Genomic DNA, 72,089 nt, shown 5'->3' on the forward strand with positions numbered 1-72,089 from the left:
GCTTTTGTTTGTCCATACCAACCGGCCAATCAGACGATGGCGCTTGGTTTGCCACTTTCAAGCCGATCGATCCTCTCGATTTCCAACGAGATAGGAACTCTTCAACTAGCTGGCCAGCTGTCCACATTCATGAAACAACAACCGGGGTCAGCAGGTATTTTCCAACTCTGGTTTCATCAACTAATGCCGAGACTTTTTCCAGGCTGCGTCACTTCAAATAATGCGTCAAATATATCCAAGGAACATCTTATTGGCTTCCTAAGTTTGAAAAAAAAAGATCCCACAAGTACGCCTTCATCTCGTCCTCAAACCACCATGAATTATATATCTCTATCGGTGGATCGGAATCGATATCATCGCTCAAGTGAATATATGTTCTACCCCATCGAGCGAGCTGTCCTGGTCCGTGAGATGCCGAGACCCGTTTCTCATATCTTTTCCCCCAACCAGGTTATAAAAGACTTGCGATGTAAACGTCGAGATTATAGATTCCCCCCCCCCCTCTGTGTGCGCGGTTCTTTGCCGCTCGGCTCGCGTGTCTAATTACGATACTGGAAAATGGGTGATGGGGAGTGGTAAATACAGGTCTACAGACTTCACACGTACACACTAATGACGAAGAGTGAAGTAACGCTCGTCGTGTTCAATAAGAAAGAGATGGTGGTGGATAGGTTGGATGTATTCAATATGAAACTGAACCCAATCAATAATCAACTGATGTGGATTAACGAGGCAGTGAGACGTGGTAATTATACACTCTGAGATAATTATATCCGTGTGGAGTAATCTGAGTGTGAGTATCGGAGAATGAATTCATAGATTAACTCGGCGCTCGACAGGGTTGACAGGTTAGCTTGGCAATGGCTGACAAGCCTTGCAGCAAGCTAACTCTCGCTGCAATTCCCCACATATTCTAGTTTACCTTTACATGTTTAAGTTGTGTACAAGTATATCGGAGTGTGTCGCATGTACATTGGCTTCTCCACCCCCACTTTGTGGCATCCAACACTCGAGAGCCACACGATTCAGATATAGTCCCTTCTGCGTGACTAACGACCGGCAATTGTCTTTAGGACGGCTCATTAATTTCCACCACGCAACTACGGCGGTCAGGAACGAGAGACTGGGGGGCTCTCGCAATACATTCTACAACACACATACTCGACACTTTGTCTTTAATGCCACAGTGAACAAGCCAACTCTCCTAGCATCACTTCATCTCTCTTCAACCCATCCTCACACGACTTTCCAAACTCTCACGCCATCTTGTTTGTGTACGGAAGGCGACACCTACCTAACAGCCATTCGTTACGAAAATGCAATCGTGTAATTACCCGTTAGTCCGATGGGAGCTAGACACTGATTTATATCAGCCCAACAGTTTCTATTCTTGCTGAATAGTGGCGACGCTCAAACAGTCTCGACGACAACATCACCCAATGAAAATCGATGGTGATAATTTATACCACCGGAAATTTTAATAAGAGTTCCAACGACAATTCATTTTCTTCGATCTATTTTCACACTTTGGTTATGGAAAATTGAGGCACTTGCAGACGGTGAAGACTCTTACCGTCTCCTGGTGCTCTGGATGAAGGGAGACAGGAGGAGAATGAGAGAAGTGAGGCTTAACGCCTGACGTGACACCGGAGACGAATCGAGCCCCGTTGGGTTTCCGTCGCTTCTTCAAGGGAGTAGTTTCGCTAAGGCTAACCCTGGGATTGCAGTTGGTAAATGGCACGTAACTAATCATTCTCGGAGTGTGGTGGTGGTGCGCTTGTACAACCACACCACTTCAACGTGATTCGTCATGGCAGGGTCTCGACGGGAGTCGGCCTCACTAAATCAACGATATTCTTATCTCACACACGGGGGTAACTCCTTTCCACTCCATCCTCCCTCGCAACTTTGTTCTTTTACTCACTTCGTATTCTTACAGTTGACGGGCGTCGACAGAATTCCTACTCTTAGGTTGATGCTGTTATGCACACCACACACAGTCCTCCAGTCATTTGTCATCCTAATCCTCGAACCTTTTTATTTTTCATTTTAATCCACTCTGAGAACAAAAAAATAGCAGACATCATTCATCGCATTCACTGCGCCGAGTTTAATAATAGAAATTGGGTTCGATTTCAGAGAAATATTTTCCTCAAATATAATCCTCAGAGACAGCTAAAGAGCACAATTGGGCCATTTAAGCTCAACCCCTTAAACTGATGCACTATTAGGAATGAAGGAATGTGAAGGAACTTTAACCCTGATAGCAGATGCGAGACGGTGTTAGTATCATTGGGGAAGCTGAGAGATTAGATGCTGGCAATTAGTGGGAAATATGAGAAGCATTTGGGTGTACAGCGTTGGTACCCCACCAGCAACTCTGGGCTTAAAGCCCTGAGGAAGACGATGATAGAGGGAGTGAGGGAGATGCTGGTGTGAGTAGTTACCCAGAGGGTTCGGGCGGGTGGGATGCTAAACATACTCGGCTCGTTAGCGGCGTGTTCCACGATTAACACACCCGTACCCCCAGCGACACTCTGTAAATTATACTATTGGGTTTGAGGTGGTTAACTCTACCACTGGAGTTTCGGATCAATGTGAACAACTGGCGCAGTCATTTCCAGCTAACACCATCGGGCTTGTTGACAAACTTGTCGAATTGATCGCATTATTGGCGATCGCTCGCTCGAAAATACAAGCCCCTGCGAATTTTCCACCATCAAACGCGTCAAGTCTAACCTCATGCCAGTGCAATTACCCTCATTACCGTTACTCCGCAGGGCTCAATATACACGGGAAATTGTTTATATGTGAAATATATATTTATTTCCATCAATTTGAATAGGTTTTCATTAATATTGTGTATAATTTTTTTTGGAAATTTCAAACACAATGTTAGATGAGTTTTTGATTATTTTGATATTATTTTTTATCGGGTTTTTCATGTTGAATGATAGTTAATTTTTTATCAAATGTGGAATTTTTGTGATCTCTGGGAAAATTCATTAACCAATACAAGTGAATTTTTACTAGATTGAAAATTGAGGGAATTTATTGTTTCGTGGTTTTTTCGTTAGACGACTTGAAAACAGACAATTACTAGAATGTACAAAAAATTAACTGATTCTTTAATGAAATTTTATATCACCTTGTCGTTATTGTAAAAATATAACGCCCCAAAGGATATTTTAAATTTCTGATTACAAAAAAATTCTTTGAGTTACAGCCAACGTCTCATAAAGTCATTTTTGTTAAATGAAGTCCACGACCCTCATTATATTTTCAATGTACAAATTAGTTGATCGGCTAATTGTGAATTTATTCACTCAGTATTTGTTTAAACAGAATTTATTGCTTTTAGGCTTTGAAATGTGAAAGGCCCCAGCTGTTGCGACTGGAAATGCCGGTTCGCAATTATGATGTATCGTACGCAGCTGTGCGTGGAACCTAAATGACAACGAGAGAGAGAAAGAGGGATGAATGAGATAAAAGTAGTTTGAGAGTCGAAACGTGAGACAACTGTGAATAAAAAAAAACCTCCAAGAATTAGGTGGATATCGCCATTAGTCTGGCTCACTTATTCGGCATTTGAAATATTTATTTATGCGTGGATATTTGTTATCAACTTTGGTAACTCTGTGTAAGTTTCCGAGTAAGTTAGTAGTCTTGTCACGCAGTTTAACATTGATTAGCGTCTGTGCAACATGTAGAGACAAAGTGCTGTGATATGTCAGTGTCAACTCCCGTGTAAGTCTGAACGACTTGACAGGCTTGATTGGAATTAATTTGTTATTTTTTTTTTCAATTGCTCTGGAGATTGAATGGACGACTGGTTTGGAAATTTTTGTAATGAATCTTGAGAGAGGTACAGTGGAGGGGATCGAATTGAAGTGATCATTACTTTGGAAACATGATTTATCAGGAGACTAACTGTTTTGTCTGGAGCTCATGCCTCTATGTGGTATACGCGTTACGGCGTATTAACGCCATGTTCTGTTTTTTATCACACTTGTTAATCATTTGTTGCACTCCCCTGGGCTTTTTTTACACACCCTCGTGCGCCGACTTGGCGCCATTCACCTAATTATGATCCGTTCTTGTGAGTTCGCGAACACTTTTATTTTCACGTCCGTCGTCGACGGGTTCCAGATTTCAAAATTCACGGTTTATTTATTCAGACTGCTGTATGAGCACGAAAATTACAATTTTTTATCTCTAACCGAAAAACATACTTATTATTAACACACGTCTCTCATCAGTGTGTTTTTTTTTTCATTTCTGGCACAAATAATTTTATAAATAATAATCTAACAGGAAAAATGCAATGAAGAAAAAAATGAAAAATTTTTCTTTCAATAATTCCAACTGGTAGGAAATTAAAATAAAATTCCCCCGCCGGTTGGTTCAGTCTGGAAAATAACCTGAGCGTCTGAAATATTGTAAATTCTCATTGGAATTGATTATTTCAATTTCTAGTCCGGGACCACTTACCACCGGAATGATTCCTTCACCGGAATCCATCTGACTCGGCAATGGCACACGATTTCCCAACGCATAATGGCATAATTGAAAGGGGGAGAGATTGCGTTATGCCGAGATGACGTGATCGTCTCGTTTCTTAGCGGTAATGAAAATCCATTCCCCGAAGCCTTGCCAACGGGTATTGAATTTTACCTTGTCCCAAACGAGTTGACTCTGTAAACACAAACAGTAACACGCGCAGAGTATAATCGTATACACGCATTACCCACGAAATTTATACCCCGATTATGTACCTACCATGAATTCTCATGCCTCAGAATATTAATTCTGAAGAAGGGAGGCCCCCTCCTCACTCGTGGTTAATAGTCTCAAGTATAATACAGTTTTGCACGCGGTTTGTGAGCGATACCCATCACCACATAATAAAAACAACACGAATCCAGTGGTTGTTACATTAGGTGTTATTTTTGCGGTGATAAATCTCCTTGTGCCTCTTTTATGAATTATTTATTGGGTTGTGTTTGTTTCTTTGTTATAAATGTATGAGGAATTGAGTGGGCAGGAAGGTGAGACTATCGGGGAGTTAACGATGTTGTAATTGAGGTTGAAAAGCCGAGTGTGAAAAACTTTGTGAAGTTGCGCTCGATGAAGTTTTCTGGACAAATGTTGTCAAGTTTTTTAATTTCTTGAAAATTGATAAATACCCAGAAAAGTCAGGCCAGCCGTCTATCTCATGTTGATTTTATTTTACTGATTAATTTATTTAGTTACCATTTAATTACTGACCATTTCAAATTTATTCTCGTTTATTTCTATAAAATTGGATTATGTACGCAAATTATTTCGTAATTTCTGCAGAATTGTTCTCTCCCTCTAGGTTGCAATTCTGCGAGCAAGTGTTGAATGTTATCCTCCGAAAATTAATACCTCAAAAAATATAATGAATTATATCACCATCTATGAATTCACCTGACACATCCGCCCAACTCCTCGATCTCCGTTCACAATCGATTGCAACAACTTCTGTTGTTGACAGATTCATGTGCATTCGATTTATGTCGCCGTTGCACACCATACGAGAGATACAGGCTTTTCCGGTACAGTCTATATTCCCATACTTGCCTTTTACAAACTCGATACTTTATTTTTAAACTCCAGCACTGGGTGCTTTTCACGATATCTTGGAGGCAGCGAGGCGTACTTATCGTACCCACGAGCACCATTTCAGCGCACCTCAGGCTATTTAACGGGAAAAGATTTTATGAGTCTAGATAAGGTGAAAATTCCCAGCTGATGTCACTGTTACTGAAAAAAAAAAAGAAAAAAAAAAGAGTTGGCATTTTAGTAGAGACTCGTACGCCCATGATCGAGGGCAAACATACTCTTTACATCAATGTTTTTCTTGTCACTTTATCTCGAGAAATATTTACATACTGATGTGATAATTTATATGAAATAAGTTGAAGTGAATAATAAATGTGGATGACAGGAGTTACAGGAGTTGGTGACATTAATTCACCCAACGACCGCAAGATAATGCGATTCGACGCTTGACGTTTCTTTGAGGCAACAACCAACCGCTGTATATCATTCTGATCGATGACTCATTTACATCATCGTTGCACATACGGGAGACTGGGAGGTGTATGTTTATTCATGTTTTAGAGTTGGATTCAGAAAATGCGAGTAGAACCAGCGGCTTGTGGAGCGCCAGGGTTTATAGCTGTTGCATAATCATACGTGTAATGTCAGGTTTGTGGCACCTGAACGGATATGAAGCGAGAGCTTATGATTTCAAAATGTCTTCGGCGGTGTTTTATGCGATGATGAAAATATATTTCTATTTCAACTGCACTTCTTATAATCTCTTCCCTATATCCTTCAAAAATCTACAACACAATCGTCCAAATTACGATACAAGTACTTGAATAAAACGGTTTATTCAGTAAATAATGCATTATTCAAAGAATTCAGGCGTAATATAAATAAATAAATAAATAAAAAATAAACGATTGATTGGGAAATAAACAGATTGAACACCGGCATCAATCCCTTTAATCCTTCGACCCTTTTTTTCTCACTGTAATTACCACGAAAGTGCGACAATAATAAGACAACGAGACAAATGTCGTTTTCACCTTCTCCAGCGTTGACAATTTTTTGAGATATGAAACAGTGCATTTCCATTTGAACGAGTGACACATTTCGCAGAGAATAATTTTTTTTTCCGATTAAAATTGTGCTGTCACTTGATTAAGTGGAGCCTGATGAACTAGCGGTAGGGTGCACCCAGCATGAAACGCAATCACCAACGAGTTGAGGTACGTGAATGTGAAATATATTGAAAATTGAATGCCACACGGTAGCCAAGTGGTGTTATATATAGAAAAAGAGGTTTCTGTACAGGGACATAACGCTTGGATGTCGTCGATTGACGTTGAAGTTTATCTGGTGACACCCGTCGGCTAGCAAACTGGACAGCTCCCGGATGCGAAGCGAACACGGCGTGGCATCACCACGGACAATGAATGCCCATCCGTCTGCCTCTTTGCACAATGCCGCTGTGGGCACATGATGGTGTGTGGCAGATTCCAGAAGGGGGTAGGTGGATTGGGTTGAAGGGTAGGTGAATGTTCACTAACCGGCCCGTCTGCGCGACCCTTTTCTAATTGCTGAAATTGACAGCTACGATTTTTTTTATATGCAGGTGTTTGTCATCCATTTTTTTATCCACCATATTTAAAAAAAAAAAAAAACTCTCGCGAATCCATTAATTTCGCGGAGCAATTGGAGGGGATGTGGAGATTAATCGATATAGCTAGACTGCCCGGACGGCAAACTGTTGAAATATTCATTACGTACGAAACTATAGCACTTGATTTCATGTACTGCATCCCATCATCTGACGCAATTGAAGGACCTACATTTCCGTCAATTGAATGGGATTTTAATTTAAATGAATTTCCAATTAAAAAATTGTAGATTGGTGACGAGAGTGGAATAAAATACATCGACAAGTGACATTTAAATTGCCGCCGTCATTCGTCCGCTTGTTTTTCATATTGTTTTTTTCTATCATTTTGGCGGGGAATAAAAAATCGGACAGACAGTGATAATGGAGGTGGTACAAGGCAAGAAACAAACAATCGTTAGGGGCTTGGTCCACCCCTTGGGAGAGATCAACCGCTAGAACGTAGGTGGTAGAAACCTCCGGATGGGAACTAATGGTTGAGTGTCCGAGGGCGGAGGTTAGCCATCCATCACTCTGAACTGGCCACCTTAGTCATCTCGTCTTGTCTCCTCCCTCTCTCATCCCTTTTCTGGAGCATTTCAAAGACCACCAAGTTACGAAAATCCGGGGCTAAGGAAGGATCACGAGAGATTTACCACGAGAAATGGGGACAATTCCCTCGGACATCTGATGCCTTTCCTCAACTGGACATGAGGGTGAAACATGCTTTTTCCTTTAGCCCCTGTCAATTTGATGGTGGATGGCACATCAGACATCACACACAGATCTGTTCAACGAATCTCAAATGAGGATGTGCAAGGGAAAGAGTGAAAGAGTGAAAGAGTGAGAGAGTAATGCAGGGCAAAAGGTATTTCAACATTTTCAACTGCTATCGATCATAAGGGAGTCATAGAGTGAGATATTGCTACTCTGCACCCGCATATTTTACGCTTCGCTGGTACTTTCGTAGCGAAAAACTTTCCGTGACACCACCTATTACATATTGTTTTATTCTTCGAGGCACAACCCTCCCCTTTATACATGTCGTCCTGTACAACCGGAAGACGTAGGACTCTTGGGTAAGTGTAGAAGAGAAATGGAGAGAGACTTTTCTCTCAACCCATGTCGGTTGCAAAGAGGAGTGGTCCAGGGGGTGCTGAGGCTAGTCAGAATTTATAGGAAAAGTCTGCGAGCAATCGCTGCCCCATACATTACTCCAGCACGGCGGCTCTCGTTTATTTCTATACTGGAGCTAAGTCCTGAGCTTTTTGGTGGAGAAAATTTTCTTGGATGGCTATGGTTACAGATTTTACCGGATACATTTTTCACTGTAAACGTGTTTGAAAAAGGCACAAAGTGTTCACGTTTCCCGAGAGAATTTATATTTATTTACCAGGAATTTTATTGTTATAATGTGCCGCATGTGCTGGAGACCTAATAAATGACATGTTCAATAGCATGATTCAAGGAATAGACTGTTGATATTGCAGCCTCATCTCGTCGATCAGTTGATCGGACTCAGCCATCTTGGAGGTCACGTGATGAATAAAATCTTCACAATCGCAGACATGAAATTGAAAAATTCAAACACATTGGAAAATTTTCAATTCCCGAAAAATTGACGAAAAAACGAAAATTTTATGCGTAACGAATGCTTAGATGAATAATCGAAGGATAATTCAATGGCCGGAGATGAATCAATGGTCTTACGATAATAACTCAAATCTCTGAATAATCACTGAAAGTGAGATAGTCAACCAGTGAGATTTCAATTTCTCATTGAATGGGAAATGATTGATGTAAAATTGTGAATGTGCATCACCGGATCCAGCAACTCATAAAAAGGCAGCAATAAAAATATGACTCAGCAATTCTCCATTATCAGGACAATTCCATGGCGCATATTCTGACATTGCAAGCTCACTCTTCGCGAGATAATATCTCTATGCCGCCGCTATTTGACATTATACGAGGCACTATACAACAGTCGTAGACTGGGATTCGTATGGATGGTAAAATGCGGTTAAAGGTCGCAACAGACGTGGGCGTAGATACATTAAAGAACCTCTTCCAAACGGCATAAACCTGTCGTTCGTAAACTTCGGGGTGCGAGGAAGCGTAAAACAAGGGGCTCACTACCACCCGAGAGGCGTAAAGAAACTGTCACTCGACACTGTATGCCAGCCGTTGTCGATTCATTAGTGTTTCCATTCCAATGCTTTTACGTGACCCCACACTGAGCTTCTCCCAACTCAAAGACAAACAATTCGAGAAATGAAAAAAACATTCTCTGACACTTCACACTCATGAGCATGGTTCTCATCCGTCAACTGTCAAATCCTGAAGAGAATGAAATTCCTCAAATCCAATGTTTTCCGATGTTTCCTTTATTTTTACTCAACACACTCTGTCTCAATGACTGAGGTGAACAGCTGTTATCCATCTTGGCTCTAAACAATCTTTTATTTTCCCAATTTCCATCTTTTCCGAGTTTACTTGGTGTCAGTAATCTCCACTAAATTCCGTGTGTCACGTATTTTCACAATCGGAGAAACGAGAATGAATTTAGGGGGATGATAGCCCGGTCGATAAGAAAGCGTGCAAATGGGAGAAAGAATGTTGAGAGAGGTCTTTCCTCCTTGACGTTTGGATTAATGATTTTTCCCTCGATTTACGACTCTCTTGTACTTGCTCGGCTTTTCAGGGAATCCTCGGTGAAAGTCGTATGTCACCGGAGGGTCGTTTCTCAATCAAGTGCGAGTGGACGAGTGCTAGTTTTCCCGCTATTCTCCTCTTCCACCCCCTTCGCACCCCTTCTTTGTACGTATAAATTGAAGTGCCACGAGGTATAAACACCAGCAACTGGTGGTGTTCGCAGTGAAACACGCAGGATTGCACAATTCAGCCCTCGAAATCTACTCCTACCTCGACCACTGAACCCTGCGTGCCTTCTCGACCGCATTAGCTGTCCAAAAGCGACGCAATTAATTATTTCGTTTTGCCCACTGTCTAGTGCGCTTCGGCGAATTGTGTTAATTGGCTGCAAGTTTCAGCCAATTTTCAGCTGAATATTCACACCAATGACTTTACAGGTATCTGAATTCATTAAAATTCTTTCAAGTTCGGTGAACCGTACTGATTGTGGATTAATTCGAGAACCATTTCACTTTGGTCGAGTGACCTGATATCAGTATCCCTTTCGGGATAAGTAAGATTAATATAGCTCTTAACATCAGTTTCGTAATCTTATTAAAAAATCTCCCTTACAGGTTTTCCAGGGATTCGCTAGTTGCATCAATTAATATATTATTTTTACGCCTGACCCAGATATTCTTTATAATTTATTAACGCAAATAGGATGATGGAATGTCGGACTTTGAATTTATTAGAATCCACACATGCTTCATCAAAATGAAAATTTTGGTGCATCTGATTTCCGTCTGGGGAGTAAATCAACCCCTCCAGTAGAAGCTAGTTGAAGAGAAAACTAGCCACCTCTCATTTTCCACCAATAAAACCGAAAAATAAAAAGCTCCAGGGCGTATACAGGGTTGACGAGGTAGAATGTACGTGCCCACCAGTGAATTACCGTCCGAGATACGACGAGGACAGTGCTGGCCGCGCATTTCGCATCTTTATGGCCAGCCATTAATGTCCACTGCAAGCACTCTCAACGGCAGGGCCACTAGCGTTGGTACCACGTTGGCATTAGATTTTGACTTTGCCGGGGGTACACACAACCACCCATTTTCATCCCGCCCATCTCGCCGCACGAGGTTCCAAGCACCGTTGCGTCAACACGTCCCTATCCCTTTGGATATGCGAACACAACCTCTCGTTTTTTTTAATTTTTTTTATTATTTTCATTTTTTTGCATTTTTTTGCATCGTCCAGGGCCCATGTTACCACGTCTGGTCGAATGGCTACGTAGGACAGAGAGAAGAACAAAGGAGCGTGTGTGATGGACGAGTCGAGAGGAGCTAAAACAGAGTGAGAGATGGAAAAAGAGGAACAAAGGTGAAGGAGGGAAGAGGTGGTGGAGGAGGAGGGGTGAGAGGGGGCTGTGATGGCAGAAACAGAGCAGTGGGAAAGAGAAAGATCGAGCAAACGAGTGTAGCGTATATGATTTAAGGGGGTCTCGGAGCCCACCCTACATGCGCCAAGGATATGAGTTACTGCGCCATATAATTCCATAATTCAGATTCATACCCGGAGTTTACGGCGTCTGGGTAACAAGCAGACTGCGCCCGTTGTTTTATGGCCTCCGCCCTCTGTACCCCCCTCTTTTTGCCCCCTCTTCACCCCTGGTCCCCCGTGTTCGCCATTTCTGCTACCCTATGGCCCCTCCTGCCTCTTGGCGTCCCATCGAACCATATTCACTCTTTTCGCGGCTCCGTCAAGGTCCCTGTGGGAAAATGCACATGGCGGTGTTGAAGAATCTGCATTGTATGGATGGTAATTGGTGGGATTGATTGCACTCGTCAATTGGGGTGGATGATGCGGGGACTGGTCATTTAAGGGGAGGATAGCGCTTGGGATAAGTGGTTTATGGAGAATGTAATTTTATCATTCATTTGGAACTTTGATCGCCGAGGTGGAAGGATTGGGTTAGGTGTTGGTCTTTTATTGGGATCATTAATGATGGTGGGGAGGACTGATTGCAGGTGGGTTTGATGATTCGGATCTTGTTGTTTGTGGTTTTGATTCATTATTTTTATGGAGTTTTCTGAGCTGATGCTCAAGCCGGATGGATTTGCTGGGTGGATACGTAACGTGCAATCGGAAGGACTCGTTTTCTATTCAGCGCGGGAATGATTTTGTTTTTAGTTACGATTCTTGGATGAGTAATATCTAAGATAATACTGATGAAGTTTTTGATGTATAGAGCTGTTCCGAAATGCAATGTTCAAATTTTTTTTTTTAACAGAAACATGAGTCGACTATAACGGCGACTATAACGGGAGTTTACTGTAGTGTCTTTCAGGTAAATAAATATTGAACAATTAATGAAAAAATATAGTATATAATTTTTCAATATTAACACTTCAAATTATTCCTGAAAAGTAATAAAAATTGTATCAAAGACGAAAAAATGCGGGATGTCATTTGAATTGATAATTGATGAATTTAGTGGACACAAAAGGAGATAAATCATCTTGATTTTCACTTTGTGATATTAGCCATCGGAACTGATGGCCACGATGAGGGATAGTCCTACCGAACACTGATCTACCCTCATAAATACGTCAAATACAATTTCTGTTGGAGGGTGCACAAGGAGTATGGGATACGACAAATCGATGACAGTGTAATTAGCATACCGCCAAGTAGGGTGAAGAGGAGGGGTGGGATGGTTTTAACGGATACGAGGACGAGAGGACTAGTTATAACCCGATAGTCAATAGTCGACAGTGTCGCCATCCCTCGAGGAGGCTCTAGTGTGCCAATGACGTTTATGAGGGATGTTTCTACGTGAGTAGTATATAGTGAAGCTCAGTAGTTCGGATCCTGTTCAATATCGACACGGATCAGACGGTACATATACCCATCACCTCCGTCTCTCTACTATGAATTATGGCCTCAATCCAAAGTACCTGCTTCCAGGGCTTGACGGATGATGTCAAATATTTTTGACGACTGTATTTTTATCACACGTGTGACAACATATTTCAGATCATCTTTATCACCGGGATGCATCGAGATAATTCACGATGCAGTCACGATGTCATTGGCTCGATGGGTTTATTAACGTACGACACTTGATTTAACGTATTCAATAGGATGGATTTATTTACACCGATTTATTTTGGTTTACGAGTTAACGCGAATTTTTTATCTGTCAGTCAAGAATTTTCTCAGGGACTTTAGTGGCTACAGCAAAATTACGTGACAATTTTGTAATTTTTCAAGTGATGACCTGTGAAATTTTTATATATTTCAGATTTATTATCTCCTCGTACTATAAAACTGCCGGAAAACGATTCCTGATTTCGAATTACAGGAATTAGTCTCTAATCTCTAATGATTATTTTCCTCCTGTACTATTTCTGGAATTCAGCGGCTAGCTGGAATGATTTATTAAAAATTGTTGTTAAATGAGTGGGTAATTGCCCTTCATTACAGCGCAGTGAAGACATTTTTGCCGATAAATTAGCAATTAGCTTCCGAATGGAATTTCTATCACGGTGCATTATGAAGTGAATTCAATGATTCATGGAATTTCTTATATCATGCAATCACTCAGCTTTAGTATTTAGCACCGTTTAGCTTGATCAAGATTGCATTGGAAAGAATATTTAACGGTTCAGTTGGATTTATTCCAACGATTTTTATTTTTCAGTCTACTTCAACACTTATAATTCCGATTGTTTCTTCTTCTTCCGAATTTTTTTCTCCCTCCCGCCTCGCCCGATTATCCTCAAAACGAGGTCGTGAGGATAAAAGGAAGAAAAAATAGGGAAGTATAGTTGTATGAGCATTCGAAAATCGAGGAAATCGCGTGTTACTGATATTTACTTTACCAGATTGAGGGGGAGTCTCTGGTTGGTGAAACGGAGACAGACGTTAACAGCTGGTTGTCATGCGATCAAACCTAAAACCCATCAGTGTTTGAGGGTGACGCTGTCTTGCGGTGTCTCGGTGGTCTATCCACTCGTTTGATGATGAAAGGGGCCAGAGGCAGAGGGAAGGTAAGTAAAGCAAAAGAGATTGTGGATGAATCGAGAGAGTTTCGGCAACCTCACCGTCACGTTTGATGATTGGTGGGTAATCCAATCTCGTGTTTGAGATGGATGGATTGGAGACCGATGAACGACAGCGACGGTGGTGCTCCTCGTCAACCTACAACGAGACCGAGGTGGAAAGGATAGAGAGCAGAAGGTTTAATCAGGTTATCCGACAAACTCTACCGGCATCAAACGATATTCCTGTTTCAGAATTCAACTCGTCACCATTCAATGTTTTCGTTAATGTAGCAATCCGGCGGTCTAGACGTCTGATGGATTTCACTGAATGAGCTGCTTCGGTTGGAGTTTATTGAAATTCAATGAGCGGAAATGTCGGGTTGATTGAGAGAAATCCATGTAATGCGCGTAATTATGGATCACTGACATGACAACTCTGACGTTTCATATGGTTGTGGTTTAATTTACTTCACCGTGAATGATGCTTGCCATTTTTTTCCTCACAAATTTCATATCCTCAATTACCATATTAGGTTCATTATCTCAGCGTGAAATTTTGGACAAAAAATACGGGTTAACTGGGCTTTTACACAACAGGCATTCCTTTTTCGTATTAGACTGATGTCGTCCTAGATACCGTTTTTGTTTGTTGAATTTTTGAGTGAAATGATTGTTGGAGCGTTGAGAACTGTAATTGCAGACAATAAAAATAACTGCTGTGATAATAAAAATAGTTTCTACCACTGAAATTTATTAGTGCCAAAGGTATTTGGTTGAGAGAAGAATTTAAATAGGGGTTCTATGGTGATATTTAAGATATTTACTTGTCTCAATTATATTCAGTTGTCAGAAATAATGTATTTTCGCGGTATCGATGAAAAAGATAGCTGAAGGAAAAAACTTAGCTGCAAGGTGAATGACACTTATTTGGCCTAAAGCAAAACTTTCATCTGCAATCAACAGAACAGTGAAATATCACTCCATCTCGATCGTTGGTTATGGTCAATTTATCAGGTGGCCAGTTTAATTTCGAAAATACACGAGCCAACGAGACGTACATGAGCCTTACACGGCACATTGTGGAGATATGGAAAAGAAAGGTGAGGGGAACGAGAAATTAATATGGACGGAGGTGCGTATATACCCATTCAAAGTCTATATCTTATCTCTGGCTTTTGGTGTGGATTCACCCGTGTGCAATGTCGGTGGGGGGAGCTATCCCAAGCTAAGTGTTAAATATGTTAATTTTTTTTATCGCAGCATTTACTCCCGGGGATAAACGGCCAATTTCCATACTAAATTGTCTTGCAATTTCTTTCCTCTTTTCTTCACTTTTTTTTTTCCGGCCAGACATTAATGCCACGTTCGTTGGGGAAATGAGGGGACAGGGGAGTTAAATCGCGGGCGGTTTATCGGTGGGATACGACTAAATGGGGAATTAATTTTTCGTTATGTTGACATGGAAAAAATATTCAGTTCGTGATGGGAAATTATGAAGTTGATTTCGCCAACCTAGAGGACTTTGGGTTTCATTCCGGATTGGGTATTTTGTAATTGCAAATTATTGTAAAGAAATTATGAATATTATTTCAAATCTCTGCCTTTTGACCTACGAATCTTCGAGCATTGACAGCTTGACGCTTCAGGTAAAGGTCAAGTGGCTGAACCCTTTGGTAATATCCTGTAACTTCAGATCATCGTTATATAATTTTCGCAAGTGTCAAACACGGGCATTTAAAGCTTGAACGACCGTGACTTCAGGCCCTTGACTCGGACATTACTTTCAACATTAATACTTTGACCCTTCAAAATAAAATCGACGGTTAAACCTGTCAGGTATTTGCCTATAGCTTCAAATCATTACATAAACTTCACAGAGTGTTAAACAGTTGCAATTGAAGCTTGAATACTCTTGACTTCTAAGCCTTGACTATGCCATATAATATACTCTCATTATATCATATTTTCAGAATATAAAAAAAATGGATTCTGTAACAATTGCAAAGTGATGAAATGCAAAATCCCTGTATTTTTTCAGGTCAATCCGATGAAAAATTTGTGAGGACAATAAAAAAAATCGGTAATTCCGTCTAAAAATGTGGCATGCCATGTTTAACATCGTAAACTGGTGAAATGCACATCATCAATGATGTCGGCAAGGGTGGCACATCTCTGGGAGTCAGGGGGATACTAGGCTCAGTGAAATAGGTGGGAGTGAGGAGAGAAAGAGTAGAAGTATCACGCGCGGGAGGAGATTAACGATCGTAAAGAACGTTCGCCTAGTAATTTGGCTGGCGTTACGAACCGGCCCATAAATCCGTGTGCATATCTGCGTCGTAAAGCGCAAAGCGATGCCGCGAGACCGACGTTATATCCTCAGTCGGGACAGAGGCGAGTGGAACGAAGAGAGTGTTAGCACGATAGAATCAAATCCGTGTATCCAAGAATGAGAGGGAATATCATTCGAAGGGATGGGAAGGAGGATGGAGAGGGTCCGTACCGCCTCCGATCCTCGGGGTCGTAAATTTATTATACGCAATATCGGCGTCCTACGTCTCGTAAAGCAATGCGCGCCCGTGGGCGATTCCTCGACCGCCGTATCTTTATCTCTTTGGCGCGCGATTCTGGCTGCCTGTTACATAATGTTCAATTCATCCCTGAGATCACCCCATCACCCCCGACAATTAATTTGTTTAATTATTTCCAACTATCTTCAAGTATTCTGAAGTATTTTTTTTTTTTTCATTTTCTTACTGTTACTGTAGCTCGTTGATGGTAACTTCTGGCACGCGTCACCTTTCGTAAGTTATCAGCCGCTGAATCAAGTACTTTCTTCCGGCAGATGGATGCATGGAGGCACTGTAATGGACTGACGTGAATATTAATGCGTCCCCTTTACCCCCCTCTCGTATCTTCGACTTGCGATAGTGATTTACGAAGGAGAGGAGGAAGTTATCTCGTTCACGAAGCGGTAACTCAAGCTACACGAGTCGATCTATACGAGTGTGGCACGCCTGGCCGCGCCAATCTCTACACCCCCATCTCTCAATCCCTCCACTAATACTTGTCTTCAATCCTTCTTAATATATGCGATAGATTCAGTGCTGACAAAGCAACGGTGTAGCCCCAACCTCCTAGGAGGTACCAAGTGTGATTTTATCTCGTCCGGGAAAATGTCATTCAATTTGCATTTGGATTTGCATCGCTCCACCCCTGTCCAATACTATTTTGTAAAATATTCACTGAGGTTTATTCAATGGATGATAAAGTATTCTCGGTGTATACTGATGACTGTGATTTTTCTTATACGGTTATACCGGTGGGGAAGGCTGGTAAATTTCAAAGGGAGAGCTCTCTCCGTGGATGAATGACTGCCGGCATTTTCCATGCGTCGAAAATATTCTCAAAACTCATAAATATTGGTGTTCCTTGCCAACCCCCTGGGTGAAAAAGACCACCACTGGGGATTGTCTGTTGGTAACCTACTGGGTGTGGAAATATACACCAGTATGGGATCTGCACAGCTGTTAGTCCAACGAAGTATCATTTCACGGGTAATGAAAATTTACGAATGACGATAAATAATCCCGTAAAACGTGAAATATTAAAAAATTTTCTGGTTGAAATATTTGGTTGCGGGAAATTTGTGGAAATGGAGATTGAATCGGCAGATGTTCCGTGAAATTTACGGAGGAAGAAATTTCTCAGTAACAAATTTCAACATTCTCAAATCTAGTATAGATTCGCGATATATTTACGCTGTTCTCTGAAACCAAATAAAATAAATAAAAAAATCAAATGTTTCCAAGAAATGTAAATAAACATATATATTCTAATTTCCTTTTTCTCCCCCTATTAATTTATTAATTAAGATGATGCATATTATTTTAATATTTATTTTAATTTCAATGTCACTGAATGTTTCTTATCTCTCTGAAAAAATACACATGCAATGTATCCGATATGTAAAATAAAATAGCGGCAAAAAATGCAATATACATGTCACATATAATAATCAGGCCATATATTTTTATCGTGAAAGAAGGATGAAGGTGCGCGAGAGAAAAGCATTACTCAGGTTCGCCTCCCGCAATGAACTGAGAATTTCCATGCTGCCGTATAGATCGGTATATCTATATCTGAGACATAAGTACTCTGGTATACATGCCAACGGCCACATCGAGGCAACGAGACGCCCGTGTGGCCGCTACCGTCCGCACAAACAGCGGCCATTAATACAGATGTTACTTCGCCCAGTGTTGGCATTGCCCTCACCCTCTTATCCTCCCCCAACCCGCCCTCACCGACAGCCCATTCCTCTCTCTCTCACTTTGTTCTTACCCTCGCATGCTTATCTACTCACCTCCATCTCTCCTCACGGTGTAGGTAAACGAGGTGACTCCTTATATCTTTCATGCTTTTACCAGGCCGTTATGTCGAGTGGTCATGTCAAATCCACCAGTGTTCAACATTAACATTTACCTGTGATTGTTCCGGATTAATTGTTGCGGATTCTACGCTGTCGTTAGCACAAAGTAATTATTTCATTTGTGGTAATTAATGTTTATTAAAATGCAGATTTTATCTTCACAGAAAAAGACAATGTGAAAAATCAAATAAGGTCTTGTGCATTGGAAATAATTATTCATCGACATGGTAGATCAATAAAATTTACTCCGTTAAAGATGCCACTAGTCGATTGGTAATTTTTTCCTACCGCTTTCAGGACGTTTCAAATTAAATCGTCAAGGTCTGGTTTGATCAGTAGTCAAGTAATTTCATACTGAATCAAACATATCTCTCCTATATTTTCGCAAACCATCACCTCCATCTGGCGCAGCATAACCCTGCCATTAAGCAAAAAATAATAAAACCCCAATAACTGAATTTAACAGCGTCGGTGTGATCATATACTTTATCATCTACCCTTACGCGCAGTTGTAAAATAAAAGGTATCCATAAACCTCACACACACATTCCGGCAATCTCCATATAAAGTTTCGCAGTTATCACCAGAAATGCCTATAGAACGGTCACAATGAATTTGTGACCGTGGATAGACCCGGTACACGATAATATGTGTCCACCACGGGGGCGGATGTTATTTCTTATACATGAAATAACGATTAGATTAGCCGGGAATCGCATTGTGTCGTGTTCAGTGTCTCTCAGTGTTTACCACCCTTCTGACAGTTCTGACCATTAATACCGCTTACGTCGAAATGTGAAAAAATATCGGCCTGTATCGCCTTGAAATTTTTTTTTGGCGCCTACGCCGTGGAGAAGAAATCTCGCCATTCAAGTGGATATCGAATACTTGGTAAAAGGAGGTCTAGGGGGTTATAAAATGACCTGGTGAACGACCAAATTCGATCTCTCTTCAACTTCCTTCCTCTCTTCGTTCTTGTTCTTCCCGCATCGTTCGGCAACTCGCAATTCGAATGCTTTTACGACTTTCGAATTGCGATCAAAAACGATTTCAGAGGATCGTTATTTAGTGTTACTGCTCAGGCATTCGGCAATCGTTTTATCCCCAAATGAAAATCAGGATGAGTTTTATAGTTATGTCTTCAATATTTTCGTTTGTATGTAATGAAAAGTTGAGAGCCAATTTGCGCTGGAAATCAATGATAGGCATATCTGCTGATCATAAACGTCTAGATCATTTTCCCATCCCTTTGATTTCAGATCAATGATCTCTAACCGTATAAATTCATGTTCAGGATTTTTGCGTTGCATAAACCCGTTATGCTGATTTGCCAAAAGGCATAATCAGGTGAACACAATAAAATGATCACTGACATATGAAAGACGAAAATTATGTGTGAAATTCCGATCCGGAAGACTCGGCTTATTACGAAAAATAACAATTACAGGACTGATGCAATGCCCGATTTATTATCAATAATCCATCAATCACTTGTCCAACTGATGATCGATTGATGTTCTATTTATCTTTACAATCGATCAATGATGATAATCGTAAACATTTGAGTTACCGTCCATCAGCGACAGATTTGATTAGGAATTCTCGGTCAATTCATCAAGTTCATGACTGAATATACACTACGTATCGTCGTATATATCCCACTTGTGAGATTGATAACAAGAATATGAATGATTGTTTATTGATTTTATGACGAAGATAACGAAACGGCAGTGATTCAATTGATTAAATAATCGTAATAGAAATGCGGATTGATTGTCAGAGATTTCTGTTATTATCAACGAATTAGAAGTAGATGAATGCTTACAAGAATCACAAGCGGTTTAATCTATGTTTTGATAATTTCAATGAGATCTAGATGATTAAGATTTATGAAGCCCTTACTAATGAAGCTCTACTGCTGTGTAAGGCCTTAGTCTCGTGAGAAAAACATTCCAAGATAATCAGGTGACCTTATCAAACCAGTAGTGATAATGAGAGATCTTGAATTTGACTGTCCAGTTGCTACAAGTTGTTGTTTCATGACATGCGACAGTCTGTTAGCCCTCGAATCTCAAATTGCGGTGCATCGGCAGTCACAGAGATCGTAATTAATCACAAGATATGAAAATAGAAGATATCAACAAATGGCGTCAAGTCGTTGCCGCCATTATCGGTACGTATCAAGTCATTTGATTGAGATTGAATAAAGATCACCAAATCTTCATCGCCTGATACTTCTTCTACTTCTCAATGGTTTCTCAAAGACTTCTTTATTTGATTGAAGAACGAATCGCGTGAACTTTTTTTTCCAGCGAATTTGTCCGCTGTGATTAGTGGAATGCTGACCACCTGGATCTCGCCGATTGGTCCCCGATTAATGGACGAAAATACGCCGATTGGAACCAAACCTATAACAGAAAGTCAATTCTCTTTTCTATCTTCAGCACTCGGCTTGATGTCGCTGATTGCTCTACTCTTCTACGCATGTACGGCTGGTCGGGTTAGCACGAAAATCCTCAATCGAATTATAGGAATATCCGGAAGTGGAAGTTGGTTGCTGATACTTTTTGCCCAGAATTTCTACTACCTACTGATAGCCCGGCTCCTAGCCGGAGTGACTTGCGGGTTGACCTTCACCATAATACCAGTCTATCTTGCTGAAATCGCTGAGGACTCAATCAGAGGTACACTAGGAAGCCTTCTCGCGCTTGGCGTCAGTCTGGGAACATTGCTGACTTTTATTTTCAGTGCGACCCTGAGTTATCGTGATTTCGCTATTTGTGGATTGATTGTGCCCATAGTATTCATTGCTGGATCCCTTTTCCTGCCTGAGTCTCCGGCTTATTTCATGAGGAAGGGACTCACTGAGAAAGCCACTGGGTAACTTCGCATGACATTCCTGCGAATATAACTGCAATTATTGAAGAACAGTATTAATTTTCAGATCTCTCATGTGGCTGAGAAATAATGATCTGAAAGCTGTAGATCGCGAGTTGAAACTACTGGAGACCGAATTCAAACCTGATTCACTGAAAAGACCAGGTTTAAAGGATCTCTTCAGGGATCGAGGAACGATCAAGGCAGTAATCATTGCGGGAACTATTTATGCAGGACAGCATTTTGGGGGATGTGCAATTCTTGTAAGCTATTCCCACATAATTCATTTTGTTCATTAATCTAAAGGGATATGCTTGCTCGATCATAAATCACTGGAACTTCTAACAAAAAATCTGTCGATACTTTTTTAGGACGCTTACAGTGGAATGATAATCGAAAAAGCGAATAAGGGATCAATCGCTGTGAGTGCAGCCGATTCGCTTTTGATCGTCGCTGTAACGCAAATGAGCGGATCATTAATATCAACATTTACGGTTGATCACTTTGGGAGAAGAAAGCTTGTCATTTCATCTTGTGCAGGAATGGGAATTTGTCATGCGGTTCTCGGAATTCATCTCTTCTTGCAAAATCGAGAATATGATCTCTCGTCGTTGCCCTGGATTCCAACTGCTTCAGTTGCTGGTTTTACTCTTGCTTATTCTGTAGGACTTGCTCCGGGCGTCTCCATCGTTGCTTCTGAGTGTTTTGGTCAAGATATTGTGTGTTTAGGAATGTCTTTCTCGTTGGGTATAGAATTTATCTCGAATTTTTTGACGACTCTGGCTTTTCCGTTTGTAAGTTCTACTTTTGGTATGCACGTGAGTTTTTTTATTCTCGCTATGTGCTGCGCTGTTACCACGGCAATCGTATTCTTCATTATGCCCGAGACCAAAGGGAGATCCAAAGCAGCTATTACTGAAGAATTGAATCGAAGAAGAAGGAACCATGACGATCCATCAAAATTCAATGAAACTTGAACTCGGGAAAATATTTTATGAAGATATAATCACAGAAATCGATGAAGAACTCCACATTGTGATGTGTTCTCCATCCGGAAGTGAGATTCTATTATTGCAACAATTATTAAAGAGCTAGAAAAATACTTAATAAATGCATCCTGTGATTATGAAAATCTTTTCCCAAGTGATTCGCGGATGAAAAGTGTTGCATAATTTTTCTATCGACTGCAACTGACTCAGTACGGTAATTGAAAAAATACGAACGACAATCGCGGTTTGTCTGTCCGGAGACTCACTCCCGTGCAGAATGCTGCCTTCTTCATAACTACGAACATGGAATAAACAACATGTCGTGTCACGCAAGATATTTGATGTAATTGAAAAAAATATACAAGCGTGCGGGTTAATAGATAACGTGGCGCAGCTGGACGAGCAAGACAGGTGAGTCTTAATTTTTTAATTGCATCTGGTATCGATTGCTATTCAAGTAACGACTGGCTAATTATTTTACGTTTGCATGCAACTAGTCCGATGTGAATTTCGGACATAGTAGTTGTCTTTATTATAATCATGTATTAAAAATAAAATATTATTTTTTATTCATTATTCCCTCAATACTTTTAAGATAAGCTTTATGACCACCATTACCATTACTATTACTATTACTATTACTAAACAGCACTCATCTACAGTTGCAATTACGTAATATTGAATAAGATCGATATTTCGGAATTTAATGAGAATCGTTTAATGTTAATCAGTTTGATATTGGAAGTACTTTGGTAACTCCAACCGTTCAATGAGAATGGAAATACTAAAATGTGACAAACACATGTCTGAGGCATATGCGACGTAGGAATAAATATTCACGTGAAGAATGGAAAAACTCTAACAAGGCACAATAACGAATCGTTTCGTTATCAGTAGTTCACTACGGGATAAGTCACTTTGCAGTGAGCACGATATTTTCATTTTATAAAGCACCGACAATTCTTCAGTAATAGAAAAACGCAATGGACTATTAGAATTATTGGTGTTCGTTTCACTGCTCTTGACGCTGTGTCTAACCGGTTATTACAATACCAGTGGTATGTAAATGATTCGGATTTACAAAGTCCTTGTCAATGAAATTCCATTCCTTCGGAAGACCTTGTTCGGTCGTTAAAAAAAAATCGCAGATTATCAACTGCTTTTATCAAATCAGTAGATAATGGAAAATATTGAATGTGATTGCGTCTACAGAAGTGATCATTTTCTGACATACGGCAAACGAAGTGTTCGTGGTCAACGATTAATTGTCAGTGCCTAGGAGGATACACCCTGGAAGATCATTACCGAAATTAGAAGATATGAAAGGTTCTGACGGTTTTTCGTTTGATCTCACCAAGTGGCGTCAAATTGTCGCAGCAATTATCGGTAAGTACCAATTCGGTAGTAGCGCACAAGGTTTAGAGAGGCTATTCTCCAACTCAGACATCTACAATTGAAATAAGATTATATCAATTGATTATCATTACCTGAAATATATTCTGAAATCTTCTCAGGGAGATTTAGCACCGACGTTTCATCGATTCGTTCTTTCCAATCGGATTGATAAATCTTTCATTCCAGCCAATTTGGCAGCGGTAACCGGTGGGATGCTGTCAGCCTGGATTTCTCCAGTTGGTCCTCGACTGATGGAGAAAGACACTCCAGTTGGTACCGAACCGATAACCGAGGATCAAATCTCAGTCCTATCTTCAGCAACAGGTCTGATGTCATTGATTGCTTTACTATTCTACGCATTGACCGCCGGCAAGATCAGCAGTAAAATTCTGGCATGGGTCATAGCAGTATCGGGAATCGGAGCTTGGCTGTTGATTCTTTTTGCCGAAAATTTCTACTACGTGCTGTTCGCCCGTCTCCTAGCTGGGGTTGTTTGCGGATTGTCCTTCCCCATGATGCCAGTCTACGTAACTGAGATCGCTGAGGACTCGATCAGAGGTGCACTGGGCAGTCTTCTCTCATTTGGCGTCAATGTCGGAACATTCCTGTCATTTATTCTAGGTGCAACTTTGAGTTATCGTAATTTTGCAGTGTGTGGGCTGTTCGTGCCTGTAATATTTATTATTGGATTCGTCTTCCTGCCTGAATCTCCAACTTATTTTATGCGGAAGGGTCTCGTTGAGAACACCGCCAGGTAAAATCATCTGAGCCCATGTATCGACTGATCAATCATCGGATATTATTATTGATCCATAGATCTCTGATGTGGCTGAGGAATAATAACCAAGCAAGTGTCGATCAAGAATTGAAATTACTGGAAAAACAGTTCACCCCTGAGTCAACGAAAACTGCAGGTTTCAAGGATCTCTTCAGAGATCGTGGAACGATCAAAACATTGATCATCTCAGGAACTCTTTATGCGGGACAACATTTTAGTGGATATGCAATAATAGTAAATTATTTTTACACATCTTTTTGTACAATAATCTGATCATGATCCAGTGATAAATATTTTTCAGTTTTCGTATACTGGCATGATATTTGAAAAAGCCAATGAGGAATCAGTTGCTGTGAGTGCAGACGATTCACTTCTAGTCATCGCAGGGATACAAATTATCGGATCATTGATATCAACGTTGACAATAGATCATCTCGGAAGGCGGAAGCTCGTCATATCATCGTGCGCAGGAATTGCAACCTGTCACGTGGCTTTTGGAACCTATCTCTTACTGCAAAGTCAAGAGTACGACTTGTCGTCAGTTGCATGGATTCCACTTGTTGCAGTATCCGGTTTTGCTCTCGTTTACTGTGCAGGACTTGGCCCTGGTACATCCGTCGTCACTTCCGAGTGCTTCAGTCAAGATATTGTTGGTTTAGGGATTTCAATTTCTCTGGCTACCGAATTTCTCTCTAATTTTTCGACGACACTGGCTTTTCCGTTTGTGAGTTCTAACTTTGGAATGCATGTGAGTTTCTTTATTCTCGCGGCATGCTCAGCTACCACTATGATAATCATACTCTTTACTCTGCCTGAGACCAAAGGACGATCGAAAGTTGCCATTTCTGAGGAGTTGAACCTCAAAAAGAGCAAGAGCAATGATCCTTAGAACTGACGAATTGGCTCTTTCAATTATGTTCTGATGAGAATTAACGGAGAATCGGTGTACCATACCCAGTTGTTTACATATATATATGTTTATTTATATATAGTCGTAAGAATTAGGAATTTATAATAAATGATATATGAGGTAGTCAAGGACGAGAAACGAACTCAACCATTTAACAATTAAATGGAACAATTACAGGAGTGTTCTCTAAATCAATTGTAGTTGAGCCAGTTACGATGATATTACTCAACCACCGAGTGACGTAAGTCTGTGATAAAAACTGTTGTATAATTTGTCCGTTGAGGGAAGATATTAAGAATATTTTATCAGATCGTAACTAGAGGGAGTCGGAAGTGATTAGTCGGCCGAATTACAATTGATCGTGTATGACGTATGAGACGTGCCACGAGTGGTGTTCATGATGTGCATTTCAGAATATTGTCAAGATTGGTGAGATCGCCAAGTTTAATTTGTGAGAAAAATCTAACATTTATATCGCAAAATTGTGAAGTATAAAAATTGATGAGACGATAGTCGAAGTTTTGTATTGGACGAGAGTAATTTGTCTCTGACATCGAGCAAGATTATTCCTCATTCTCAAAAGCAATGTGCATTGTTTCATCAGAGAAGTCATTTTCCCATGCAATTATCATGAATCAACTGATCTTTATCCTCAAAAAGTTGCACATGCCATCAGCAACCGTCGGAGCTCGCATGTGTCTTACAACAATTTCGCATTTTGTGGGTCCGTCGTCCCCGCGGTGTTGACAGAATAGTTCCCACCATAAATCCCGGAATATTCAGGAAATCCAAGTACTAATTAAATTTATACAACAATGCATGGCAATCCTTTGCCCAACCTCTGATCCTTAATCGCGTAGTAATCAAAGCTGTCAAACGGCGAAAGGCCCCAACGCACACGTCTCCCATAATTCAAAATTGATTCACCACAGCAGATGGCGGTCTCAGGGGAAAAGGGAGAAAGAGGAAAGAGAGAAAGTCAAGGTACAGGTGTCAATTCTCACGCGGATATTCACATTTCAAAAAAAATCCACCAAGGAAAAATAATGAATTCATTGTTCCGCCGTCGTCCGGACAGATAAATCACAATCAAAGATAACCCATCACTCGCAACCTCCTCGTGACTATCTAATCCCTCGAAACACCGTGGTAACGAGGCGGAAGTTGTCCGAGGTGTTGGAATCCTCACCAGTAATTTATGTAATTGCCCACATTGGAGTCTCCAACATGAATCCACAGCTCAACTTTCGCTTTAATCACCGAGCATTCCAAGTTTAGATAGCAAATTCACATGCGTGTATCAGACCTATCATACACACGTCAATATAAAGTACACACTACACTGTACACTTATCTCGAGAATAGAAAGAAAGAGAAAAAAAAAATGTGTAGGCACCCAAGGCGGTTGTTTATACGGTGCTCGATCATTACAGTAATTATGACGATCGCACTGAGTAATTATTATAACATCAATAAATTACAGAATAATGTACGTACATTATAGGTTTGAAGTCAGACAAGTTGTATAATTTAACCGTTGGGGGGCATATGCATTAATGCATTGGACGTCGAACGGGCGCGAGCTCTGGCCAACGATTACCTCTAATGCCCTGACGTGCTGGCGTACATTCCCCTCTTCTCCACAAACCCCTTCTGTCTCTTGTTGGCTGTATGAAAAGTATACATTGTGTCCATTACTCTATCATCACCTGCTCTCATGTCCTATTTATCGTCTTATTGGCAATTTCATAAACTCAATAACTTCTTTATGTCTTCCTTCAACGATTATCCACCATTTTGTCTTCAATCATCAGTTGGACAGTCGGAATGGTGATTGCTGTCGAATGAAATAGTCATGTGAATTGCTGTTCGATGTTGCACTTCATGTGGGTCAGCTTGCTCTGTAATTTGTGTAATTTATTTATTGTTACAGAGAAGGGAACAAAGTACATTATTGGGGTTATAACGGGTGATAATAATTTATGGAATGAGGAGGAAATGTTGTGGCTTTCTTGGCAGGGTACTTGGTTGTTTTGGAGTTGATATGCATGAGAGAATTTAACAAAGACAGTGTGACTCTTTATGACGCATGGTTTTTTTCACTCAGACAGGTATTGATTTATTGATTCGTTCAGTGTTTTAGTTGGGTGCAGATTATTTCCTCGGTATTGATCAGAATATTTTTATCTGTCGAGGGTAGTGGCCAACGCTGACGGATCGAGAGTTACGAATTTTTTATGTCGACAAATAATTTCTAATTGCGAGACTCTTTCGTTAATGAATAATCAAGAGTCAAGTTAAGAGCTCATTAGGAAGCTGATTATAACCAATGGTAGTTTAAAATTATCAAAGTTGGAAACAGTTCGGAGTATTAAATAAAAATAGAAATGTCATGGCTAATGTGGAGGCGGTCCCACTTTTCTGTTCTGAAGGATTCCGCTTATAATTGAGATGTTAGAACAAATTGAGGCGTAATAACTTTCAATGTTGATACACCGTCTATGACATGCACACGATCTATTATTGTAAAAACACAAACACATGGCGTACTGTATAAAAAAAAATGATTGATACTGGATAATTTGTTTCCCACTACATAAATCAGATTGTATTCCCACTATTCTTGATGGTACCCAACAAATAGTTGAATTTGAAAATAATTCATTGAAGTTATTAATAAATGTTAATAGTTGTAAATAGAATTCCATGGATCTGTAATTATGCTGTAATTTCCAAAAATGGCGAGACCTCGATTCTTAACACATGAAAATCCACGACTAGCCAATGGTTTTGATTTTTTATTGGATGAAAATTCGTGCCACTCTGAGGTACTTTATCAGCCAGAAGAGAGAGAAAGGGAAAGAAAAAAGAATTGAAAAAGTGAGAAAGAAAGAGCGGAAAGAAATTGCACGTTTGAGTCGAGGGACCCGAGGCCACGTCAACCATCAAAGTACAGTGGTGAATAATACTGTGTATTCTATTGACTATTTTTTCTTTTACCCCACTCAACGCCAATTTGCAACTCTATCCCCGTTTATTATTACACTTGATGTCGTACAACTTTGCACAGCCCCTGAACGTAAAGACATGTGGCTGTTTTCACATGCGAGCGAGCGTTTAATTTTGCAACGAACAGAAGCTAAAACCTCAACATGTTCCTCAAGTCGATTGTCTATGAATTGTTTATGATTTTCCTTTCCACCCTTTGAGAAAATCATTGGATGGTTAAAATAGAGAAGGGATGAAACGAGGGGTGACACTCGCGGGGGGTATGAAGGAGGGATGATTTTGCGGGGAATAAATAGAGCGAGTGAGGATGATGTTGATACGCGTGTGAGAATGATAAAGGCTCCCGTGTGCATTTCACGTACCGTTGGATCATAAAGAAACACGACAGGGGCCCATCCAAGGGCTTAATGCGATAGCCCCTGTGTGCAGCTGGCGCAGTCACATTTAGATTTACACTTCAGTAACCCAGTGGAAATTCAAATCACTTTTTAATAAGAAATTGATCAGTTGAGACTGATCCTCATCAATTTTTGATCAGTTGTTCATCGTTGGATCCACGTCTGATCGAAATCTTGGAATCTGATTTTGTTGTTCAGTACTGCCTCCAAATAACCTGATTAGTGACTCATTATATTTTTCTGGTCGGCACTTGATAGGAGTTCGATCCGAAGCTGTTTAAAATTTTTGATCATAATCGTACTGTCATGTGTGGTAGAATTGTCGAATAACATAGAATCAATATCGGCAATTTAAAGTACTTAACAAACTATATTAATAACTAATATATCCGTTCTTTATTTATTATATTTTTTAGCCCGTCTCATGGTTGAATATTGAATATCTAGAAATCTTTAATTAATTATTGGAAAAAAAACATAAATAATAATCGAAAAATTGAACTTTAAATGAACATTATTGATTTCTCGCGGATGAGACCAAAAAACGAGATAAAATTCCGTCCGCAGTAATTTTTCGCAGCCATTGCGCAATAAAGTAACAATCGTGAAGGCCCGATTGAAAAACGGTCTGACTCGTTAAAAATCATAAAATTCTCGCGATTGTGTTTATATATATTATATATTGCGCTCACACCGAGGGAGTCCCGAACAATCCCCACGGGAATAAATATTTTTACCAGGTAGTCCGCCCCGTATTATCCTCGTAGAACACGCTTTCGGTATTTAATTTGTGGTTTTGGTACCCAACGAGCAATAACTCGAGTGATTTTGGAATGTTTCTCGAGGGGTTCTTGCAGTACCTCAGACCAATCTCTCCCTTTTCCATTATCGATGAGGGAGAAGACTTCACCACCCCCTCGTGGGTCCTGAGCCACCACATTTATGCATGACCGCGTACATAATAGGCTCCTTTTCACCGCAGGTCTTATTAAAATTTCTGATCCGCTGGAGGTGAACGGTATGCAAATTGCTCCGTGGGCTCTTTCTACCCCATGAGGTGATATAGGAAAAAGAGGGAGTGCAAAAGAGTGGAGAATTACGATCAATGCGGTAATCGAATACTCATTTTCCGAGTGAATTATGCAATGTTGAGTATGATGGAAGCTAGAAGAGAATGAGTCTCTGAAATTGAAAAGTATAAGGTTATTGAATGACTAATTGGACAAATGAAACAGTAAGACCATTTCATCAAGTTATTTTCATCGTCTCGTTATCGTACACCTGAAGTTGAATGTGCAATTATCATTGCGATAATCTCGAATAAAAATGAAGTAATAAAAATACAATGTTCGTGATAGTTATCGAGTTGAATTCTTAAGAGTGAAAAAAATGATACGCCGGTATTTTGAAATAATTAATTTAATGACGGCAATTAAAGTGCAGTTGCAATATGTATCATGAGTGTACACTGGCGCTTCAACGATAAGTCCCACTGCAATTGTGTCGGCATGAATTATCCCCGGTGTCTGCTACTGATGGCCGCGTCAACATTAATAATGAAACTTTCTCAATAATTTGATTTGGCTTTACCTGTTCAGCGTAATGAATCTCGCGTGCAGTTAATTATTTTCTGCGCGTGAATCCACGAGTCTGAAAAGGTAAAAAGGTGTACAGTAAAAGGAGAAAGAGAATATGCTTTTTTTTTATCAACAGAAAAATTCCAGCTGATGAATTTAATCATTTTGATCGGCCAATGGGGAATTTGTGCTCGTGGACTAATTAATGCGGACTTTTCCGTTCATTACGGGGATAATCTGGAGTTCTCGCTCTTGATCGTGATCTCTCGGATCGTGTAGTGGTGCTATTCATCGGTGGATCAGAAGTGTTTTCCGTCGGAGGGTAATTTATAAGGGATTGAGTCATTTCATTTGATTTTTCTGTGATGCTAGGTTCCTGGGAAGGTAATGAGGGAAAGAATCAATTGAGAAAGGCCGGAATAGCTGCATACGAATGTATTCATTTGCTGGGTTTCTGTAAATCAAGTCGAGAAAATCTCCCCAAATATGTTCTACACGAATTCCAGAGATGCCATAACCTCGCTGACCCCGTCCTGTCTCGTTCACCACCTCCTTTTTCTCTCTATCTCACTCAACACTCTATTTCTACCCAAATTTAACCTCAACAATTCCGAAAAAAAACTCTACCTCGAACAAATTTATTTTCTCTCAATTTCTCGGTGGATTTATCCTTTATAAAAACATTCCTAGACTCAAATTTGCGTAAAATGGGGGTTAATTCTCTTCATACTTATAGAGATTAAAAAATTGTTGGAAATTTTCCACCAAAGGTCGTACCCAGGATAATCATCCTCGAGACCAGCACGATCATGATACTGAGAACCTAATCAGAATTATCTCCAGGTAAAAAAATTGTCTAGCTGAAAAAATACCGAATTGGAAACATAAATGAATTTTCTTCTCAGTGCATATGAAGAGAGACATGAAGAGATTCCCCACTTTTACAAATTTTCACTGGACTCCTTGGGTGGATGTATTCATGGCAAAGATCTACTCAGCGGACGAAATAGTCTACTGGCGAATGCCACCTAGAGTGCAGGTGATATCCCACAGTTAGCAGTTTATCAAGACAAAACGTGGTAAAAGACACCGACTTACCTCAGCCATTTCTCCTCATGCCCCTGAGAAGGACGAAAATAGGTCGGTTAAGTGGTGGAATGAGAGGTTTGGTTACCTCCAGCAAAACCCATCGTTATACCACTTGCCACCGACCGCTGCCAGCCCTTTACCAACGAGGTAGGAGAATTAATTTAATCGTTAAGTCGGCATCTAATTAACCAAGTCCATGAGTTAGGAACCCGAGTGGAAAACTGTTTGAGGTAAGACAATAAAACAAACACTCGCAACGGGCGGCATCCACTGAAATACGAGAGGGAGAGCAGTCGCTCGTTAAATAATTGGCCGACCATCTGAGGAAGTCCAATGGGTATTTACGAGAAACCAAGAATATTTCGTAATGTCTTCACCAATTGTTTGGTGAAGACGTAATCATTCTAGCTCGTCTTCACCAATCTCGAAGCATAAGGAACCATAGGTAAAAAATAAAACTGTTGAAAAAATGAATTGTAAATATTTACAATATTTTTTCTCGAAGTACATTATCATTATTATTATTTGGCAATCAAAAATCTTTTTCTCCGTGAAGAGCCATGAAAACAATTTTTAGTCAATTATTCAATGAATTGATAATTTTTTTTTTTCACGTTGAGGTTGAATGAGAGGTCAGATATATTTTATTTCACAACTCCTCACCAATTTCGGAGATATTTCCGTTCCTTTCCAAAATGCATGATGTTCGCACATATTTCAAGAGTGTTGGCTGTAGTCGCGTCATCTCCGGAATATTTTTTAGTGATGGATGACATCTGAAGGAATGTTCGGTAGCTTCCCAGCGTGGTGAAGCTGTTTCGAGGATTTATGATACCTCCTAACTGTCAGCGATCTCTCTTGGCATTTGGCCCCCATCGCAGGACTCTGGATGGCTTTCCGGTATGAGACTTTTAATATCGCCTGGTATGCAATGATTGGCAGAATGCACAGCCGTTTCAAGATACATTGTGAGAGAAAAAGCGTATGTAAATAAATAAAAGGAGATGAATCATCGTGAGCGTTGAGAAAACGAGAACAGAAATGTGAGGAAGTTGTGGAGCGGTAGTTTAGACATTTGTATTATTCAGGAGCTCGATGAGAGTCTCGGTCGCGTTCCCATCGTGCCATTCGGTCTCTATGATTCTGTATGCACCGGGAAAACCAGTGTTTGTCGATGAGGATGGGGGGCAATTCCAGAGTGAAAAGGGGTACCTAACAATTGCTTAACAAATCGCTGCTCAGGCATTTCCGGGAATAAATAAGCCGACGTTGTGGCGATGGTGGACGAGTTTGCTGGGGATAGGTGGAGGTTAGCTGCAATTCAAACGTGATTTTCTCCTTCGCGGTTATCCTCTTATGCACTTGGCCAGAGCAAACTCAAATAACCGTGCAGACTCAGATGTCGAGTGGTTCGATGGCAAGGGCTATTCCACAGTTGTGCAGAATTTTACACTGCTCGTTCTACTCACAAATTCTATTCATAGGAATTATGGATGATTTTTAAAAATTCATTCCTCAGTAGTCCCAATAAAAATATTGACCATCGTAATTAAAAATGAAAAACCCTCACCTGGAAATTTTTCAACGGAACTCTCAACGACCCTGAAAAAATATATTCAATTACAACCCCTGATAGTTGATCTGGCAATTTTTCGTCATAATCCCAGTGTGAAGAGAGCAGACACTTGGCAGTTACCAAGGCGTGTTCCCCATCCGCCTGGAGGCTCCAATTATTGAAAGCAAGAGGCTTATAGGCGATGATGCCAAGCGAACCACGTGCAATTACTCCTCATAAATCAAATCAGCAAGTGAGGAAGCCCCCGAACCTCTAAAAAAAAAACCATATCGAAGACTGAGGGAAACAATCAATCACCGAGTTCTCTCTTCTGCAAAAACATTGAAAAATTTTCCATAATGAAACTGTTAGCATTGGAATACCAATATGGACAATGAAATACATGAGGGGGAGACCACAAAAACCGCTATGAACATCGACACGATGGTATCAGAGAGTAATAAAACTAGTTTGAAAAGTTTTACAATCGGCAAGCCACACGTATACCGCTATCGTTTCAACTGCCAGCACATACCACACAGCAGCCACTCGTTAAACGCGTCACGTATGGACCGGATAAATCGGATCCAATATCAATTTCGGTAAATATTTTACGTATATGTGGCAAACACCGAGGGCAAGAGAGACAGCGAAGTCCAACTGAGGGAGCAATTTACGAGCGATACGCGAGCATCCAAAGTTTTCATTAAAAGCGTTATTCATTCGTGCGGTTCATGCCGGTGAAAGAGAAACTGCCGGTTGTCATGATGTATACAATAAAAGGGTGTCCTAGTTATTGAACATAGTCTGAGAGTTTAGTTTTTTCGTGATTTTTTGCCATGCTGCTTCCCAATGGGAGTATTCTAATCGCTGACGTTTTGATTTTGCGTTTTTTATCGTATGTCGATCCATTAGATCATCCAAAAGTCCGAGACTACACTTTTCGGAAAATTTTTATTTATATCCTTTTTATTATTTGATTATTTTATATTCATACTCGACACCTTTTCTGTGTAAACCAATTTCATATAAAACTTAAGAAATGAAAGAATGAATCTAATAAAACGAGTTTATGAAGTCAAGAATAAAAGGTCCAGAATTCGGAACCATTTTTATGTCACAGTTTTTCCTCCGATATTAACAAACTTTTTTCCAAACTCTCACTGGTATTTTTATTCTTATCCTTGTTAATAAACCATTACAGTAAACTCTCGGTATTATAGTCCCGTGCACGGGGCTGTAGGGGACCCGAATTCGGAGAATTCCACTAGACTGAATTTTTCCACAGAAAATTCGAGTGTAAAATTTATTTTCCTGCTTTTATTCTACTGGAATTCAATTCCTCACCGGCTAAAACAATGGATTGTTTGCATCTTGTAGCCCGGAGGTATTGGACTGGGGAAAACGAAAGATACGCCAAACCAGAAATTGCGGAGTGGTGCGAGTGTAACAGGATTCTACTGTAAATAGTCGAGACAGTTATCTGCGAGTACAATAAAACGGTTCGAATCTATCGATCCAGATTAAATCCCGAGTGACAGCAATTCCACCGACTCTCGCGACAATGATCCACATTTAAGGGTATCCTGACAAACAAAAGTACCAAGTTGAAAATAAAATCAAAGGGAATGGTCACGACGGAATCAGAGGAGTTGGTGTGCGCACGCCGGAGGACATAAATGCAGAGTTGTTTCATCGGTTAAATGAGGTTTGCGCCTTGTTTGCGGAGTACCAGAAGGTGATACGCCGGACACGCACTGCATAATGCGCTGGGGCGAATTATTTTCTCTTCTTTTATTTTAGTTGAAGATAAAAGTGAGGGGAGAAATAGCCGCAATAGCCCAGAATGGTGTGTGTTTTGTTGGCGTACAAGAGGGACACGAGAGAGAATCAGATAACACCTTGCCAAGTGCTCTCGGGAGTATTGGTCGATCTTCCTCGGACTCGAAATGCAATTCACATACAGGAGAGCATGAGGTGAGGGAATGGGTTGTTCCTCCCCTCTGCAATCACCTCACCTAAGGATTGTTGGAGGTGCACGCGATGGTAGCAGTGAGGCAGCAACAATAACTCGACAAGTCGATACGACGCATAGATAGAGGGGCCATTATCATAATACCCAATGGGGAGAATGTAGAAGGATACCCATGGGGTATTTTGCGACGAGGTATCCACTGTTGTGAGATACGGTAGACCACTGGTGACTTAGTGAGCGCCACCCAGGAGGAGAGCTATCTTGACCAGTTGTATGGGGTTATCGTGAGGGAGAGAGAATCATCGACCGCCCACGAGTCCAGGATATACCATGAATTTAGCATCAAGCATCTTCTTCGGGGTAGAGTTTAATATCGTTTTTACTTTCACTCGTATTTTCCGTGGGATCCTAATCATTAGAGTCAAGAAATATTTCTCGCTTTGTTTATAATAATATCGGATACATATGTGGCTTGGTATTTTTTATTTCGTTAGGTAAAACCCAAGGAAATATTTATTTCAATCGATTTTTTAGGGATGGCATTTCGCGCGGAGTAGAAAATACGCGAGATGGTTGGAGGTACGTAAACGACTGGCAATACGTGTTTGAAGGGCGCAATAAAATGTAAATGTATAGCAATTCGTCGACCCTCAGGACGGCTAATATGGAAGATGGGAAGGGTGGATGGATGAAGTGCGAAGGGATGAGATGAGGTAAGGATGTGGCTGTGGAAGTACCTAGAGGCATCTATAACCATTCGAGAAAAACGACATTGTGGCAAGTGGCTCCGGGGATTCTGAGGCGTCACTCGCATGAATAACGACAGATATATATATATATATATATATAATGGTTGAGACTGGGTTGAGACCCTCGGTAATTTATAGTCAATAACTCGCATCGGGGTAATTTTCACTGGGCTGAGTAAATGAAAGGGGGAGACCTCGATTTCCAAGGAAAACTCGACAATTCCTCGCGAATATAGTGCGCCATAAAATTGGGGGTGACATGGAATTGAGAATAAATTATTCCAATTTTCTTTCATTTATTTTATCCACCGGAGAGAAGAGATTTGAATTATTGAAAATGTGGAAATTATATAACTTCGGTGTATAAGTGTTGTAAACTCACTTTCATTGAGTTATGGGGTGATGGAGAGAAGGTCCGACCATAGAAAAGTAATGAAAGAATTGTACAAAATTTTTGAGATTTTCTCTCTTTTTTAGAATTTTCTAGATTTTCTCCCTCAGACAATTTTTTCATAATATTCAACAGGATTTTCTAAATAATACTGGTAATTTTTCTACTACTGAAAAACAGCCCGCAATTTTAAAGCATGTAATTGGTTCATCCATCTGGATCCTTTCTTACTCTCACATCCAGCTTTCGTGATTGTGAAAGCCCAATGTGGTGGTCGGTGGTTAGAGTTTTTTCATCATGACGGTAGAAAAATGTCTCAATGAAGAATCCCAAGTGAAATATCTGCAACTTTATAAAGAGTGCAAAAGCCAGCTATTACGGAAAAAGAAAAAGAAAATGATGTAAAAGTGTTGAAACAGCTCCCGTGCGATGGTGCGCCGCTTTAGGTGGGATGTTCGCACTTTTATTTACCGAGCAACGAGTTCCACTTACATGGAAAGTTTAAAGCCCCTCGGTACGTGGGTGCATACCCCCTTCCTCTGTCGTCTCATCGTCTGGCTCCAATGTCCCGTCGAGAATATTGCACGTTTGGTTGTAAAACGCCTAGAAAAAGCCGCGCCCCCGTTGGTATTAGATATCAACGCATCCGGTCGTGCCTCAAGACACCGAGTGCTCCACCGAGAGCTATCAGACTGATAGAATATGTTCAGAAGCTATACCGAGGGCTCCCTATATCCCCTCGGTTCACATTTTTATCCCTCTTCATACACTCACTTCGTTTTTCCAATGTCTCCCAACCGATTACCATACATACTGCTTTATCTCCTAGTGCTTTTATCGTTTTCTAACTTATGTCCTGCAAAAAGCTTTTTATCACTATAGAAGAGGGTCGGGCTAAACCGAATAATCTACTCACCGGGGCAACCTCTTTCTCTCCTCCTTTTCCAGTCAAAATATAATCCCATGTATATCTTATATGCTCTTATATTTAATTCGCCGGAAATATATATAATCTGTGAGATGTTCGCTAGGCATGAAGTAGAGGAATATTTTGTAATAGTTTCGAGATTAAAAAGTAATAATGCACCTGTTTACTCATTTCTATATATTTCTATATATGTGGATTAACAGTAGTTTTTATGTTTGACTGGAACAATAAATTGTGGATTAATATAAAAAAATGCTGACATTTTTTGCAGGCATTGCCGCGTTTATTGAATAATTTTCGATGATATAATCGCCTCTCGATTATTACCTATTCTGTCGAATACATATTCATCGGGTTTTAAAATTTATGCGGTGACGATCGGTTTGCATTCTCGCAAATTATTGAATTAAATTCAACTTAATTTCCATTCCCAATGCATGGAAATAAAAATTTGGTTAAACGGTTCACCGACTCGAATCATCAGCATCGCCGATGTGTCATCATGCATCATTTCACCGAATGGAAATTGAGTTGTTATCGACTCACTTGATTTTCGACCGAAGGAAAATGGGGGGAAAGAATCAATTAAATATCACGTGTTACGATTCTGGAAATCGGTGACGCATGTGTAACGAGTACATACGTGGATAAATATATAATTGTAGTGTTCACGAGATTATGAATTTCCTGGAAAGCCGGGTAATCATGATCTTTATCAATACACCAGTTGAAATTACGGGTGTCTAACAAGATTTACCTAATCATAGAGATTTCACGGTATAATATAGGACTAGCCTTGGCCCGATTTCATCAAATTCATTCAGATCCGTGATTGCTTCGGATATTACCACTCAGAGAAAATTCATAAAATTTTTTTAGTTTCATTTTCAATTTATGACGTCGACAGATTGTCGTATTTCAAATTGAAAAACAAAAAATTTTTATCAATTAGCCATTGCATTGTCTAATTATTCATATCATCAACTAAAATAAAAAAACTGCGGTAAATAACGAAATGGATATAAAAATTAGGAATTCTTAGGGATATCTTTTAATTGAAAATCGGAGAGTCGGGGGAATGTCGGGCGAGCCCAGACCGGCTTCTAACCTCTCATTCGGCGCCATTTAAAAATGAAATCATCAATAAAACATCAGGATGATTTCTCCAGCTGATTACGTAGGATTATTCGCCAAGAAAAAAGGCAAACCGGGTGAGGCTGTATGTCGGATACCTGAGGATGACGAGGTGAGTCCCGGGTTGAGGGGCATGCACAGAAGATAATGATCGAAAATAACAGGAATCACATAAACGTGCAATCATGCGGCGTCGGCCATAATACTGGTGCGGTGTATAACCAAGACTCCAACCTCGGTACCTCCAGTGATCACGGGGCTTGAGACACATTGAACCACAGCAGAGGTTATATTGGTCTTCGTGCTTCGCGTTGGGACCTGGGTAACGTATACATTGACCGAATACTCAGGGGGATCATTCCATCGCGAAGACACGCGCATTACAATAATGACAATAATGACCCTCATTACCCCTGAGATTATAGAATTAGGATGGAGAGGACGAGGACGCCGGGTAATAAATCAAGTTAGCTTGAGAGGGCGCATCGATTTTACCCTATCCACCAACGCGTGCCAATTCTTTCAATTCTTCCTCTTGAAATTACCATTTTTTTTGGCTGGCAATTTTTTTCACAAATTGTTTTAAAATAAAAAAGTATATAGTAACGTATTTTGGAAAGGGTTCATCATTCACGTTATCGGCTTCGATAAATTCATCGTGACTGTATAAAATCAAAAGGCGTTTTTTCTTTAATGCCAACACTACTTTCGGAGTCAAATATTAAGGATAGTCGGACGTGCTGAAGAGTTTAGAAGAAATGCAGCCAATTTTTCCATTTTTTTTCAGTGGAATCTTTAAACTACTGAGGCAGGGTGTGCACAATTTAAGACTCATCATGAGCACGGTTGATTAATTATAATTAATTACATTATTATACATTCAGCAAGTACTCGCGGGGATCATCACAGCGAGAAGACACGTGCATTGCGATAATAATTCTCATTACCCGTGAGATTATAGAATTAGGATGGGACGCATGGATAGTATACGGTGAATAGTAATAAATTAAATCACGTTGGGAGCATCGATCTTACCCGACCCCCGGACGTGTACCAGTTTTAGATTGTTATTTAGACATTAATTCGCCAATTTGTCTATAATCGTTCCTAAACTTCGCAACTGTCAAGATTTATTTTTAGGAGTATTGGAGAACGCGTTAGGACTAACCTAACCCAATTTATCTGCGCGCACATTCTTCGGGAAATAAATAAACAGAAGCTCCAGATTTAACCAATAAAAACGTACAATCTTCTGTCCCTTAAAAAAAATCGAGATGAAACGAAAAATTGTCGCCATAAAAATGTTTTGTTTAAACAATTATAATATGCATGTAATAATATTAAATGAATTTTATAAAATCGTGCCAAAATGCTGTTATTCAAATTTCCTTTCCACCGATAATAATATGAAAATTTATACGAATTGCATTAATTGCAGGAATAATGAGAGACATATTGACGTGTTTCCCTATTCTTTCAAATTTCCTCCATCATTTTTCTCTCACATTTCAGAATGATGAAGGAAATGAATAAGAGGGCCAAGAGGAATTTTCGTATGAAAAAAGATGGTAAACACGTCTCCAACCGCGAAGTCATCATTGCCTTTCACGGCCTCCTACTGTTCCAGGGGTGTATGGGCCTGGCTGTCAAGTCTGTACGTACAAACCGGACATTAATTACGACTGAAAAAGATTAATGAGAAAATGGTGCGTGCAAGCAGCGATGGATAATCGACCTTATGCGAAAAGCTGAGTCATCCCAGTGCCAACAGAGCCAGTCCCTGTATAATACCCCGAAGCCATATCTCCAACCGACAGTCACGCACAACATATTTCTTCTCAATTCTATTCTCATCCTAACTCTGAAAAAACTCAATACAAATGCAGCCTACATTTGTATCTGCCCCCTCCCTCGCCCCGCCCACCCTGTCGACGAGGATCGAAAATTTTCTATAGAAAACCTGTGGAAAATGTGAAATAAATTCTGAAAAATAATTTCTTGAAAATTGTGAACACGACAGAACGATTAATCACCTGAGTTCACGCGCGGCATCATAAAAGCTCCAGACGTATAGGTGACACCACAATGGAGAGCGATTGTGTCGCTCGCCCGGAACACGTCACTCATTTGCCCCTCGGTCTGCTGTCCCTTTATCATTGATGATTAATTTGTTTCTTTCTCGATGACGAGGAGGCCTCTCTTTTCGCGATGTTTCCCCTTCCTCCATTAGATTTCACACCAAATAATGAAGGATCCTTGATGGACGCATCACTCTGACTTGATTAGACACCAGTCCCATCCTGAAAAGAAATATAAATAAATATCTATTCTCAAATTTTCAATCCTTTCTAAGTTTCAATTTTCCGGAGGGAAAAATGTGAAATTTAAGAAATTACTGAGATACGTGGACTGTGGACAAATGAAAATTTTCAAGGATCTCAGTGATTTCGTAAATTTTTAATTCAACATTCGATGTTCAAGGCCGTAGTTCGCACTCAATCTCACGGTTTTCCAAACCTCGATACTCAATATTTAGTCAAAAAAACCAGTTGGAAAAATTGGCATCAGGGAATTCGAAAAAAATATGTCATTCTTAGGCATGTTTGCACACTTGCTACCCCAGATACCGAGTTCAAATACTTCAAAAATTCCACTTCATAAAAGTCACAATTCCAAAATCTTGTCGATTCTCAGGACATACATTTGTGAAGCGACTATTCGCCTATTTCTCAATAAATTTGGAAATATTCTACTGAGCTGGCCAAAATGTCCCTGTCAAATGTTCGACACGTACATCCCCCCATAAACCCCGAAGAAAGCAATTCCCTCATTATCGTCCGCACTGATACTTCTTTTCCCTCCATTATTTTCTTTGTTTGTCTGACTGAAACAATGTCCCAAGTAGCATCCAGGTAATCGTGAAATGCACGATTGGAGGGGGAATGGCGAATTCTCGAGTACAAAGGAAAAGCACTCGTCGCTTACTCTGATTACTCTGGGCGTTGTTTGATTGCCCTGGCATTTCCCCTCGTCTGGTTCAGCCTCTCCTGTGGTTTGAGATCGCTTTGCTTTCACACGGAGAAAAGCACACGCCACTTTTATGGATGAAGAGGGAGAGATGAACGGAAAGTCATTGCGAATCAGTATTTACATCGGGTGGTGTGACGAGACAAGAAGCGAACCCCTGTTTTATTTTTTTTTTATTCTTTGTTTTGGGTATGAAACACTCTTGAGAGAAGCAGGAGAGGCTCAATCTATTGTTCCTGGCAGCGAGTGATTGGACGCGCTTGAACATTGCATGCATTCACTCTTGTGGTGAATGTATACTGTGGAAACTCCTTTGTACCATCAATCATGACGGCCTGATGCGGTCTAGATCGCTCGGATCTTGCGGGAAATGAAAAATTTTTATGTTTTTTTTTATCTCCAGCACCACCGGAAATTGAGTCTCTTTGGGGATGAATCCAACTGCGCGGTAATTACAGCAATAATCATCCAATGATTGTCAGGAATTTGTTCCAGTGTTTCATCGTTTTTAAAATTTTTTTAGTGGTGTGATAGAATAATTGGGATGACGTTGATAACATGAGAACATCTTTTCAAACAATCAAGCAGTTATGGGGATGGACTACAGATTTTTTTCACTTTTTTTAGGAATGGCATTGACAGCTGTAATCTTTTTTTTTTCAGAAAAATTTGGAAATTACCTTGGAATTTGAATACCAAATTTTAAACAAAAAATGATAACCATGTGGTTGGAACACAACACTTCAATAGTAATGTTGCCCTCAATTGCTTCGTGTAATAAATATGATAATATACTCTAGATGTGACAGACAGTATGTGCCACTACCGTCTCGAATTGTCAAATATTCTTTGGTTTTTGCTCCACTTGCTATTAAAAAGGCTGTGAAATTCGAACCACATCATTGTAAATACAGCCAACTTCTTTGTTACTTCACAAAAACGAAGACCCTGAACACCTGATAAAATATCTGCGGTGATCAACTTCAGTTGCTGAACTTCACTATTATACGTTACACAATTTGATCACGTGATACAAAAAAAAAGATCTCTATCAACCAGCGAGCATGTTCTAGGTGAAAACATAAACCTTAAGTAAACACACTTCAATTTAATCCTCTGAAATAAAAATGATGCAACGAATATTCACGATTTCATTAGCCCACTCTACTACTACGATTGTTTTTATCTTGTGGGTCGTAAATGGTGTTTTTTACAAGTCGATACTATTCTAATGAAAGTATTCATGCGTATGCTTGAAGGAACAGTAACTCATGCAAGCATAATAATAATTATTATTCCCGATATGAAAAAAAAAACAGCAGAGGTTGGGAGCCCATCACAACGAGTACGTGCTAGTGAGCACGTCTTAAATAATTTTTTCAGTCTTCCATGGCAGTTAATAAATTGATGGCACATGCAGAGAAATGTCCTCGAAAAATTACAGAACTTTCCCGTAAACGTGGATCGACGTTGACTTTTAGGGAAAAGTACTGGAGGTACCATAAAAATTGCCGTGAATGTCACGAATGTCAAATTACGTCACGATCACAAAAAAATTCCATCATTTCTAGAGTTATTTTATCTCGGTGTATGTAATGTTTCTATGTAATCTCATTTCTTGAAAAATCAATCGTCCGATACTCATGTACCTCATTTCCATGTCGAAACTCATCAAATATGTGATCGAAAATAGCGAAGAGGAAATCAAAATTACAGATCAAAGGTCTAATATTGATTTTTTGATCACCATTAAACTAACTAGGTTCAATTACATGCACAGTACCTAGTACGTTCACAAAAATTTCAGGAAAACGTTTTCTCATCGCTGATAACGTGGAATGTTCCGTCATTTTTACTGAATATTTTTCACTGTGTGATACATCTATACATTTTCGACAACATACAAATCTCTCTTTTCCAAGAACGAGAAAAACTACGTATCGATCTTGCAAAATTTATTCATTGCCCTCTATTATGGTAATTGAACAGAAGCATCAGTTTTTTTTTGCCATGCATTGACGAATTGACGGAGTTTATCAGAAAGGTCGTTTCAACGAGGAAAATTCCAGGGAATTCCTGCAAACCAATTTCCTTCATTTAGAAAACACTACAGTACTTATCATCGTATGAACAAGGTCTCACTTTTCAATAATAGCTCCATTAAATAACATTAAAAATTCATATAATGGCTAAGACATTGTCAACTTCATTAAGATAAAATTTTTACAATCTTTATTCATATAGATATCAATAAATGAAGACTTTCCTCGTTCCTATCAATAAAGATAAGTCAATTATTTTCCCGTTAAGTATATAAGGGGTGAGTAAATAGGCGTACAATATTTCAAGTTCTCAGCAGTCCGCCGATTACTGCCTAGGAGCACTGTAAATACGAAAGTATATGTTCAGGTTGAATTTAAAAAATAGTGCATTTGATTAATTAACTTTGCGCTTGTCTAGATGAAGGGGTATATACTATTATTTATCGTAGCGACGATTGGTTTCACAATGATAGACGCAGATTGTCTATCTGAAAAATTCACAGGACCTTGTTTCGAATGGGACAACAGCGAATGTCGTCGACTTTGCACAGATGAGGAGGGTCACACCAGTGGACATTGCAGTTTCCCCGGTGTGCAATGCTGGTGCGAGGGTTGCGGAAAATGATAAAAAATAAAATGAATAATAAATACCAAAATTTTAAAACTGAAATAAACTGTAATACCTCAATAAAATAAAAAGACGGTGAATAAATAAAATGAATAAAGAAATAAATATATGTAATTGACACCGTAGACTTACAATTTTTAATCTTTGAAGTATTTACCTCTCAGTAAATTCAGTCAAGTATTCATTGACTGAGTCGGTCTTTTCAATTTTTTTATCCGAAGCTTCCTCGTATTTTTATGCATCCCTCACATTCACGAAAATATTGGATTATTCAGGATTGGATTCTCTTGCTCTGAAGTGTTTCGGAATCTGGGGATCGCGTCTACACAACTCGGAATCCAGTGGAATCGGAAATCAAATCATTCCTCGAATGGGCAACTGATCGGCCAATTGGTTTATGTAAAGGCAGACAACTTTCAGCGTCGACGTCTCGTTGATTCAATCAAATAATCCAGAAAATTTTCCTCGGAACTAGAGATCGAACTTGAGACCTCTGCATCTATGCCATTCCCCCGATGCTGCACTGAATTGTTTCCAATACTCATTCTCATTCTGTTTCACGCTTTTGCCATTGTTATCCACTCCTTTCCCTTTCTTCGTCGTTACCGTTACGATTACTATTGGAAATTGTTGAATGATACCTGGTGGTGGGAAAACTAATTATCTGAATTGAATTACTGAAATATCTTCAAATATCTATCGCTAGGAATTGCCGAGTGAAATTGGAAAAATTACATACTGAGAAAAATTATTATAAATAATCATCTCACAGACTTGGACATGAATATTCCAGTTCAAAATTTCATGTCTCTATTAAATGACAAAATCACAAAATGGTGGAGGAACAATCGAAGCAAGCGCCTTAATCTTGAGAATTGAATGGGTGAAAACCGTTAAATAAATTCATTGAGCGAAAATGATTAATCAAAATAGAAGCGGAGTTATTTGTACAACAGAATTAACGAAAAATAGCCGGGGGGTAGATGTGAAAAAGAGGATAAAAAACGATAAACTACGACGTGCTAATCGATCATAGAGTGTGCAGAGAGAGCCAGTGAAGAATCATAAAAACTCAGCAGTCTCAAGTATTGGGAGGTAAAGGAACATTTGTATGTGCTCCATTGGTGGTGTTCACTGGAACGGGTGAGTGATCTGGAAGAATGCACTCTAATGCCGAGTTATTGCCTAGGTGCACCGTTCAAATCGATTATGCCGGGAACACCGGTGCCTCGGTATATATACATGACGACGAATAAACGCACTGGGGTGGTGACGAGTTCTTCTTTTCAAACCTCTCCATTGAAAAAACAAACGACTCTACTCCCCACTGTGAGCATCACTTTTCGTGTTTACCGGCGGTTTCCACGGCTCATAAATAAGCCCTTTTGACACGTTTCTATTATCTCCGGTGCTGAATAATTGTTTTCCATGTTTAGAGATCGCTTCTTCAATTCATCATGAATTTTACGTCGCGTTATTGATGTACATTCTCTGAAGATTGCCCCTATTTTTCAAGAACTAGAATAACACCGCAGCTAATTACTCTAATTATGTCTAATTCTCACCATTCAAGTTAAAACGAGGGTTGCATTTTTTTTACATAATTTTTCAGGCCATTCGTTTTGGGAATAATTAAAATTGTTATAGTATCAAAGAATTTCAAATATTATAAGATATTGTTTTTAAATGAATAATATATACTTCAAAACATCGGGTCTTCTTTTTTCATTGTGGAATTATTTTTTAATGCTAGATGAAATATATAATTGTTTCATATGAAATCGTAAGTAATATCACATGCATTTCTTCAGTACATATCGATATATAATAGATATATATTTTCCGTATATCGAGTTTTCCTTGAAATTTGTGGCGGCTTAAAAAATCGCTTGCCGAGTAATGAAAATCACTATCCGTCAGTGTAAAAATGAAAGGTAGCGTATAAATCCCCCGAGGCAGTTAATGTCGTTAGCCGGACGGTAATTGTTTCCTAATCGCGCGCGAACCAATCACCCTAACCGAGTTAAGTCACGATAACTCATTTATACGGGGCGTCCACATCCCTTATAGGATATATTCGACAACCGCTCGGATGACCACGTTTTGCCCGTAGGCTGTGGAGGTCTTCCACAACTTAATTGAGTTCTCCATAGTCACCCCCGGAATTCCGCCAACAAGAATGCAAAAATGAAAATTAACTTTCTCCCCCTCGTGTCCCTTTTTTCATCCTTTTTTCTTCCTGAAAACTTGATGAATTTGACTAGACGATTAGATGGATGTGTGTACGGAAGAGATGCAAATGGAATTTGAATGGCCGCAGGGCAAACGATCTACCCGGCCAATCGTTTTTGTTACGCCCGGCCAATCAAAGCCCAAAGGTAATTTGCCTGACGAGCAACTCCGTCCGGAAATTCACTAACGTTCTCTTCTACTGCCCCCGGGGCTATGAAAATAAATCGACTTATTCTCTCTTGTCTGTGTATGAGAATTTTCACTATGTCGGTATTATATAATATTGCTGCGTGCATGATTCATACCTGGAAAGCGATATTGCCATCGCATAAATCAGCACGAGCTTTGTTCGATAGAAAAAAAAAATGTTAATGCAGAATTTTCAATTTTCAATGCGCGATAAAAATGGGAATTAAAAATTATTTATGGGGCAATTAGGATGGATTCTATGGATTATGTCCACGACTGCGATTTCAATCCGTTGATTTTCATGGATATTAAAAAAATATGAAAAACGAGGAAATCTCTTGTTATCAGTGTGAATCCTTGCAGTAATTATCATAAAATTAATTATTCTTTTTTTAAATTACCGATAATTTTTAGGCTTTTTGCGGTTTTTTTTTTAATCTAGCGAGAAAGAAATTGAAATAGTATATTCAGCTGGGCAAAATATTTTTTTGTGTCATCATTTTGAAGTCCAAGTTTTCTTTAGATGAATGACATGGATCGAATGATTTAAAAATAATTTGAGTGCTTCATAAAATGGGATTTGCATTTCAATTTTTCAGTTTCGATTATCCTGGACTCATATAAAATCATTAATATTTATCGCCTCTGCCTAACAAATTAGACCTATCATCATTCCACAAATATCACCGATAAATCCGATAATTTTTCAAGTCAAAGGTATTAATGACTAAAGCCTTATGCAGGTCACTCACAAATTCAGCGATAACGAATTCCAATGATAAATTTATCCGCTCCATTTTCACTCCTAAACCCGAAGATGACGTGTGTCGATACGTCTACCTGAAAATAAAAGGAGCTTTTTTAAATGCTCACGGTGAAATTAAACTACGTCTCCTCTATCTCCATTCGTTATTTAAATGTTTGAATAAAAAATGAGAAACTGACGAAAGAACAGAATTATTTTTTCGTCGGAGCAAATGTCTGTCGTCGAGATTGTCTGCAGTCAACTACATTTCTCATGAATACATTATTCTCCCGGTTGAAAACGATTTAACGAGGCGAATAGGTCAAGCAGATAGTCGCGACGTTTGTCCATAAATCACTGAAAGGCCAGAGAAAGTGAGAGAGGGTGAAGTGAAAAATACTCGGTGAGAATTTCAACTCTAATTACTTTAGTTGAAGAATAAAGTGATGAACAATTGATACCCATTCCTAAATCAAAGTACCACGACTCTCACAATAAATATAAAATTGAATCAAGTCTCCTGAAAAAATATCTGAAAAGGGATTATACTGATTGAATATGATATTTTCTGTAATTCATCAAAACTGCACGAATGAAAATTATTCTAAATAATCTGAATAATAAAAATATAAATTAATATGGCGTTGTGACCTCCCATGACATGAGAAAACAAAAAAGATAAAAAAGATAAAAAAAAATTTCACAAGATGAAGAATGAGTTGTGTGTCCTAATATTTATTGATCGAAGAGTCTGATACTGATGGTTTCATCAAGCGTGAAGGATCATTAGCATAATTTTTTGTTATAAGACGTTTTAACCAGGTTTGATAAATACATAATTCATTGTATTGTCTATCTTTTCCTGTGACAATATTTTGATGTTTCTGACGTTGTAACTGTTATCAGAAAATATGTACATGAATAATTATTAAGTTTCCCTCGTGCAGTATAAAAGGTGATAATTTTTACAACTCACCTTGCAGTATTCCCTTGTCAAGACAAAGGTTCAGTACACGATACTGCTTGAATTTTTGTTTAAAAAATCATTATGAAATTTTTCATGTTGATCAATGCCGCACGGAGCAATCGTCACATGTGAGTTCTATATCATTTTTTCATTTTTTTTTTCACATTTCAAAACATATCAACAGCTTGATAGCAGATAAGCGCAACTGCCAAAATATTAGAGAGAACTAAAAACGGATGACCACATATTGTTTTTTTTTTTAAATTTTTAGTACTTCCACAGTCGCTTTCATTGGGAATCTTAATTTGAAATAGTTGTTACCGTTGAAAAATCCACAGAGCAATCGACGAAAAAACAGGGCTATCGTCGGGCATAACGCTGACCCTAAAACAATCCGACCAAAAAAAAATGTGGAACAATTAGTATTTCGTCAGCTTGTACATCGACCATTGGACAGCCACTGATTGACCTACAACCATAGGCCATTCGAGGCGAAAAACGAGTTGTCAGCTGGATGAATGTGGAAAATTGTTGGTCCAACACGGCGAGAGGACAAAACCGCTATTCAAACAGTTGCAATTAATCTCTGGAAAAACGAAGTAAAACATCACCAAAACGTACCCTGCAATTCCAAAAGGTAAACATTTCAACAGCAAAGAGAAAATCCATAATGTGATGTAAGAAATGATTTTGTATTTCAGATTGAGATTCAAACAATTTAAAATTAACATATTAACAATATTAAAACAATTATTCAGAATGCTGTGAAGAAGTACACGTGTTTATCGCATTGTTTTTTCATTTTTCATAATTTTCTCCCACTCCGTTAATTCTTAATTAGAACATCTTGAATTGTTTTTTTTTTTGTTTTCAGTTACTGGTACACTTGATAGACGTAGATTTACATAGATATATATCATAGTAAATCGTGTGAGTAACGTCTGGGCATTGGTGAGCAAAAGTACTTTTCATTTCCTTCGTCACAGGGCATTTACAATGTCCTCGGGCCAACATTTATTATTAAGAATAATAAATCTATATGTACATATTAATTCTTCTCTTTATGAATCATTTATATCCACTGATCGATTATTACCCATTTACATGTCATCTCGACAATAATTTTTTTTTTTCACTCCAGCGCAGAGTCATCATGTACCCAGTTATTGAATATTTTCTTGTCGCACTATAATTCAACGATCTCGTTACTAAAAACTTTGGTTACGCAAAAATAGACGCTGATATATATAATATATTCATATATTCATTAGCACTCGTCACCACCACTGCATCTGCCAATGAGCGACTATAAACAAATTTACAGTAATTACAATGATAATTAGTTGAATTGAGATATGATTATAATTTAATAATTATGTGTGTGAGTGTACATAGACCGATTACATGAGATTAATTTAAAATTCATCGTTTGTTCCATTTAAAGAATTTCAGTAAATTTTTTTTTTTTCATTAATCTGTGCAAAACGTAGGATTGCGTTCGCAGCAATTCAAACGATTCGAGTTGCTTTGTACTCACTCCACGCGAGAACGAGATAATTACACCCCCAATTATCATCAACGGCAATAACTATGTACAAAAAAAAATGTATCGAGGTACCAGTGTTTTATCCCTCAGTCGCTGATTAAACTCCATCCATTCATTCACCCACACGAATTCGAAATCACAGTTAAACAGTTGGTATTTTTTTTATTGTAGGCAACTTGCATGAAGCTCAACTTTCTCATTTCTCCTATTCATAAATCTCGATTGCATATAAATAGACAGATAGCAAAAAGGACTGGGAAATATGGCTTAAACCATTCACAGCAATTCAGTACGGAAGTAGTAAAACCATTAAATAAGTCAACCGTAAATTTTTTCTTACATATCGATTAATCCCGAAGATTATTGATTTAAAATGAAAATCGTCAATGATTTTTCTGCAGCTGATTAAGTTTCTGACAAAAAAATGTCTGTGATATTTCTTCCAAAAATCAATACTTTATTTCAGATCAATCGATATTCAACAAAAATTTCAACACTTTACTACTGAATTAATCAGAAGTGAGTTCTTGAAACCAACTTTCCGGTCGTAAGATCACTGGGTTCGATTTTTCAGCAGTGAGACATGACGGGCGCATCCAAATCAGATCAGATTAGCTGAACTGCATTCAATGATCATTTGGAATACGCAATAATAGACGTGTGAAAAATCCAGGGCCTCGAAATGAGATTTGAAGATATCCTGCAAGTTTCCTATGGTACATTTAGCAAAGTCCATGATCATCACATTCAAGGATGCATACCAGAAGCAGCACCAAGACGAGGACCTCCATAAAGTGAATAAGGTGAGAAATACGGTGGTAATCCGGCAGCAGCAGCGGCGGCCGCAGCGGAATGAGGATGAGATGGTGGAAAGCCCAGACCCAAAGATGACAACGAGTGTGGTAAAAGTGGTGATGGTTTTCCGTAAGGATGATAGCGAGCCGTTGCCAGTGGACTCAACGGTGGTGTTGGATATGTTCTCGATAGAAGCGGATGTGTTGGGGGTAATCCTGGTGGTGATAATAACGATAATGCTTGTGCAGCAGCGGTTGGATCATTAGCCGTGACACTCGTGTGACTTCTGAGATGCTGAAGAAGCTCCTCAGACGATGAGAATCTCTTACCACAGTATGCTGTATCACCAGCAATCCAATTGCATACAAAAGGCAATTGCGATGCAGCTGCTAGTGCTGCTAGTTGTGCATGTGCATAAGCAGCAGCTGCTGTTGTATGAACTCCCATTGGACCATAAGGATTGGCAACACTTGTTTTATGATCACACTGGGCACAACCTGCTGGACAGGAGGTAGTAGGTGTCGATGCAGATGAGATTGGAATTTTTCCATTTGCCGTTGCTGACCCTAGGAGATGAGAATTCAATTGGCAACCAGTGCAGTACGGATCTCTGCATACAGGCACTAGAGTTTCAGCACCAGTTGATGTTTTCATTCTTGCATAACTCAGGTAAGGATTACCAGCCAGACCGCTCTTCAGTGCTGCATGGTGCTGAGACACTAGAGAACTTGCCATCACGTCGATTGGCAGCTGTGGTGGATAACCAAGATAACCTACTGATGTTGCAACTGATGTGGGTATAGCTGTGCCCGGCTTGAAGGAATTCAGTTGGATATCTTTCATCGATGGCTCCATCGACAGAACACTCGGGCTGTAAGTTACCTTGGACTGCTGAGGACTACACGATGCTCGTGTTGATACTGGTTCTGGTGGGGCTGCTGTTGTTGTACCACCGCTTGTTCTTGATGCCGGTGATTCCCTCGTTGTCTGATCATTCCCATTCGGTGTGGCTGTCTTGCGTCCTTGTGGTGTCATCGCCCTCGACGAAGCACTCTGATTGCTAGAGCAGCGCTTACTCCCTGGTGTTCTTGATCTACCGGACGCCGAGTGGCTAGAGGCCGCTCGTTGCTGTTCCTCGGGGCTTGAAGCTTTATCACGTCCCAGACAAGACTCGTATGGCTTGAAACTAGACTTTCCAATCTCAACTGACACTGTTGGCGAGGCTTTATCCCTCGATTCTGATGTCTTTGATGCTTTAGATGTTTTTTCTAATGGCGCTAAGAGGGATTTCGTCGGTGGATCTGCACCAATTTGACTGCACGTTTTCGCCAACATTGCTAGGGGGCTCTGCTTGGCATCCAACTGCAATAAAATGAAGCAAAGATAATCGTCAGTTGCAGTCCAATGAATACATGATTGCAGTTAACTCTCGAGTGACTTGAAATTCAGCCAAATTGCATCGTAAAATATTAAGTAAGATACTAAAGTGTATTCGGTTCAGGTCGTTGGCAGTGCAGTGGGGTTAAAACCTATGAAAGATTCTCTGGGTGCTTCTGAGGATGATCCAGTGTGGAATAATAATTTACATTTCCCTAACCAAACTGCTTTCTCTCAGGGTCCAACTTCATTTGAATGGACGTCGTGAAATTGCTCGGAGGGAAAACCATTCCGTAGATTTTGCCTCTGTATAAACGGCCAGCGAGAGAAGAAATGCTTTCGAGATTTGTTGGATGAAAAGAGAGAAAGACAAGAATGGGGAGAGGGCCTTTGAAATGGAGCTGGGTTTATGACGCGTGCATGAACTATGAGTGATAAAATCTAGTGTATAAACTGGACCAACTTGAAACTCGTCGCTGGATTTAGATTGTCTGACGATTCGAGAATATTACGTGTTCTTTTGAGATGGAGGGTTGTCGGAATGTATTCAACGATTATCTACACTCATTTCCTTTATTCCCCGAACAGGAAAGGATTTTATTCTGTGGCTGGTGATAAAAAAAAAAGAAAAATGAGGAGATTCTTTTGATAACAAAAAAAATTTAACTCTCTGGTAATTATGCAGGCAAGCATTTGGCGCGCGCGTTAAATACCTCCCCCACTATTCCGGCAGGGTGCCAACTCTCGTTAGAGCAGTCAAACGATGCGTTGAAAAATACATTTTTTATATTTCTAATTTTACGAGAATATGCTCTTTTAAATATTCATTATTCTTTTAATACCCGAGCAGTTTTTATGACACTGTGTATTTATAACACTCATAATAAACTGCGAAAATGGATAAATATGAATGGAATTGTCAACGAGTCAAATCTACGAGGAGGAGATAAAAAAGGCGTTAAAAAACAAACGCTTGACTTGATTTACTGGAGTGCACATAAAGCCAGAGGCTCATGCGACCGACGAAACTTTGCCAACCACTCACTGTCCCACCGGAAATAGTTTACAGAGAGTCGAGTGGATGGAAAAACTCTAAATTACTCTAATGCGATACGGCAGGACGTGGGTAAAAAAAAAAGGAAATAATCGTCTGTTTAAATTTCGAAATATCCCGGGCAAAAACACGAAAAGAGATGAATAAAAGAGTTTGAGGTGGAATTTTGAAACTTCTACAGTCGTTCCTGGAATTTCCAATGTGGAGAGAACTATTTACATGCGTCGCGACATTTCAACGATTTCGTGAAAAGATTTTGCAAGGTATTTTTCCACTTTAGGGAATACACCATTGCACGTGATTTGAAAATTTGAAATTTCCTCCCTCGAAACGTCTGTTAAATATTCAACTAATTCAACTAACAAAATAATAACCCGTGAAATTGTTCAAGTGAGAAAGAATAATGAAGCGACTAGCGTGTGAAGACCTTTTCATGCCCTAAATCAGTGTTTATTTATGCAGAATTGATATGAATAGAACGAAAACAGCAGGTGATCGTCGAATACCCATGCGTTAAACCCAATGACAAGTCATTCACATCGATGTCAAAATAAAATAAAAACGTATTCACAAATTACATCACAGTAATTATAAAATAATCAACTAACCGTTGTTTGCAGAGGCGGCAGATATTCCGGACGGAGATACTGATTCGCACTTGTCAGCATGTTTATCAATTATCCAATAATTACCAAAGAAAAAAAAATAAATAAAACAACAATTCACCACTTATCAAATCGCTCACAATTCACCGTTGAAACTTCAATGAGCACTCAGTAATCCGTGAATCCCCCTTTTCTTTCAATCACAGTCGAAGCCATTCACGGCAACGACCGGGTCCTACAGTGACTAACTTCACATCCGTTCAAGTAATCCAGAGCAATGTATCATCTACTCACAAGTAATCACAGATTTTAATTCAACGGTTCACGGAAAATTACCATTTATTCACTCCTTCACTATTCGCGAGAGACTGAACCAACAAAAAAGAAACTAAAGGCGACACGAGGTGCGACGTGAACGTTGCGGGCTTGTAGTCGCGACTGTTGGCCGTTTGGTGGCGGAAGGTTCACGGAATCTCCATCCCCACCATTACGTTGCCACCACCACCATCGGCTCTCCCCACCAATGACACCCTAGAGAATTACCCTCTCTCTTTTTCTCACCCTCTTGCTCGTCCTCTCCCTCCCACTCAATTCCCCCTCTTCCTCCTCCTCTTCCTCTTCCTCCAACTCCTTCACCACGTCCTCCACTACGTTCTCCACTTCGTCCTCCACCTCGTCCTCCACCGCGTCCACCCCCTCGTCCTCCACCTCGTCCACCGCTGCGTCCACCTCCTCATCATCCTCCCCCCACATTTAGTTTGGCACTCCACTTTGCCCCTGGACTTCCTTCCCCTACAGCGGCCACGACACGGTGTCGGTCGTGTCCGGGCGGTCGTTGTCGGTTCGCGCCCTGCCGACACTTTTGCCGAGCGCAACCGACCTGGCCAACGACGTGTCAACTTGCACCAAAGACTCCTTCCCTCCCACTATCCTCCACCCTCCTCACTCTACCTAACCCACAAACTCCCTCTCACCCCCTCTCGTACAATCTCAAGGTATATACACACTCACTTCTTGTCCACTGCTCGTTACACAAACCGACCTCGCATTCGGATAATTGCTCTCTCCATTATCGCTACGTACTATCAATAAATTACGAGCAAATTTGTCATACTGGCTTCTAACCATTTTCTCTCTCCTGACGGTTCCTTGTTTTTGCAACCGCGTGTAGTTGGCACGGCTCACGTGTCGAACTGTTGCGCAATTATTTGGGGGATTTTTTTTTGCGAGGGGGACGTCAGGATTTTGTTGGGAATTGGACAATCCTTTTTATGGGCGGATTTTAAAGGGAAATATTGAGGTTTTAACGGGACTTTTTTTATGGGGGATTGTATGTAATTTTCAGCCGGGGGAAATGAAGAAATTGGAGGTCTTGGGCAATTTTGTATTCATGGTCAGTTTGGAGTATCAACGGTTGAAGGTAGAGAATTCAATTTTGAGGGCTCGTGAGAAGAGTTATATATTTTATAAGTGATTTGCGCGGTAATTTCATTCATATTGATGCAATTTCAATGGCATATGGAGCCGTTGTTGAAATTTTTCGTGCGATCATCAATTAGAGGATCTAATAAATTATAAACTTTGAAGAAATCAAGACAAATGGGAAACAATACATAAATATCAATAAATCTTTTACTGGTTAAATGAGGAAGAACTGAAATGATTATGTTAATCACTAAAAATTAAACAGTTTGCAAGCTCATCGTGTTTTCTGTTCTGTTCCCATTTTTCTTTTCAACTTGTCGAGAACTTGAAAAATTCCACGGAATTCGTGGAAACATCACGTTAATGTAATCGATATTTTACCACTGTCGCGCATTTAGAGATGAAAAATGTGAAGAGGTGGTGAAGGCATGTATGTGCTCTCGGGGTTCATTATTGGAAGTTAGTATTCTGGATCTAACCGCAAAGTAAATCTCAGTTGAGTGGTTATGAGATAAATGTGAGAGGAAATAGAATTTCTATTTTCTATTTTACACTGTCGGGGGATTTGTCAACACCTGAGAATAATTTGAAGAGTAAATTTCGCCCATTTCGTAGCACATCTAAAGATATTCAAGGACTGTCAAAATTTATGTCAAAATCTTCTTCAATATTTGCACTCTAATTCCAAAATTCTTACCGAAGAGTTTCGAATTTAATTCACAATTTAAAAAAAGAAACTTTCCACGAGAAGAGCCGCGGAATTTTTTCGTATTTCTCCCACCCACTTATAAGATTGAAAAATAATGTTTTCAATTACATTTTTTTATTTCACGAGCTGATCAAGTAAAAAATCAATTAGATAAAAATATTTTTTTACCTAAATAAATATAATGAGAGTAAATCTACTTTACCATAAATGGGACTGTTGGGTAATGAACGTAATTTTGCAGGAAAAAAAGGCCCAAGAATTTTCCACGGTCCCGAGGTTTGTTCCCAATTTATTACACCACTGAAAACGTATACGACACCTTATAAAAATCGGTAAAGCATCGGAAAGCAGGTATAAATCCAGAGATTCCCCAAAAATCAATCCTCTGGCCCGATCCACTTCCACCCTGCGCTTATTTTTGCAAGTTCTCTTCGCATCCGGTCGTTTATAGCTTTATGGTGACCGGGGTAAAAAAAAAAAATAATTACGGGTTTACAACGTTGATACAGAGACGATTGGGCACTTTGATGTTCTGCCGACATTACAAACCGACTAAAACTAATGCCCGAGAGAGAAAGAGAAATAGTCCCTCACGTGTTACAACATACAGAGACTCCGAAACAACTTACTCACCGACAAATTTATAGCGAGCAATATTTCAGCCGAATCGCTAACAATTTTTTCCTTCTCTCTTCATTTATCATCTGTATTTATTCATCTCTGATGCAGTTCTTTGTTTGCAGAACTGGTGTTTTATGATTCTGACAAGCTGGCCTTTTCTTTCTTATTAAAAAAATCGTTGGTCATTCCACTTACTCGATAATTCCAGTCTTCAAAGCTTCCCCCTCGCACATATAAATTACGTGTTCTATATCATTTCAAATTTTACGAAGTCAGCTTTCGAATTGTTTCAATTCGGTGCATTTGTCTCGGTTTTTAAATGGAGAAAAATAATCAGTAAAAGTTATCGAACAATTCACGTAATTCGAAACAACAAATTGTTTTATGCGCCTGGTGTTGCATCTCCCTTCTATTCCATAAAATTTCTCTCTCAATAAGATTGGCGTTAAAAACGATAAAGTGATTGCATTTGATCATCATTTAATGACTCACAAAGTTCACAGTGTAGCAAACATTTTTCCGTGTTTTTTCAGACCTTAAAAAAAATCACAAGACTGTAGAAAAAAGCGCACAAAAATCTCGTGAGCCATGAGATAATGTCAAAACGCAAAAACATTCTATTTTTTCACGTCAATTGCATTTAAATTTGTAGCAGTTCGTGAGAAAAGAAAATTTAAAAAACTTGAATTTCGGATGAGACGCGAAAAGGCTGTCGGACATCCTTGATATTGCAGAGGATGTTAAGGATGTTGGTCTCTGAAAAATAATGATTGCTTTAATGTCTTAGAGGAAGTGGTCTGTTTCCACGTAAAAGCATTAGCGGGGTTATTAGTGGTAGTTAGAGGTGGGGGAGTTACGGCCTGATGAAAGATGAGCGGCACTGTGTAATTATCCGACCCTGACGCACTGTCTTGGGGATGGAACCGATGTGTTTATGTGGCGCCGAATGACCGACACGTCTTTCCCCTTTTTCTTAATGTTTATAGCTTTAGTTGAAAACCCTCAGACGTTTTCTCGCCAGCCGGGGCCTTCCATCGCTCCTGACAAAGTGACGAGTGACCTCTTCTTGTTTTTCAACTCCAATGCGATAAAACAGATTGATGTATTCCGACAGCTTAATGACGTAAATGTCCAAAACATTCATCAAATTCATTTTAATTTATTTCAAACCATTACTAACTGCATTTTCATTCGTAATTGGATTGAGAAATCAAAAAATACATTTTTCTTTTCGATTTTTCAGTCAATGGGTCGACGGGAAAATTTGTGGATTATTGTGGATAGTGCAAAAGTTCAATTTCAACGATTACGAGTGGGAATCTAGTGACGTTTGAAAATTGAAGAATTTACGCAGTAGTTCCAGGTTTATTTTCTATTATGAAATATTTGTGGATTATTGGGATTAAGTGAAGAATTTCAAAACACAATTGACGATTGGGAAACCCCAATTCCCCGCGGTTAAATTGACGGACCGCTCAAGTGTACACACGCTTTACGGTATTAGGTGTTTCGGAAACCTCTGGCTACGGCTGTGTTTTTCATAGCATTTATTGACTACAGACTGATAACTCACTTGAAATACTGTCATAACATCGTAACTCACACTTTACCGAGAAACAAGTGGTGACCTCCTAACGATAACTAAGTCATTAACCTTCGGAAGAGTCACTGATAATTTCGATTTTGATGTGTCGACAATTCCAACAAATCCCTCTTAAAAATAACTAAAAAAAGTATAAAAATTTGAGAATTTCAGATCCTTTTCGTTTTCAATTTTACATTTATTTAATTATTTCCTTTTTTTTAAATAAGGCCCTCCTAAAGACAATTTATAAAATAAAAAATATTATTTTTTAATTAAAAATTGATCAATTAATCCTTCTAATTATTTCTCCCGATAAATAAAACCCAGGAACATTTCATAATCGCCAATTCCGAAAGTTGCGATGAATCTGTAAAACCTAATACCGCACACAGGTGAATTCAAGATAAATGTACCAATGATCCAGAGAAATATTGACGCTAGAAAAAATAACGGATGATATTTCACCGAGTATGGGTTAGTGATAATTGTAAATTCACCTTACTCACTCTGCATACCCTATCTCACTCATTCACCATTGTAAAATGGCCATGGGGTGGCAGAACCTGGTCTCCGTTTCTGTCGGCACACACGGAATATCCGGGCCAATTTATTGTACGGTGAAAAATATGCGGTGAATGCACGAAAATTCTCTGCCATGTGGTCCCATCACTTTTACCCCATTCCATCCCTCCAACCCTCTTGCCGCCCCTCCACTTCGATTTATTCACCATGCAGAGAAAAAAAAAAAATCCAGAGATGAAAACCCACCACGAAAACCAAACGCTGTCAACGACCCGCATTCTCCCCTGTGTCAACAGTGATAAATGGATTTATATGAATTTTGATCGTAAAGCAACACTATCGCATTATGGAGCGGAACGAAAAATAAAGGCTGATGTATAGGGTATGTTATTGTGTATCGCAATGGTTACGGAATTAATGCCTGGATGATAGCTATGTGAATAAAAAAAATCAAAGCCTATCTTTACCATTTTGAGTGATCCGTCAGTTTTTTGTCGATGGGGTATTTGTCAATTGATTCATACGGGTAGTTAAGAATACTCAAGACTTCTCCAGCATTTCTGGCATATTCCATATGTGGAGTATAAAAATATTTAAAAAATGACAAGGAGAAAAAGCTCAGAAAATTTTAAACCTATTAAGGTTTAACGTAAAAAAAATGAAATACATATCTCGCGATATAAATTCGAGATTTAGTGAAAAGCTGTAAAAGGCAATGACATCTGCTCGAGTTGTCCTCGCCGAATTATTGAAAACTTGGTCGAAAAATAAATTCTCTCCTCCATGTGAAATGTTCCAACTGTTTTTCCATCGAATGTAGGGTAAATGAGGTGTAATGAGTACCTTTGGGAATGCAAACATGATTTATTAGCCAAGGGACCGAGTCGGGTAGTAAAAACAAGGCCAAATGAAGTTATCTTGGTAACTTCACCCCCAGTTCTTCACATTGTGAAACTGCGTGCAAACGTGCGAGAGCCAGTGCCCAGGAAAATACCATTTCTCTGGCTTCGTGCGAACATTATCGTTATCAAGCACACGAATAATAACAGTTGCCGTGGCTGTGGCACACATAGGCGAGAAAGATTTGTGGTTTATTCTCACGCTCGTATGGTTTATGGTGGTAAACTTCAAAGTTAAACTGCCTTTCTCAATCGTCCTTTGTCTATCCTTTTTTTTTTACCCGTAAAAAAGTACACGGAGAATTTAAATTGTGTTCATTTCATGAATCATTCTCGCACATATTTCATTATTATTTAGACAGTAGCACGCGATTTTCTTGGCAGGGGGAAAAAAAAACTTGCCGACAGGGTGACAGGCGTGATTTATCTCTGGAAATCCACAATTGTCCCGGTCATGCGTGGCCGATTAACTTGAGCCCATTTACAACTGACACAAAAGTGACAGGAAAGTGTCAACTTTTATGTTCCATTTCGTTTTGCGGGTGAAAATGCCCCGGGGGGAGATGTTTGCCGGGCAAATGAATCCGTAGATATTGGAAGGAAAACACCCATAATCGATGAAACGTATGTAACACGAGGGTCATAGATCACCCCTCCCAGCCACCCCACCGCCTCCCCCCTCTTCACCATTTACTACCCCCAGACAATAACGTATTTATTAGCTAAGGGGGATGTAATCTATAGTGCCTACTGTCGGTTAACCCTCGGAAATATTTATAGCCTGTGAAAGTGGCTGAACATAAAACCATGCGGGGCCCACCTTCCCCTTCTTTTTGTCATATTTTATATCCACATATATCTACGGACTGGATTTTCTCTCATTCCTCCAACTTATCTAAATCGGTAAAACGAAATAGCCGTGAAATTAAACGAATAGGTTTCTCAAATTCTGTCATCCCGCCTGGTGTTACTACACACCTCTTGTTTATTATCCGACATGTGTAACCGCAGACGTGAAATTTATTGACTTGTCATTTGCATTTAGAATGAGGGAGACAGAAAGTGGTCGAGTATAAATTAATTTAACCGCAAAATGGTTAATGATTCTTCGTAGCTAGAACTAAAGGTATTCACCTTGCTCCTCATTTTTGATAGACGTACATGTTTTTTTTTTTTTTTTTGGAGACATGTTTTTCTTCTTGTGTAGAATTTTCACCACCTCTGGCGCGTTCCAGAAAAGGAAACGGTTATTTATGGTCAGAGTCAACTTGTGACTTGGGCGCACTTGGGGACAAAATCGACAGCTGTCGTTCTCCGTCGGTCGCCGATTCTCTTTTCGGGGTGTTCCTTCAAGGGAAAAAGGAAAAAGAGGAAGTCGACGTTTTATGGGACGATACGCAGGTATCTTTGCGTCCTGGATTGGGTTATTTATGTGTTCTTTGTGGATTTTTCATCGATAAAACTTTCGGTGGGGATTTAAGGCTTTCTTCAGACTCGGACGCTTAGCAATAACAATATTTCACTGATCAGCACTATTATTACAATAATCAGTTTGGCGGACTTTTGTTCAAACTCGGATTTCAGCCAATCGGAGCATAGTATTTGAGACGGTTTTATTTCGAAATTTCCGACGGACATCCACTTGTAGCTTTTTAAATATTTAGCGGGTTATTCCATGTGTAATTGAAAAATGAGTCGCTCTCGAAGAATTCCTTTCAAAAATACATATTTGGCGGCAATAATTTTATTTCAACAGCCAAATTAGTCTTGCGGAGACTGCAACTCTGCATGATTGTGCAATTGTATTTAACGCTACTCGCAGCACTCTGTATAGTGGAAATCCAATTTTAAAACGTGTTTTTCTAATTGATTTCAGCATCCTCAAAGGTGAAACTGTTGAAATGAAAATCGCTGGGAACGTTCAATTAAACCCAATATTTTCTAAAAAAGAAACTATCAATTTACTTGTTTATTCTCCCTCTTACATAAAACAAGGCAAAAAAAAATCGATCTGTTCAGGACGTGCACCAGAAAAATTCACTGTTTTTCTTCTATTTAATTTTTCATTACATAAACAAGTTTTTTCCTCACTTTTAGTCGAAGTAGTTTCATGCAAAAGGAAAAATAGACAATAGACGTTTTTTTTTCAACGTGAGTTTTTTTTCTTTGTATAAATAATGGGTCGCGCAATTTGCCGGGTAATTGATGGTGGTCTCTCCTTTAACTCTCTTTCTGTATAACGTCTATAGTGTTATATCCATAATAATGAATGGAGAAGCTCTTGGGGTCGATGAGAGTGTGAGTGAGATGGAGGAACACCGCGGGGTGTAAACTCGACAATGCCTTCGTCACGGCGTGGCGCATTGTTTGGATCCCCGGGGCCACTCGGTGAGTTCAACCCCGGGGCTGATTTACCGCGGAAAGGTACGACTTCGCTTTCGTTCTGGGTTATAGCAGACTGGTGGTGATGTTTCCGTGGATTGTCAGCGTGTGCGGTCCACAGGAGAGAGTATAGTGTTTAGTGAGGTACGTCCAGGCGATGGTGTCCAACCGAGAAATTGTTCGACACGCGACCTTTTAGGAGATCGCTACAAACTGGGGAAAATCGATTGGATACGTGGGGCGAGAGTGGAGGCTTAAAAAATGGACACACTCTTGGCAATCTAGCGAAATTTCAATCACTATGTCATTTCAATTTTGTGGGTCACAATGCATTTTTTATTGAAGACTGGGTTTTCGGGTTAAACAAGTTTTTAATGCAAGCTTAAAATCGTAGACTCGTTTTCAATATTGAATATCAATTGAGATCATTAATTTATTTTTCATTCCCATGGTTCTGTGATTCCAATAGCAGTAATTTTTTTTTGTTGTTTGCACTTACCGTTTCAGTGTGAATCTATTAGTAATGAAAAAAATCAATTTTCAAAAAACAGTCAAAAAAGTTTACGACAATACTTGGAAGAAGTATGCGAACCTGACAGGTTTGGAACTTGAACTTTTCAGAGTATTTGCCTGATGCTCTCGGAGTTGAGCCATGACCCCATATAACTCCATAATTTTTCTTCTAAAACGGTGAAGTCCCAAACATCACCAATCTCCCCCGTCGCCTCTCCCCAGGTCGCCAATCCATTTTTCCCAGTTTGTACCGATGTCCTAAGAGGTCGCGTGTCGAACAATCTCTCGGTTGGACACCATCATCTGAACTTCCCTCAGTAAATACTAAACTCTCTCTTTTGGACCGCACACGCTGAAAATCCCTTCAAACATCATTCCGAGTCTTACGTCATAATCCAGAACCAAAATGAAGTCATATCCTATGATTATGAGCGAAAAAAAAAATAGAATTAACCTCAGCAATTGCGGTGGGATTTGATCCCAAAACCTTCGGATCTGATGTTCAGCCAGTTACGCAGTCATAATCCCCGTACAATATAATGGCCTAAACAACAGCATATACAATATATCCACACCCTCGCCACACTGTCATCAACAAATATATAGGGGATCATGGGATAATACGGCGACCCAATTGCTTAATACCCAAAATGACGATTCTCCTTCAATTATACATCTCACAATTGTCCCGCAGAATTCCGAAAAAGAAGTTCCAAAAGTAAATGACAACTTGAAGGTGTGTGGTCTGGAAGCTTTGTCCATCACCTTCACCTCGAAACAAGGTCACCCATCCAACTGTGCAACCGTTGGACACGCGGCGTTCCCTTCCGGCACCTAAAACCCCCTAAAAAAAGAACTGCATCTCCCATGAAGGAAGAAAAAAACGAGAAAAGGAAGAAGTAAATGAAAAAAAAAAAACGTAAAAACCGGTGACTCACTTGACGTCAATCCTAAACGACCTGGGTCGAATGCAGGAACCATGTAACCTCGTCTCGTAATGCAGCCCTGAAACAGCCGCCGGAGGGCCATAAACACCGCGCACATTCGAGGTAACACACGAACAATATTCACGGGAGCATCACGGTACGAAGGGAAAAGGAAAGGCCTATGTCGTTCTCCTGTCTCTACCTAGACTCTGTCACATACGCTCTTTTGCGCTTAGTGGGAGTTACGAGGGCCGTAATTCTTCAGTACCCACTGTAGCGCTCTTTTATCCGCTTTAACCCGCGTTCACCCAGCGTGTCCTCGCTTTTTGGCGCCCATTCGAGGGAAGCACACGATTCCCTGATATATATATATAAAATAACCGGGGTGGGTGTATCCGTAGAGAATCCACAATGACAAAGTTGAAGTTACGACACGGCTAAACTCACAAAAGCTTTTTACAAAACGGCCTTCGAGTTGAATTTCCCCCTCCCTTTCTTTATCATCCAACACGTAAGTTTTGATTTCGACCAAGATGCTGTCTGATAATATCTCATACATTCTTGGTTTTTAGTTCGTTGACAAAATGGTATATTACGATCCTCTGAGGAAAAGGTCGTCAAACCAAATTTTTTTCCATACCGTTCAAGAATATACTTTTTTTTTTAATTTAAAAAAAGATCTTAGGAATGTCGCAGTTCACGAGTTGCGAACAATATTTTTCTTCACAGTGTGGAAAAGTCACTTTTCCGCACGCGAAGATAAGCGAAGCGTGTTTAAATTACTTTTCTGCACATGGTGATGAAAAAAATGTTTTCCCTTCCTATTAAATTAAGATTCACGTGTCGTGAAATGTCGTTTCTCAAATTCCAATAATTTACGATTGAATTATTCAACATCTGCTGTTTCTTCCAGCAAAAAAAATGACATGGAGTTATTTTCTGGAGCATAATAATGGATAAGTAATAGGTTTGAGCAGCTCACCTGCCTGTGTCCATTCAACGTAACCTGAAATTTCGAGAAACGTAAAAAAAAAGCAGAAATAGCGGAAACGAAGGCTGTCCAAACACAGCGCAAAATCCTAGGGTGACAATGATCTCGGCAAAGAAGGATGAGGGGTGACGTGAGTTCCCAATGCACATAATGACGAAGAAAATCGGGGCAGATGTCGTATCCTATGAAAGGGCCAATGGGTGGTGAGAGTCTGACGAATGGAGTTAATGTCTGAAGTGTCAATATGAAATATTCGAGTGCGGTACGTAGAACGCACGGGCGTGACCTTTGGCCAATAAAAGAAAAAAAAAAGGACTAGGGCTTTTGTGTCCCCGACAAAGGGGCCATTACATTCCTCATGGATTTATTGGATCGTCACCGCAATCGAGCACTCGAGAGAGAGAAAAATGCACAGGGTGAAAATGCATTTTGTATTTCTTGGGGCTTTTGAGGAAAATAAATCGAATCATCGATCATAATTTTAGAGTTCGAGGGTTGCTGTCAATAAATTCTATTTTTCTCCCATCCTGGCAATTAATAATTTCTCCCCTGTGGGAATGGATCAATTTGTAAGGGGGTGAGGGATCTAGAGAGAAGAAGAAAATGGAAAGGTATACCCGTAATTTTATCTTGTGCCAAAAAAAATAATACGGTGTGTTAACTTATCCGAGATTTCGAATTTTGGAGAGACTTTCCACTTCTTTCTCTTAGAATGAAATTCTTTCGTAATAATCCATGATAAGATTGTATAATAAATTTTTATCGGTATAATTCGGCCAAGATAAATTGTCACGTAGCCAGTAGAGATCTCCAATGACATCTACAATACTCTGAGACTTGGTGATTTATGAGAAACGACATAGCACGGGGTTGGAAGACATCGGACGCAAGTATATTGTCTATTCTGAATGTCATTGGAAGCAGCTGGTGATACCTCCTGTCTGTTTTTTCAACCCTCCTCCCTTCGACAGTTACACAATAATCCTCTTACCATCCTCCGCAACTTTTCTCACTCCCAATTCGTCCAACCTCTTCTATTGAATATATCCACACGTCAAACGCATTTGCAGAACAAATTATAATATCCTAGAATGTCAAATACCGAGAGAAACCTGTGATATTTGACTTCGGAGGGTCAAAATTGTCCGCAAATAATACGTAAATTTGTTATTTTTCTTTTTCTCGGTCGTGTTCTACGGATACGTATCTCACTCGTCAAATGTTTACCCACTGAATTAGCAACGGGCGTAACTCGGCTCTCTGATGTAGTTTGGTAGGCGTAAATAAAGTAGCCGTCAACTGTTGGGGAGCACTAACCACTGCTAAGTGTCCTCCCAATCTGTGTACGTTATCCATTAACGTTTTCACGTGGTCTCTTGTGTCGGGTGGGGTCAATCACAGTACAGTAGTCGGATATTTTTTTTTTGTCTCTCCTTTTCCAGGGGAAAGGAACGCCAAGCACTTCAACTCGTCGAGTCCTAAACAAGCAGCAGACCAATCCCTCCGATATGTATCCAACTCTCCAGCCCTCAAAGACCACTGCCGAGGGAAGAGATTGGTATTTATCGGGGAAGTGGCTTATCGCTGGGGAATTATTTTGTCATGATAAACAGCTGTCCACTCTTGGCCAGTTGAAATCGGAGTCCGATTTTTGTTACTCTGGTTTTTGCGTGATCTATTGTGATAGATATACAGCTCTCGATCATCGGGGAACATTAATCAATGCTGACGGAAGACACTGTGTTCAATCATTGACCGGATGTGACAGTGTGACGAAAGTGGAAAATATTGATGGGAATTTTTTGGCAATTTTTATGGTGCACATCATTGAGTTTATGGATTTTGAAGTGAAACGCGAGATTTTCAGGTTTTTCATTTTGACCAAATGGCAGGAGTAATAATAATAATAATGATTATAATTTTGGAGACTTAAGGGATGGCGAATAATTTCATGAAAATTAATTCATGTAAAAATCTGTTCTAGAAATTTTAGAAATTTTGATGAAGAATTTTTCTTTTTAAAAAATCACACTAATCATCTTTTTTTTAAGGTAGTCAAGGAAATTTTCCAATCGGAATTAACTACGTTTATAACTGTTAAGCTGATTTATTGAGAATTACTGAAGTAAATAATAATTTCTCTCTGCCTCATGATTTATTTAATAGCCCATTATCGTAGTTGAAATTTAGTCGACAGCTTCGTTATTAAAAATTGTAATTATTGCCCAGTATAGTCCCATAAATATAAAAAAAGTCTATAGATGAAAAACCAAAATCTTCCAATGACGGAAAAAATTCGAAAATGGACCTCACCACCAAAACGTACACCAAAAAAAAAAAATCCCACTAGTCCCCAATCAATCCCGAATGTCTTCTTCCCGGAGCCCCAAGGCAATAAAAATAAATAACCCCCGATAAAGACAATAACTCCCCTGGAAAACCGGTCGCCGATCCATTAAATCCCACCCCTAATGACCATTACTCATCCTGATAAATGAAATATGAAAGTAATCCCGAGGATTACCCCACCGTCATCCAACCACTGTGTCCCACCAAAACAATTTCAGTGTTCCTGTGCCGAGAGGTCATGCACATAGGTTGAACCTTCAGAAAGGGGCAACATCCCGGAGGAAGAGAAAAAAAAAACCATCGTAGGTGTCACGTATCTTCTGGTAAATGCCTCATAACGACTTCTCGGTTGTAATGACGCGTGACACACGATGACATTATGGAGAAAGGACTCTAACATTGGCTCATAAACTATCGCCTCAATCCCTTCACACGGTATTCACAGTCAGAAGGGCACCCCGGGTTATTTCATTTATGCTGACGTCATATCGCATGACAAATAAACGACATCAAAGGAGTGCCGGCGTCACTTTGATTGACACCTACAAGAGTAAAACAAACAAAAAAAAACAAATTATAATAAAACAAAGACCATTTTTCATTCACCCACTTCATTTTCAACCTTCCTCAACCCTCCACTTCCCTTTTCATCTTCTGCTGCCGATCTCTCGCCACGTCGGCGCCGTGAAGAAAATTGGACGTTGTAAACGCAGACGTCCCGCAGGATAATAACACAGTTCTGTTTTATTTTTTTTTTTTATTTTTTCTCTCAAAATTCCCCCCAGTGAGAATGCACATCACCTCTGCCACTTAAGTACCCACCCAGTTTCGAATCTATTTATTATGTTCCGAGGGATGAGGATGATCCCGTGTCAATTAGACACGTCGGGCCCTCGATTGTTTGTATGGCGGCACACTTTGTTCTCTATCTTCCTCCACTTGTTATATCTCCACCTTTCCATCCTCTTCATCCCACCCACAAATTGCCGAACTGTGTTTCGGTAGATATCGGGTCAAGCCTGATGATGCCGCCGATGAGGTATCATCTTCCACAGGAAGTGAGAGATTAATGGATTCCGGAGGTCCGATCTACAAATTAATGGGAAAATTGTCTTGATGACATTTTTCCTTCTGAATGGAAACACTGACTTTTATCTTGAAAATTCAAGAAATTGCGTTTTTCATGTTCAACAGGTCATGGATTTTTCATTATATTGAGAATTTAGAGAAATGCCTGAATTCCAGTTCTTCTTCTCTTCTCTTGGTTTCCAGTGCCATGTGGACCTGAAAATTAAGAACTTCCGGAATATTAAGCAAAATAAACGGATTTATCATCAATTGATTAGTCAAGAAACTGTAGTGTAAGGAAAATAAAGGCGATAGTCCAGTTGATCAAGTTTTTCCAAGGCTGTCAATTTTCCCAACGGCAATCCACTCTCCTCTCTTCAGGGTGGGAACATAACTTTCCTGTTCGATCATTAAACGAATATAAAAAAATATATATACTGTACATTACACTGGTGAATTTACGAGTGAGGGCCAGGAAAAGGTGTGGCACTCGTAAAACTGAAATATCACAATTTGTTTTTTCTTCTTCTAAGCCGCCATCGGTGACGCATTAACTCTCGATAGAGGTGGAGGAAAAAAATGGGTTTGTTGTTGACTTGGGAAAAGCTTTTTTTTTTTTATCTGGGACAATAGTTAATTTCCACGTGGAAGTCCGTAAAATATTCACGATCCACAGCACTTGGCGGGTGTAAGAGTTTGAAATGGCAAGGAAGAGGGAATGTTAAATGCAAATAGAAAATCTCTGGGCCTTTAACGAAGGAGGACTCGTAAAAGTGAGGAGGTATCGTAAATCTATCGCACCTCGGTGAGATACATCGGGGGATTTGTGTGAAGAACCATGAAACTGACAAGACATCGTATAATACGTCATTGAATTTATGAACGATGGAGTTACAGTGGAATTGGAATTGGCTGGGTAATTCTCCAAAGAATATAGGGTAATTGGAGGGAAAAAAATTAAATCCCGACTCTGCCAACCTTTTCATTAGTCACTCGAATAATTTTGTTGCCAAGTCGTGAACTGGGAGAAGTGCATATATTTTTTGAGGTCGGTTTTCAGTAAATATCTTCAAACTGAACGAAAATAATGACATCTTCATAAATATATTTTTTGTAGCTCTTATCTTTCTCTACAAAAAATATATTCACGAAAATATTAGTATCTGCTTTCAATTTCGAGATATTAGTTGCGATTCCCCTGAAGAAATGCACTCAACCTAGTTTACCACTTCGCAATTAAATTTCTCATTACTAATTCAGTACCAGATAATCAATAAATCAATGGTATTAGATCTGTAATTCAATTTATTTTCATTTATGCACCATATTATTATTATTATCATTATATTACTCTACAGATTAGAGATAATGTATATTAATTCCATGCAAATTTTCAGCTCCTATTTTTATGAATCATTAATTTAATTTTTTATTCAATAAATGTGCAGGAACTCGAATTTAGCGGGATTAATTTATTATTTGAGGGAAACGAAATCTCCTTGGTGATTAGAATATATTTTTATTCTTTTATTCTTTTATGAGGATTGAGAATTCATTAAATTCGGGAATTTCTTCATTAATTTATGAGTCTCGGGAAGGAACAGAATATTTTTCATGATTTTACAATTCATAATGAGCGGAATGGATTAAAATTTCGTTGAATTAATACCAGAAAATGAAAAGAGCGAAAGAAATTGAATAATACCATCGCAGAGAGAAAAATCTCCAATAAAAAATATTATACCAAAGTAAAATTTCCAATAATTCCTAAATGATGGTTCAATCATTTATCCAACATTTTCCCTATTTTTGAATAAAAGTTTTCACGTGTGCAGTAAATCCGAATTACCAAATTAATTTTCATAAAAAATCGACCCGACACAACATTCTATCACCAAGAGATCCTCTTTGAACTCTCACCTAAAAACCTTGAAAAATTTTCCAATAAACAGAGTCCCTCGACGGAAAATACATGCAGAAATTTCACAATGCGTGATAATGGTCCAAGTGTTCTGATAGGCACGGATGATTTATCAGCGACAGGTTCGCGGGATGGATTATCGTACTGATTGCAAAGTATGAAATAATTAGGGACAGGGAATGGACGATCATCAATCATCGGTGGTAGTGTGGCAGGGATTGCGATGAGGAGAGTGTGAGAGAGATGGACCCATCGTTGGCAATATAGGTGCAGCACGATGACCAGCCACGACAGGCTGAACCATTCATTCATCATACTCACTCATTCACATTCCTATCTGTCCAAGTGTACACACACACAATCAAGTTTTCACTCACATTTGCCTCAGCCAGTGGCCATACACATACCCTGGATCTCCATTGTTCCCATATCTATCGCCAGGCATAACTGCTCCAGCCGTTGCTAATTACCTTTCCGGGCCCCACCCACACTAGGTCCCCCTCGACGTTTCCCCTCCGATCGTCATGTCAAATGCCTACGGAATAGATAGAGACGAGCGGCATTAACGGCATTAACAATGTCGATATACGTCGGAAATCATTGTCCATTAATCGTTTCAGCTCCAGCCCCAAGATCGTTGTCTATCAATCCAATTGCCCCTCATTCATTCATCTTCAAATTTCGTTTTCATGAGGATAATTAAATAGTGAAAATTCCTGTCGAAATTCAGTCGAATCGAGTGGATCAGTTACTCATAAAATATGTACCTTTGGTTGACGTTTCAAGTCGACTTGGTGCAGTGAAATCGGCGACTCGATTTTCATCTTTAGAGTGAATGGTTGGCTGGGATGAATTGGAAAAATCAAAAATAGGCTGTCGAAGAATTGAATGTAGGCATTCATATTGGAAGAGAAAATTTTTATTGCATTTTTGATAAAAGACATGCGTTGGTGATAATTTTCTCCAGCTGAATCGGTAAACGATCGTTTTAGTAATGTATTCGAGTAATATCGCCCAAGGTGACCCCCGTCGTCAGAACACTCAAAGGCAATCAACTCACCTACCGTTAACGGCCAAAGTGGTCTCATAAACACGTCACGTACCACAACAAAACTGTAAGTATCCATAGACCGCAATAAGCCCAGTGTCGATAATAAAACTTTCAGGGAAAATGAAAATTCCCACTCTCTTCTGCAGCTCTCTGGGAATTTGTGCCACGAAAATAAAAATATATTGCTGCAGTATTAGGTAATACGTAGATCCCTCAGTGTGATATTTAATAATAGAAATGATTGTTTCAGCCTTGTTCTCAAAAACACTTTTTCATCTCAATTTCCAATTATTGGGAAAATTAGGTTGAGTGAAAATTAAATCCTAGAATTCTAGGACAATTTCGAATGAGAAAATTTGAGATTCTGGTTTTGAAATTTTTTGAAAGTATCAATAATGGTTAAGTATCAATTTTTGAGTTGAAGTCTGTCAATCGGAAATTCGCGAAAATTACATCTCGGTGAGAATTAAAAGAGACAAGTTCGACCCCTCGGCATGTAAATAATTTCTGAAATTATATAGTCCACCCTGAGCTGTTCATAAATGTCACTGCTAATGTGAAGGAACCGAAATGAATTTCGAATATAAAAAATCATAAAGGAGATGTTCCGTGATAATCGGCGTGAACAAGTCCCAACCCCAAATAAATGAAGAGTACAATAGCCGACCCGAGGTAATTGGGCCAACTAACAATTCCTCTGACACAATTTTGTGTTTTGAGGGCCTGAAACTTTACGATTATTTCAGCGGCTCAGAAAATGGTCTCGATTAAATTGCCAAAATAGTGTGACGTACCTGGGCTTTATTGTCTAGAAAAACTCGACGGGGTACAAACTGTTCTGTCGGAGGGTAAAAGTGCCTGTGCCCTCAAAGTTCGTATTTATTGGACTCTCCTTTGCCCCCCACTGAAAAATCACCCCATGGGCCCCAGGGGCATTGTCATACGCTTGACAGCTTGTCTAAACACTCTAAATATCCCGACTTTCCGTTGGGTGTAGTCCAGTGCCCCTCGTACAATTCATTGTTGCTACATTTCTGTGCCACGTTCGGTTTTGTGGACAATGGCACGAGAAACCGCGTTATAAATTGGACCTATCCCCTCTCCCCAGGAAAATAACACCGAGGGGTACCAAGTCATAAAGTCGAAAGTACTTTTTCCTTCGGGTACCTGCGTCATCCAGTTCCCTATCGCAATTTTAATGGCTCGGAACTTGGTGATTTTTACCGGTGAGGTCATGATGTTTGGGGTGGCACGATGAAATTTCTGTTAGAAATATTGGTGCTGATTATATGTCTCAATAATTTTTATTTCCATTGAAACTGGCAAAGGAGTCGTGGCCGATTTGCGCTTCGGGACGGAAATGCAAACGAATATTCCGTGTTTACGATGCAATAAAATATCTTGCAATAAAGTTCTCGTCTATGTCCAGGGTAATTACAATGGCTCCGACTTTGTCGATTTATTCCTACAAACCAATAAGGTCCCGTTGTGGGAGATGGCATGGACAAACTTTCATTTTAGGGTCCTCCAAATCATCAGAGATAACAGTTTCTCTTGACTACACGATCCAAAAATTTTTTTTCAATTACAAAGATCAGCGGAATCGTGGTGGGATTTAAGACGGGACGGAAATGCGAACGGATGCGCAGTGGTTAGTTGCGCACTCACGATTTCCCGCGTTGACGATTCAATAAAGTCCTTCGCGTCTTGATTGCATCCAAATTCTCAAGAATTAATTTAATTCATACAAAAAAGAGTGTCTCATGGGAAAATTTCTCCATCCCAAGCAAATAAAAAACAAATTGGATCTCGAGTAATGCAGTAATGGCTGTGCAGGAGAG

The 72,089-nt window shown here is 39.5% G+C and overlaps 2 protein-coding genes and 3 long non-coding RNA genes across 8 annotated transcripts; 3 read left to right on the top strand and 2 right to left on the bottom strand.

Annotated features, from left to right (window-relative positions):
- The first annotated feature begins 22,457 nt into the window (after positions 1-22,457).
- On the top strand, positions 22,458-27,943 carry LOC105270121 (facilitated trehalose transporter Tret1). 3 transcript variants are annotated; one of them, XM_011310845.1, is made up of 5 exons: positions 22,458-22,602; positions 23,404-23,577; positions 23,773-24,340; positions 24,403-24,598; positions 24,666-27,943. In XM_011310845.1, exons 2-5 carry the CDS (start codon positions 23,511-23,513, stop codon positions 25,251-25,253), a joined length of 1,419 nt encoding a protein of 472 aa, XP_011309147.1. In that variant the 5' UTR covers positions 22,458-22,602; positions 23,404-23,510; the 3' UTR covers positions 25,254-27,943. The 3 variants fall into 3 exon arrangements, with proteins under 3 accessions (XP_011309147.1, XP_011309149.1, XP_011309146.1); XM_011310847.1 differs by lacking the exon at positions 22,458-22,602 and adding an exon at positions 22,839-23,249; XM_011310844.1 differs by lacking the exon at positions 22,458-22,602 and having other exon boundaries at positions 22,839-23,577.
- A 4,030-nt stretch (positions 27,944-31,973) lies between these two features.
- Positions 31,974-42,278, bottom strand: LOC105270120 (uncharacterized). The gene is made up of 4 exons (XR_892497.1): positions 41,065-42,278; positions 40,113-40,379; positions 32,918-33,175; positions 31,974-32,821 (listed from the first exon to the last, which is right to left on the bottom strand). It is a non-coding gene; the product is annotated as an uncharacterized lncRNA (long non-coding RNA).
- Positions 42,279-43,410: 1,132 nt separating this feature from the next.
- LOC105270122 (uncharacterized) lies at positions 43,411-43,615 on the top strand. Its single transcript, XR_892498.1, has 2 exons — positions 43,411-43,503; positions 43,567-43,615. It is a non-coding gene; the product is annotated as an uncharacterized lncRNA (long non-coding RNA).
- Positions 43,616-47,934: 4,319 nt separating this feature from the next.
- LOC105270124 (uncharacterized) lies at positions 47,935-49,330 on the top strand. Of its 2 annotated transcripts, none has more exons than XR_892499.1 (3): positions 47,935-48,037; positions 48,181-48,546; positions 48,784-49,330. It is a non-coding gene; the product is annotated as an uncharacterized lncRNA (long non-coding RNA). The 2 variants fall into 2 exon arrangements; XR_892500.1 differs by having other exon boundaries at positions 48,248-48,546.
- elB (elbow B) lies at positions 48,583-53,740 on the bottom strand. The gene is made up of 2 exons (XM_011310848.1): positions 53,290-53,740; positions 48,583-51,612 (listed from the first exon to the last, which is right to left on the bottom strand). Exons 1-2 carry the CDS (start codon positions 53,347-53,349, stop codon positions 50,203-50,205), a joined length of 1,470 nt encoding a protein of 489 aa, XP_011309150.1. The 5' UTR covers positions 53,350-53,740; the 3' UTR covers positions 48,583-50,202.
- Positions 53,741-72,089: the final 18,349 nt, after the last annotated feature.

The sequence above is a fragment of the Fopius arisanus genome, unplaced genomic scaffold, assembly GCF_000806365.1.
Source record: "Fopius arisanus strain USDA-PBARC FA_bdor unplaced genomic scaffold, ASM80636v1 scaffold00078, whole genome shotgun sequence".
In the NCBI taxonomy this organism is placed as follows: domain Eukaryota; kingdom Metazoa; phylum Arthropoda; class Insecta; order Hymenoptera; family Braconidae; genus Fopius; species Fopius arisanus.

Bases quoted from the DNA above. Each gene is read 5' to 3' on its own strand.
- LOC105270121 (XM_011310845.1), top strand. From the start codon at position 23,511: ATGAAAGGTTCTGACGGTTTTTCGTTTGATCTCACCAAGTGGCGTCAA. The intron at 24,341-24,402 runs GTAAAATCATCT...ATTGATCCATAG, and splicing joins CTCGTTGAGAACACCGCCAG to ATCTCTGATGTGGCTGAGGA. The intron at 24,599-24,665 runs GTAAATTATTTT...AATATTTTTCAG, and splicing joins TTAGTGGATATGCAATAATA to TTTTCGTATACTGGCATGAT.
- elB (XM_011310848.1), bottom strand. From the start codon at position 53,349: ATGCTGACAAGTGCGAATCAGTATCTCCGTCCGGAATATCTGCCGCCT. The intron at 51,613-53,289 runs GTTAGTTGATTA...ATTTTATTGCAG, and splicing joins TGCCGCCTCTGCAAACAACG to TTGGATGCCAAGCAGAGCCC.